We start from the raw sequence: 72,089 nt of genomic DNA on the forward strand, positions 1-72,089 counted from the left end.
GCACAGTGGCCATTACCTCTTCACAGTCGTGGAGTGGTGGTTCAGGGGCCGGAAGGAGGGTGGCAGGATTGAGGTTGGTCGTGTCCAGGATCCGCACCTCCGGATTCTCGCACAGGAGGGCTTGGTATTTGACCAATCGGGAGTTGGTCATCCATCTGGGTCCGTGGCTCTCGAGTAGGCCGCGGATGGTGTGGGGTGTGGTCACAAAAAGTGTTTGGCCGAATGTGAGTTTATTGGCCTCGTGTATCAGGAGACAGGCCGCTGCAATGCTTCGGAGACAGCCCGGCCATCCTCGTGCCACGTTGTCCATGCTCTTGGAGAGGTATGCTACAGGGCGTTGCCAGGTGCCGACCAGTTGGGTGAGGACTCCAAGTGCCAATCCCTTCTTTTCGTCGATGAACAAGTGGAACGGCTTAGTCACATCTGGCAGTCCGAGCGCTGGTGGGGCCGCAAGGGCATCCTTAAGGTCCTGAAGGGCTTTCAGTTCGTGTTTCTCCCACTGGAGATTTTGGCCCTCGAGTTCAGGTCCTTTCAGTTTGGCGTACAAACTGTGGGTCAGGATGGCAAAATTGATAATCCAAATGCGGCAATATCCAGCGGCTCCGAGGAGTGCCCGTAGTTCCTTCTTATTTGCAGGAGTGGGTTGGTTGCGGATGGCTTGGGTTCGGGGGGTACCGAGCCGTCGGGTTCCTTCTCGGAGGCGAAACCCCAGATACTCGACTTCGATCTCGCATATCTGCGCCTTCTTGCGACTGGCCCGGTACCCCTGGGCTTCCAGGGTTTTCAAGAGGTAAAGGGTGGCTTCTGCACAGTCCGTGTACGTCTCACGGGCCACCAACAGGTCATCCACGTATTGGACGACCGGCCCGTACTCGTCTTGGTACGTTTTCAGGTCCTGGGCAAGCTGGTCACCAAAGAGGGTGGGGGAGTTCTTGAACCCCTGGGGAAGCCGGGTCCATGTATATTGCTGCTTGGTTCCCGTCTGTAAGTCTTCCCACGTGAAGGCAAACAACTTTTGGCTGTCAACAGCAAGAGGGATGGAGAAGAAGGCGTCCTTCAAATCAATGACACTGTACCACTTGGTCTGAGATGGCACTTGGGCCAGGATGGAGTATGGGTTCGGTACGAGGGCAACGATGTCGGCTACCTGGTTGTTGACTTTCCTCAGGTCCTGGACGGGTCTGTACTCGGATGTTCCTGGCTTCTTAACGGGCAACAATGGGGTGTTCCATGCGGATCTGATTGGCTTAAGGACTCCCTGTTGAAGGAGTTTCTGTAGATGTATGTGCATACTATGCCGGGCTGCATAGGGGATGTGGTATTGTCCTTGGTTAACAACTTGAGCATTCGGTTTGAGCTCAATCCAGATGGGGATAGCGTTTACGGCCAGTCCGCCGGGGTTCAATTCTGCCCATACATCAGGCACTTCATCCATTATGGCCCGCCTCTGCTGGGCGAAAGGGGTGTTCTGGTCGTAACGGCAGTCGCCGGGTCCCGCAGTTGGGGGAACATGTAGTCTCCATTCTTCTCTTACTGGACAGATAAGTGTTACTGGCCGATCTTCAAAGCGAGCTTCCACTTCACCCGTAGTCTTGAACTTCAAGGTGGCCTGGAGCTTACAGAGTAGGTCTCGACCAATCAAGGGGACCGGGCATCCAGGGATGTGTATGAACTGATGGGACACCATCGTCCCTCCGATCTGGACTTGGCGCTCTTTGAGGAGGGGGGCCGCAAGGGATTTCCCGGAGGCTCCCACAATTGGTATAGTTTCTTTCGTGGCTGGGGCTATGGCAGTGGTGATAACAGATCGCTGGGCCCCTGTGTCTAGTAAGGCCTTCATAGATTCTGTCCCCACCCGAATTTCCACCAGAGGGTCAGTGGGGACTCTGCCCTCCCGGTTTCTTCATGCTGAGCCGTCTCGGGTAGCGTCCACAGCCATCTGCCATTCCCTCCGGTCATCCCGTCCTCTCTCTCTTCGGCCCCTCCCACGGCCTCGCCTAGGGGCCCCCGTACGGTCGCCGGTCTCCTCCTCTCTCTGCCAGTCCCATGATTCCTCTTCTCTCGGGTTGTCCCGTATCTCCTCTGGACAATCAGCCCACCAGTGTCCTTCTTGTCGGCAATTTGCACACTGGTTACGCCCTATGGGGGACCGCGTTCCTCTTGTTCTCCTGCCCCTCCCCTTTGGTCTAGACCTCATTCGTTCTTCCAGCACCGTAGCCAACACATCTGCCTTCTCCCGCATCCGTCTGGTCGATTCCTTCCGGGCCTCCACCTTCTCCTCCTGGTCGCGATATCCGAATACGCGATCAGCTATAGCTTTCAGTTGGCTTAGGCTCATCCCTTCGAACCCCTCCGTTCTCTGTAGCTTTCTTCGTATATCCGGTGCTGACTGGCTAACAAAACTCATAACCACGGTTGGGAGGTTCTTAGGGTCTTCGGGATTTATCGGGCTGTGCCTTCTGAATGCTTCCATAAGTCGTTCAAGGAAGTCCCCTGGACTCTCGTCCTTTTGTTGGACTACATTGTGGATTTTCCCCATGTTGGTAACCTTCTGCTTCCCCTTCTTTAAGGCGGCCAGGTACGCCTGTTGGTATCGGCGGATAAAGGTTTGGCCTTCGGCGGTTCGGTAATCCCACGTGGGGGCAGCGATGGGCGCCTCCGTTTCTAGTAGGTTCTGTAAATTGGCATGGGCCGGATTCGCATCCCGGACGGCTTGCTCCATATTTTGTTGTAAAAGGCGGCGTTCTTCAGAGGTCAGGATGTGGGCGCTCAACTGCCTAAGGTCGGCCCAAGTTGGATTGTAGCTGTATATAATGCCTTCCACCAGCTCTATCAGCTGCTCGGGTTTCTGGTCGTAGGACGGCCCATGGAATTTCCAGTTATACAAATCGGCACTTGAGAAGGGAACGTGACTATAGACTGTTGATTCGATGGGCTGGCCCCCCCCCTCTGCCGGGTTAGGGGTATAGGTGGTGGACTGTCGGACTGGGAATAAGTGAGAGGTTCCCCCTTTCCGGCTGGACGGAAGGGCCTGTTGCGGACTCGATTGGGGGAACCGAGTAATGTTCTTCACAACCCGTGTACTCTTCCGTGTGGTTGCGAGGCCAGGTGACTCAGGTGAGGCTGGGTGGGACGTCTCCCCGGCATCCGACTCTGACCCGGAAGTCTCGGCGTCAGCGGGGCCTTCTGCTAGGCCCGTAAGGTCAGGGTACATAGGAGCATAGGGCGGCGGCGCGATGTCGTCTTCGTATGCTTCCGCCGTAGCAAGTATCGGGGCTTTTGGAGGCTTCTTCTCGGCCAAACCCTGAACTTTCCCTGCGGTCTTCTTTGGGGGTTTTTTTCTAGAAAGTGTGTTGGTAGTACTGGGCGTAGTTCCTGCCTTAACTCTGGTAGCAGGGGGCGTGGTCTCAGTGGCTTCAGTGCTAGGGGCGGTAGGCCGTATGGGGGCGGTCCCTGCGGCCTTCGGGACGGCAGCGGTTGCCGAGCTTTGAAGAGCGAAGGCATGGGTCGGCAGGGTTCTAAGCTTGGTTTTCCGGCCTTTTCTCTGCTTTACCAACATAAGGGCGGCCTTTTCTACCTTCCGTTGGGCCCAAGCTGGCGGATCCCGGACTACATCCAACCACGCTTCTATGTATGGAATGTCCTCAGGACAGCCTGGGTTTCCCTCAATTATAACAATATTCATGACCGCCGCCACTTTTTCATACTCGAATGACCCTTCCGGGGGCCATCCAGCAATTCCTAGCCCTGGCCACATAAATTGACATCTCTGTATCATCCCGGCCCTGCTACATTTATCTAGGTCGAACACTTCGCTAAAGTGTTCCGTCATTAAATCTAGCGGTGAAGACCCACCCCCGCCCATCCTAACCTGAGTGCCAAAGGACAGGTGACGGACAAAGGGGGAAAGGGGAGGTGGAGGAGTAAGGGGTCTCGTTCCACCAGACACAGAAGGGTCAACACTCGGCCTGACCAGGACGCGGTCGCCCGGCCTGGAACTGCAAGCCCACTCACACACTTTCATACGCCACAAGAAAACCCCCCCGTTCGTTCGCCGCTCGGTTTCGTCGCCGGAGCCTAGTGAGTTTCGGGACCTAGTCGGATACCAATAGTCCGTATTAGTCACTGGCTAAAAGAGGGTGATCACGCCTCTTCTTCGGTCCTTACTGGGCCGGTCACTACGTAGAGTATACTCGCCTGTCCGCCGGGGTCGCAGGCCGCGCCGTCGTGCGCTTCTCCCTGAAATGGAAAAAGGTGCCTTGTCGGAGCCACACAACCCCCTCTACAGTCAGGCGGAGTGGATCGGCCCTCCTCCGGGAGATGGACGCTGAAATCAGCGGTGGCCACTCACCACCTCCTCGGGTGGGAATCGATGACCCGATCCGACTGCAGTGGGGGAGGGGAAGAATATAATCCGATTCCCCTTTCTACTTCTGTCCCATCTGGGTCGCCAATGAAACAGGTGGGAAATCAGGAGACGAAAGGCAAATTTTTGGTTCCAAACAAGGCAACTTTATTGCTAGCAAGTGAACAGCACCGAGTAGCCTCGGGACACTGTGTGTCATAAATCATCTGACGCTTACATTTATACTTCCCTACTGGGCCTGCGCATTTGGCCCCTTACACGTCATACCTGTCATGCGCAGTAAACATTTGTAGTTCTTACAGTACAAAATTGTAGTCCCAGTACGTACACACGTCATAACACTGAAATGATACTGGCAAGAAAAACGAAACTTAGCAGCTTATTCTGTACACACACAATGCTCCTTTCTAGCACAGGAGATAAGGTGCGGCTCAGGAATGCAGGGGGGTGTCAGCACCCTCCAAGGCCGCCTATTCAGATGGCGTTGCTACGTGCAAGCTGGTCTTGTATAGGCCTTGCAAACTACTGTTACAAGCTATATATCTAATAGCCCTGCATTCTGTCTGTACATTAGTAAACAGCAAACTTGTCTTGTTAGTAAACAGTAAACTGGATAAGGCACAAATGTCCAGTGCAGTAATAAGGTGTGGCCAAACAGCCAAAAGCAGAGGTAGAGTGCATAAGTAAAAGTCCATCAGTAGGCACAAAACATGAGGTTGTCCTGTTGCTCAGTAGTATTCAGGTAGTACCGGCGTTCCACTCCTTCAGTTCCAGCCAGTTTAAAACGCAAGTAGTTCACCCCGGGCATGCACTAAGGGCATTTTCCCTGCCACGGTAGCAGGCAACGAAAACGGAATGCAAATGATTGAAAAGCTATTATAATGAGCTGCACTACCGTTTTTCCGATTCCCTTACCGTAGGAACCCTAACGAGATGCCTGACCTCTCGTTAGGGCTCCTGTGAGGGAATCGGAAAGGAAAAGGGCCCCCAAAAAAGGTAAAAAAGAAAAAAAAAAGCAGGGAGCGCATGTGAGGGGCGTCCTTTAAGGACGTACTCTCCCTGCGCTTCTGAGAGACATTTTTTTTTCGCATTTTTTTTTAGCTCTGCCGGCGCTGGTGTTTTTTCCCCCCTTCTATTTTGTCTTCGCCGCCCCTCCACAGCAAAACTTTTATATTTTCCTGGTTGCCGGAGAATCGGGACGTCCCTTTAGATTAGGCTCCTCTTCCTGGTTTCTTCAGCCAATCAGAGCGCGTTTCGCTGACAACAGCCAGCTAAGCCCGCTTTGATTGGCTGAAGAGACCAGGAAGAGGAGCCTAATCTAAAGGGATGTCCCGATTCTCCGACTCAGGTACCGAAGGACTAGAGAATGCAAGTGAGCTACAACGAGTAGCTCATTTGCATTCCCTATCGTTGATACATTCCCGTTCCCTACCGATTCGCTATGGAATCGGTAGGGAACGGGAATTACCGACGTCTTTAATGCATCTGGGCCTTGGTGTGTCCCAAGGACTGGGTTACGAACTCCTCGACTGCCTAAAAGGTCTCACCTATAACTGTTTGATGATCCTTATTGCAATGTTGAAGTGGACAAATATGGAAGCTACAGTTGTTTACTCAAGATGGTGCTACAGGTGCATTGAATTAGTTCAATAAATAACTATTATGTACAACTTATTTGACCCTTATTTCTATAAATGTGTAACAAGATTTGCTTAGGTATGAGGTCAGCAGTTCTCGATATAGGTGATGGATAAGGTGAGAAGAGCAGCATTGTGTTTTCCTTTGTCATTCTCTGCAGTGGCGTACCAAGGGGGGGGGGCGGTGGGGTGGTCCGCCCCGGGTGCACGCCGCTGGGGGGTGCCGCGGCGCTTGCCTGTGGGCTCCGAGTTCACTACGCTAACTTTGCTGGTTCGCTGCAGCGCCCTCCCTCTGCCCCGGAACAGGTTACTTCCTGTTTTATTTTGTTTGATTCCTATTGATAACTTTCAGCTTTACAAAAATGAAGTGGACGAATATTCCCTTTTAGCTCCATACTGGTCAAAAAAATCAAAATTAATCTGCCTTAAATGTAGTCTCACGTTTAAAGTATGATAACGAATGATGCATTTTTACAGGATTGGTCTAGGAAGGGGGATCACGATTGTTGAGTTGTTATCAAAATCTCAGTGAGGGGCCTATGGTCCAGAGAGTTAATTGAGGTGGGGGGGGGGGGGGGGGGGGTGAAAGGCTAAAAGTTTGCCTATGGTGTGTAATACTCTTGCACCGGCCTGGAGGGTGAATCCTATCACAGGTCACAAACAAAGCCATCATTTCATTTTTGGAAGTTCCTCAGACTAACCTGGATCTCATGTACCAACAGAAAGGCCTTCTCGCAAATGATTATATGTGAGCCTAAAGGCTGTTGGAGTTTTACTATTAATCTATTCTTAGAAAATCCAGCCAGGGTGGCCAATGCGAATTGCCTGCATGAGCAAACCCTTCATGGAAGATGTGTTTGAACTGTAAAGGTCTCTCTGCAGGAATAGTATTAGTGTCAGAAGCTACTTTCCAACAGGAGGAATATAACCTGTGCAGCTCATTTCTGTTTGTGCTAAAAGTAGATTGAATCTACTTTTCAGAATATAGACAAAAATTATTGTCTGCCAAAGGGTCATGGAATATCAAGAGGGGAATTCTGATTGGTTTCCATTTGAATTACTTTCCTCCCAGGATAAGGCTGCTACAGTTCACTAATCAAATCCAACAGATCCAGGCCAATGTATTTATTAAAAATCATATGGATAATACCAGGCCATTTAAATAGCTAAATTGCCCTGTACTATCTGTGTATTTGTGGGCCGAGGCTGCGGTGGTGAGAGGATGGCCTAAAAATTTGTCCAGGTGGAAGAACTTGAGCAGGACCAATGAGGTTAGGGGAGAGGACCCACCCGCAAGTCAAATTGCACTCTGCTCCCCAGCAACAAATTCCATAGCTTAATTGTAGGTTGACTTAAAAAAATACTTTCTTAAATTGGTTTTAAATCTGCTAATGTTTAGTCTCATGCAGTGGCATAGCCACAGGGGGACCTTGAGGGCTGGCCCCCCTGCTTTGGGCTCGGGCCCCCTCCAAAATAGCAGCACCTCTCTTTACCTCACTGTGTAGCTGCTCGCTTCCTCCCCACCGACCCATATAAATCTGGCATCTCTCTCTGCTCTCCCCCCCCCCCCCTCCCCGGCAGTCAGTCCTCCGGTCCTGGCGTGTCACCAGCAGAGTTAGTGAAACAGACTGCCTGTGGCCAGTCCTGCCAGGGCCTTTGCTCTGTCATGTCCACCCAAAGGAAGTTACATCACAGGAAGCAGGACGTGACAGAGGAAAGGCCCTGGCAGGACCGGCCACAGGCAGTCTGTTTCACTAACTCTGCTGGTGACACGCCAGGACTGGAGGACTGCTGCGGGGGGGGGGGGGGGGGGGGAGCAGAGAGACGCTGTACCACTACCCCCATGGGGAGTAGAGAACAGAGAGGAGATGTATTTGCCCCCCCCCCCCCAGTCCTCCTCTGGGCTTCCCCCAAAATAGACTGCTAGCTACGCCCCTAGTTTCATGAAGTGTCCCCTTGTACCGGTGCTACTACTACTACTACTTAACATTTCTAGAGCGCTACTAGGGTTACGCAGCGCTGTACAGTTTAACAAAGAAGGACAGTCCCTGCTCGAAGGAGCTTACAATCTAAAGGACGAAATGTCAAGTTGGGGCAGTCAAGATTTCCTGAGTAGAGGTATAGTGGTTAGGTGCCGAAGGCGACATTGAAGAGGTGGGCTTTGAGCAAGGATTTGAAGATGGGCAGGGAGGGGGCCTGGCGTATGGGCTCAGGGAGTTTATTCCAAGCATGGGGTGAGGCGAGACAGAAGGGCGGAGCCTGGAGTTGGCGGTGGTGGAGAAGGGTACTGAAAGGAGGGATTTGTCTTGAGAGCGGAGGTTACGGGTAGGACCAACAGAGTTAGTGAAACAGACTGTCTGTGAAAGGTTACATAACCATTAACCTATTCAACCTAACTCAGGATTTTACAAAGCTTTATCATATCCCCTTGCAGTTATCTCTTCTCCAAACTGAAGAGCAGCTCCATCCCCTTTATCATTTTCATCACCCTTCTCTGTACTTTTTTTTTCTTTTTTGTACTTTTTACAGTTGTGCCATGTTTCTCTTGAGATGCAGAAACCAGAACTGGCAGAATGCTACGCTGCAATCACTCCATGAATCAATACTGAGGTGTTAAGATGTTCTTTTCTTTTATTCTTCGTTCTCTTCTGATTAATTACAAACTTCCGTCATTTGTCTGTCTACTGCAACACATTGTCCACGATGATGACTCCAACATTCTTTTCCTGAGAGGTGACTCCTAATAGGGAACCCAGAATTGTGTACAGGGTGAGGCAAAAAAAAACAACCAAAAACTAACCCCCTAGAGTTTTTTGCTGTTTTCTCAGCAACCGCTTTGAATTTCAATGAGAAATCTGGCAAACGTATTTAGTCATTATACTTACATACTATTATTAAACGACAATTATTTTAAGTTATGTTGATGTTGCTGACAGTTTAGCATTACTACCTAGCAATTTTTTTGCATTAAAAATGTTCGATCTAAAACACAGTAAAATAACGTAATTCAAACGATACAATTAACAATGTGTCAGAATTTCACAGTCACCATGAATGATTAAAGTGTCCACCCCCAGTTCTAACACAGGCTTTTAGTTGCTTTAGGAAGTTCTCGACAGCCTTATCGATCGTCCCTGTGGTAGGCTGTCCCAGCGCTTCCTCGAATTCAGCGATTGTTTGCGGCTTCGAATGGAGCTTGTGATAGGCCTCCAACTCCAACATTGGTCTCCAGACAAAAGTCTATGTCAGTGTGACATTAACAGTAAGCCAGGGGGATAGCCAGACCTCACAGTGGGAGGGGGCCAGAGCCCAAGGTGTGGGGGGACACATTTTTAATCTGCCACCCCACCGCCTCGCCTCCTTGCCATCTCGCCCCCCCCCACCGCCTCCCCGCTCCCCCTCACCTCCTCGTTGCTCCCCCTCACCTCCTTTCTGCTTCCCCTCACCACCTCGTTGCTCCCCCTGCAAAAGCAAACACCTTTGCTGGTGGGGGTCCCCAACCCCCGCCTGCTGAAGCCTTGTTTAGCGCTGGTCTCCGGCGCAGCCACGTTCGCTACCCTGCTCTTTCTTCTTGCTGATGTCCTGTGCATGCTCCCTTACGTGAAACTGCTCACTTTCACGTAAAGAAGCATGCACAGGATGTGAGCAAGAAGATAGAGCAGGGCAGCGAACGCGGCTGCGCAGGAGACCGGCGCTGAAGAAGGCTTCGGCTGGTGGGGGTTGGGGACCCCCGCCAGGAAATCCAGGGTCCCGGATGAAACTTGCAGGGGCCCAGGCTCCCGTGGCCCCACCTAGCTATGCCCCTGCAGTAAGCTAGTACTGATTTTTGTTTTCAGATAATGGTAGTTTTACAGTTCAAACATTTTTGATCATGCAAAATCGCTGGGTGGTCACACTAAAAAGTCTGTAACTTCACTGTGTTTTAAGATAATCTAATTCCATTCAGCACATAAATGTAGATTGTAACAATAAATAAAGCTGTAAAATCTCACATTGAAATTCCAAGCGGTTGCTGAGAAAACAGAAAAAAAAGCTCTAGAGGGTAACATTTTTTGCCGCACCCTGAATATATGAGGTAAGTTAATAACTTAAGATCATGTAATGACTATATTTAAGATCATGTAATGACTATATCATAACAACACTCTGTAAGCCACATTGAGCCTGCAAAAAGGTGGGATAATGTGGGGTACAAATGCAATAAATAATAATAATAATAATCAATATATATAAAAGGCGAGTGTCGTACTCACTCGCAAATGCGCAGTAGAGACCTTCTCTGCCCCGCCCCCGCGTCAATACGTGATGACGGGGGGCAGAACAGAGAGGGTCTGTACTGCTTATTTCTGAGGGAGGGACACCGCCGTCTAACGCTCCCCCCACCCGAGTCGCCGCTGCCACCCACCTTCTACCCGGTCGGGCCCGCGCTCCACTATTGAAACAGCGAGGGTCCGGGAACGCAGCACTGAGCTCTGCTGAGCTGCCCACATCGCCCTTCCTTCTTCTTCTCTGCCTCTGTCCCGCCCTCGACGACGTTACGTCACACGAGGGCGGGACAGGCAGAGAAGAAGAAGGAAGGGCGATGTCGGAGTGCTGCGTTCCCGGACCCTCGCTGTTTCAATAGCGGAGCAAGGGACCGGTCGGGTGGAAGGTGGGTGGTGACGGCTCGGGGGGGGGGCGCGAATTCGGAGGGGGAGAGGCAGCGGCGAACTCGGCGGCGGGCCTTTCAACCCCCCCTTCCTATAAATAGCCCGTTTTTACGGGCTCAAAGGCTAGTAATAATAATAACTCAGCGAATGCATATTTTTTCCCTGTGTGGATACCAACCAGTTTTCAAGATGAAAGCGTCCATATTCTTCCATTTTGAAAATTATCCCAGGGAATATATGTGACTATATTTAGAGCTTCTTCTTGGCATGTGCAAATTTTCTGGACATTTTACGTACATTTGTGTGTATTTAAAAAAATGCAAACCTCTCCACAACACCCTCCCTGGGAATGCCTGCATTCAGTCTGGGCTAAGGTTAAAAATTGCCCTCAATGTTAGGATTAAATTTTCCTATGAAAACAACAGGGTAATCGATCTGCAAACTCCAAGATGGGAAACAGACAAAGCAGATACGTATATGAAAAACAATATTTAATGAATTAAAATCAAAATGAAATTAACAAGTCCGACACAGGCCCTTGCAGATCAGCAACGTGGCCGCGCCAGAGAAGAGGACTTCGGCTGGCAGGGGTTGGGGGACCCCCGCCAGCAAAGGTACCCGACAGCGGCAGGGGAGGGCTGGCAGCAGGAGGGGGGGTCGAAGGGGTTGGCAGTGGGGGGGGGGGCAGGGCCAAATCTACAGGGACCCATGCCCCCGTGGCCCCACGTAGCTACGCCCCTGGCTGCCCGCTTACTGTCGGGCAAGCCTCAGTGCTAAAAATGTTAAAATATTTTGGAAGCACTGAAAATGGCGTGTGGTAGGGGCTGGCACTATCGCCAGGCTCCTGCGGTAACCCCACCACACGTCAAGCCCGCGGTGGGCTTGCCATGCTTCAGTAAAAGAGCCCCCTTGGTTCCCTGCAGTCTGCATGTGTTTTAATAACCTTAAATATTTCTGTGTTATCTCTACAGCTTTGATCAGTTCATTAATCAAAGAGTCAAGATGTTGAAGCTGCATTTCTACCATGTTGGGTGTTATTAATTTTTCTTTGAGATGCATTTAATGCACTTTAGTTTTTACTTGTGTTATAAACATTTGTTGCTTAAGAACCTGATGCCACCTGAAAGCAGAAAAAAAAGGGAAGTACATTTATTTGTCTGTTTTAAAGCATTTACAAAGTATACAACAATCAGAAATGTTTGTGGCATTTGCAGATTCACCAATACATTTTACACCAAGGATCTGAAAGTTCTCAGACACCCCCCCCCCCCCAAACCCCTTGAGCAAACAATTTTGCTTGCTAATATTCCTTGGGAATGTGGTGGATGGCCACTGTGGTTTCTAACTGGGCAGTTGCGGCTTATCACTCGTTGCAGCCTCACTGGCCTTGCAACCTCTCATGAAGAGAGAGAGAGAGAAAATGATGAGGCACGAGGTGATAGGAAAGCACCGTTGGCCTCCTCAGAACCCATTATTTTCCTTTGGCCCCTTGCATAGCATTTGTGCGTTATGCTGATTCTCAATATCTCTCACAAAGCCTGTCAGGCACCATAATAAGCCTTTTAGAAGAAGGTCTGGCTCTAGTGCTGTTTTGTACGGGCATGCGCTCGCTTGTTGGAAATGAACCTTTTTGGCACCTGCCGTTTGTCAGTTTCTGGGCCCAAATTGCTTTCCTGCAAAGTCTACTAGTCTCTTCTCTGGTCATGTGCAAATATATCAAGTTCGGATTTTGAGGCCCCATCCTTCAGAAGATGACCAGCCACCTACAGTTTTGTATCGCTGGAGTAGAATATCTAGAGCAGCAATGATTCCTCTGTTCTGTTCACGTTAAACACTTGGAGTCCTCCCTTGCATTTCTACATCAGTGAATTGCGGGACGGTTTCAGTGCTCTCTGGGTTGGTTGTAATGGGTGAGATGACATGCTTCAGGCGTAAGAGCATGGTGAACAGCAGGATCAGGAGGACAGCCAGGAGTCCCAAAAACAAACCCACATACATGTAGAGGTTGGCGTATTTGTCAGAGCTGCTGTCCGTAGCCACAGTCGGTAATGGAGGAGCATGGACAGTAGGATGTTCACGGTACTTGAAATACACCTCAGTCATAGCTCAAGCAAAGTCTGGTCGATATTTAGTCACCTTTAAGTGTTTTCATTCTTGTGCTTCTTTCCAAAGGCAGTCATTCAGTGAAACTGAAGGCATCCACAGCTGGAAGACCACCTTAGCTATTCCTTTGAATACAGGGAAGACATTTTCTTTTTAAAAAAATCTATTTCAATATCTGATGTGAATTTGCTGGAAAGTCCCACCACTGGTCATTCCAAATGGTTTTGGTCACCAGATGTGTTTTTGGAAGGCCCTGGTTGTAGCCAAAGCTCACAAACCTCCATGTTATGCCCACGTAATGAAAGAAGGACAATCTCACCCTCTTTCTTTTCCCATGATGCTCAGCTCACACATCAAGCCTCTCTTGAACAATCCACAAAGGCTGAGATGTGGTTGTCTGAAATTTATACAGTTAAGCCTTTGCAAAGCTCGATCGCCTTTTCAATTTCCCTTCCTATTAGAAAAGAGGTTTTTTTTTGGTGAAATTGCTTGTTCCAGACAGTTTCTACACTAGGATCTAATTTTCTCCTGAAGCTCGTCTTCTCCGTTTCCAGGGCTTTTGATTTCATACAGCACCGAAGAAGAGTCATAGATAGAGTTTGGTTACAGACGTGAGATAGGCAGTTGCTCTTTTCTTCTCCAAGATTTGAGCTTCCTGTGACAAGAGAGAAAACACAAATGAGAAAATGCAAATGTATGTTGCCTTTTCATAAGAAGCACTAAACTAAGCCATCACAAGAGGTAGACAAGATGGGCACATAATTGTGGCATCCAGCCAGGGAGGTGCCAAGCTGCTGCCACAACACGTAAATGGCAGAGATATGACCTGCACAGTCATTCTCAGCAGCAGACCAGCTGTATCATCCAAAGGGACCCAGTCACCTGGGGGCTGCTATAGCTGGCCACAGTCCGGCTGTTGGGGTTTGCCAGCTGTGTTGTAACTTCTAGGACAGTGAGCCTCAGTCCAGTCCTCGGGACACACTCAGCCAGTCAGGTTTTCAGGATATCCACAAAGAATATAACAACCAAGCAAAATCAAAACTTCATTAATTCAGTGTACAGTATTCTGGTAGGCCATGTGCATGCTGAGATTTTCAGTTATTTTTCACATTTTTTATAAACTTTATAATTTTTAAGTTTTAATTAATCAGGAGGACAAAGTCTCAGAAATATGCAGGGGTGTATATATTCTCCACCGGTCTCCTTCAATCATCAACTTAAAAAAGAATATGCATGAGCTAGATCTTGATATGGAAATTCTGAAAACCTGACTGTCTGGGTGTGCCACGAGGACTGAGTTGAGAACCCCTGTTCTAGGAGAGTGCTAAAAGCTCGTATGTGTGTGTGTCCTGCTCAAATATCATGACTAATTCAGGTTTCTGTGACTTTACCCCCAAACCAAAGTAGAGCTGCCCTCTAATGACTGTGCAGGGATGATGCAAGCAATGCAATCAATTCACAAACACCAATGATGTTTTCTCTGTTATCAAGTTCCAGCTCAAACCTCAGCGGTGCAGCTCGCCAATATATACAAATTTCTCAATTGATGAGATGTATGCCCCAACTGGTCATCGGTCATTCAGGTACAAAAATCTTTCTTATTATTTCAATGAGAGCTTTAACATCTCTCAAAATATGAATCTTAAAATTTTAATTTAACTTTAATTTATCGTAAAATATAGAAATGTACTCATCTTTCAGATGTAGTATATAGGGTTTAATCCAGGGGAATTTCATCCAACATAGTGTATGCTGGACGAAATTCCCCTGGGTTAAATCCTATATACTACATCTAAAAAATGAGTACATTTCTATATTTTAAGATAAATTAAATTTAAATTAAATTTTTAAGATTAATATTTCAAGAATGTTAAAGCAAGCATTATTAACTAGTTTCCATAGTGTACAACCCTTTTCCCACAGTTTTAAACTGAAATTTTCTCTAGAAGTAGACTTTTCCCATAGTTTTAAACTGAAACTATTTCTAGAAGTAGAAACTTAACAGCCAAAGAACTTTAAAAGTATAATAGGAAGGCTCAAATCTTGTTCTAAAAGACAGTTATTTTCTGTTCTTTGGTTGCTGGAGAAGTAGCACTGCTACTGACCTCAATTAGGTGTTAATTAAGGTGTGAGGTAGTAGAATATTTGCAGCGGTTACAAAGGGCAACCTGATTACTGAGTTAGCTTGAAAGGGTCTGTTTGAAGCAGTCTCCTTAGACTCAAAGCTATATAAAGAGGAAAGGTCCCTCTTAACTTTCTTTCTGAGAAGTACTGAGAGAAGAGGACATTTCTCTGGTAAGTGAACATTATTTTGTTTTGTGCTGTGGGAATTTAAAGATTGGGGTTTAAAAGAGGAATTATATGATAGTGATAGGCAGAATAAAAATATGAGCGGGTTGTGCTTTTGGCTATATGCACTGTTTGAATATGTGTTTGCTGTATATGCTAATAAATAAAAACATTTAAAGTTTTAAAAAAATGTAAAAAAAGCAAACTTTATCAACTAATCACCATACTCTTTTCCCCCTAGTTTCAAAACTTGAACTTCATACCACAGCATTAACAGATGGCCTCTAGCAGGCACTGCAGGACCTAGTTTAGTCTTCATAGACACTGGCAAGTCAGATGCAAAGCATTAATAAAGAAGGCTAAAAGAGAATATGAAGAGAAACCTACCAACTTGTAGTTCCCAACCTTTTCCTTACTTCTGCTTTTGTGCTATTGTCTGATTATACAAAGTTTCACAGCCTTTTGCTAGTGAAACAGGCGGTATGTGCCAAGACATGATGTATCTCTTACCACGAGGAAATCGGGAGCCTTAAAGCTGAAGAACATCCTTCCCATGCCCCCACATACACCTAATTTAAACATCAAAAAGTATTCAGATCTCTTCCATGGTATTTCAGATTTTAAGCAATTGACTCTGCTGCATCACAGGATATGATAACAATGGAGGTGTGGCCTAATGAGTGAGTCAACCATAGAAACTGGAGGAACACCAACCCCTATGAACATTGCAGGAACAATCTAGCTTTTTGCCATAAAGAGCTCAGTTGCTGCCCAACTGTGATGTACACTGCACTATTAAAATACTGTTTAAATATTGTCATGGTCTTACCGTGATTTCTGGCGCACCTCACAGCTGTCAGGCTGCAGGAGCAATCTGTCCTCTGGTGCCTTTGGGACTGTCGTCAAGCCCCTGGGGCGAGTGCCTGCATGGACGCCCTGCTGTGACATCAGACACGCCTATGGAGACTTAAACCCCTCTGCCATCGGCTTTGGCACTTTTGAGTTATTAGCCGCCCTCTGTGCTTCCAGTTCCGTGGGTCCTGAGATGTCTTCATCTTCCAGCTACGCTGTCTGTCTATGTGGGTTCCACTTTCACCATTGACTTTTGTCTGAGTGGGTTCCCGAGGAGCTTGCCGCTTCTGTGTATGAGTAGATTCCAGTTACGCTATCGTCCTTTGTCCGAGTGAACCTCTGACTAACCATCTGCTTCGCTCTGGGAATACGTTTAAAGGGGGTCTGGACAGATTCCTGAAGGAAAAGTCCATTGATCGTTATTAAATTTTGGGATTTTGCCAGGTTCTTGGGGCCTGGATTGGCCGCTGTCGAAGACGAAGTGCAGGGCTTGATGGACCTTTGGTCTTTTCCGAGCGTGGCGGTGCTTATGCTTATGCTTATACGTACTTGTGTTCCTGTACCAGTCTGGGAGTCAGTGGCCATGTTTCCTGATTTACCCTGAGGCAATGTGGCTCCCTTTATCTGGATGGCCTGAGAACAGTCTATCATAGCTAACTATGACCAAGGGCTCACAATCCAGAAACATAACAAATATACAGCATCTTACCACACAGTTCATGATACATCTTAATTCAGACTCCTGAGGCAGGTGCCCAGTGCAAAAACACAGTTCCGTGTGTTTCTTCTGTACTGCCTTCAGTCTATTGGCATTTCAGGAACAGTTCTAATCTGGTTTACCTCGTATCTAGATAATCGTCAGTGCCCAGTATTTCACGGAAACTCTCTCTCCACCCCTTATTGTCCAGACTCGGGTGTTCCACAGGGATCTATCTTGTCCCCAACGCTATTTAACATCTTCTTTGCCCCTCCATTAGCCTTGGTGTAATCCTTAGGTATTACTTCATACATTTATGCAGATGACGTTCAAGTGCTTATCCCATTTGATACATGCACCGCTAACGAAATTTTTGTAGTTAATCAAAACCTTTCTCTGCTTTCAGACTGGCTCAAGGAAAATAAATTGGTTTCAAATCCTACTATAGTCTTTAAACACAGAACGAGTCCTCCATTGCCTACCCCAATTCTTATTGCTAATCTGCCGGTGCCTCAAGAGGAGATAGTTCATATTCTAGGAATACTTATAGACTATAACCTTTCATTTCTCCTGCAGATTTCACAAGTAGTCAAATTTCCTTTTACAGATTACGCCTTATCCATTCAATTTGCTCACTCCTCCTCACTTAACCGTTGTGACCCAAAGAAGCTTGACATCTGATAAACATATGTACAGTACTGTTTATTATATGTACAGTATACAGTCTCCGTTAACTGACGTTATACAGTCTCCGTTAACTGATGTTAGGCTTACTTGAAGTAATCAGTGATAGTCCTCTGTACACTATTGTGTCTGTGAGTTCCACAGACTACGTCTGCCAGATGGTAAAAACTGTCATAGCACCGACATCCAGTGGCCTCCAGATAGGCCCGCATGGTGTTGAGACTCTCCAGCGCTCTTGCAAAAGTGAGAGGAGGTTGTTGAATTTCGTCAGCATGTGTCTCACTGCTCATTTTATCATCTGTTTCATCATCAGCCGTTGCCTGCGTGTAGGCGCATATCTTGACATCAGTGCTGTCATCAGCTGTTTGTAGATCATAATCAACAGCTACGTAGTGATGAAACTCCTCTTCAGTAACACCAGCTGGGATGTCAATAACCTGTTCATCTGACGCGTTTGCAACAGCTGCATCTATTTTGTCCCTCTCCACATCCTTAACAAAGCTTGCCCGCTTGTAGCAGTTCACAATGGTTGCCTGTGTAACATGATTCCAGGCTTCTTTCTGCATATCTAGGGAATCCAACAGTGATAGATTACGAGCCAGTTCAACAGCACATTTATCCTTGCCAGTCTGGTCATCCATAACACTCATCAGATGACGCAGCACAAGAGCCTGATAATGTTGTTTGAAATTGGCTATAATGCCCTGATCCATAGGTTGGATCAGAGAGGTAGTGTTTGGTGGCAGGAAGACCACCTTGATGTTAGACAGCCTGACATCATCACTGTGTGTGCAACAAAATCTGACGCTTTTGTGCCCGCATTCTAGTGTCTAACTTCTTTAGCCACTGCTTCCAAATTTCCCCAGTCATCCATGAATTTGCGTTAGCCTCGTATGACACAGGAAGTCGCTTAACATTCTTGAAGCAACGGGGCTGTTTGCTCTTTCCAATGACGAGTGGTTCCAACTTCTCACTCCCATCCATATTGCAGCAAAGGAGGATAGTCAGTCGGTCCTTCGACGTTTTACTTCCTGTAGTTTCGACTTGTTTGAATGCAAGTGTTCCATCAGGAATTGCTCGCCAGTAGAGAGCGTTTTCGTCAGCATTGAAAATGTCACGAGGTGCAAACTCGTTCAAGATGGTAGGAAGAACTGAAACAACCCAATTTTCAGCACCAAAGTCATCAGCGTCTTGTTTTTCACCATGCTGTTTCTTGAATTTTACGTTGTTCCTCTCCTTCCATCTTTCCAACCATCTAACAGTGGCTTTGAATTCAGTTAGTCCAAGACTTTCAGCTAGCTGATTAGCTTTCTCCATAAGCAGTGGACCACTGACAGGAAACTGTCTGCTCCTGACTTGAGAAAACCACCGAAGAAGAGCATCTTCTACATCCTCAGCTTTTCCCCGTCCGTTTACGTTTCCTGTGTGGATTTGTATTGTTTTGCCAGTCTTCCAGAAGCTGATCTTTCTGTTTCAAGATACGTGAAATTTGACTGGGATTGACACCATATTCTTTAGCAATAGATGCTTGACTTTGTTTTCTAATTTTTTAAGAACTTCTATTTGTTCAGCCAGTGTTAAGGTCTTACAGTTGCGCGACGATGACGACGACTCCAGTGTACACTCTAACAGCTTTCTTTCGCTTATTCTGCCTGTGGCAGTTAACCGAGATTTCAAATTTACCGCCCCTTTGTCACGTGCCAATTGGCTTCCATATTCCGTGCATGCGCTTATGCGGTGTCTTTCCTGCAGAGGAGCGGTCTTAAACCATGCATATAAGCGAATCTTGCACTTAATAGTGGTGCGCTACACGGAAGTTTGTCTCCATAGAAATTGATGGCGCCAAAAATGGGACCGAAGTACGGCATGCAGTTAAAGAGAGCATGCGCTTATCCGACGTGCACTTAAATGGAGTGCACTGTATTTAGGAATTGAATCTTGTCCCTATTTTGGCTTCTTTGGTACAGGTGAACCTATCACACAGGTCTATGAATTAGCCAGGAAAGTATTTTTCTATTCCCTGTTTTTACTCTCTGTGTCTCAGCGTCTCTTTGGGTGTAATAGGTGTAGTTGCTGAAGACGTAACATAGTAAATGACAGCAGATAAAGACCTGAACGGTCCATCCAGTCTGCCCAACAAGATAAACTCATTTTACATGGTACGTGCTACTTTAAATGTATACCCAAGTTTGATTTGTCCTTGTCATTCTCAGGGCACAGACCATAGAGGTCTACCCAGCACTGTTCCTGTACTAAAAGTTCTGAAGCTAACATCGAAGCCCCTTAAAATTTACACTCCAGCCCATCCATAACTATTCAGCCACAATCAGGGCCCAGACCGTAGAAGTCCACCCAGCATTGGTTTTACTTTCCAATTACCGGGGTCACCATCCAATCTTCGCTAAGATTCCGTAGATCCATTCCTTCTAAACAGGATTCCTTTGTGTTTATCCCACGCATGTTGTAATTCCATTACCGTTTTCATCTCCACCACCTCCCGCGGGAGGGCATTCCACGTATCTACCACCCTTTCTGTGAAAAAATACTTCCTGACATTACTTCTGACTCTGCCCCCCTTCATCCTCAATTCATGTCCTCTAGTTCTACCACCTTCCTGTCTCCGGAAAAGGTTCATTTGCGGATTAATACCTTTCAAATATTTGAATGTCTGTATCACGTCACCCCTTTTCTCCTTTCCTCCAAGGTATACATGTTCAGGTTGGCAAGTCTCTCCTCGTATGGTTTGCAACGCAAATCCCAAACCATTTTTGTAGTTTTTCTTTGCACCGCTTCCAGACTTATCTGATGATTTTCAAGCTTTCTCAGATCTTCTATCTTCTTGCGTCAAAATGGTGGGGCGCTGCTTCTTTCTTTTCCTCCTTCCGTGTAGAATGATGAAGAACAGCTGCAATGGAACCTACTGCCCAGTGGCGTAGCTATGTGGGGCATGGGGGGACCTGGGCCCCCGTAGATTGGACCCTGGACCTCCCTGCCGATGACCCGCTCGACCCCCTCTCCAACTGGCGGGGTCCCCCGCCAGCAAAGGTAGGCGGGTTGGCGGCGGGAGGGGGGGGTCGAGCGGGTCGTCGGCGGGGGGGGGGCGAACAGGTTGTCAGGGAGGGGGGTCGACAATGGCTGGCGGGCGGGCGATGTCAGCGGCAATGGGGGGGGGCGGGGGCGGCGGCGGCACCAGGGGGGGGCTAAAATGTGCCCCCTCACCTCAGGCTCTGGACCCCCCTCCCGCTGAAGTCTGGCTACACCCCTGCTACTGCCTACTACTAAAACCAAAACAAAATAGAGAGAAAACTACCTCCTTATCAATAGTTTGTGTGCAACCTGTCACTCAGGATGTCTTCCTAAAAATAAAATCTTTTAAGAATGTAAGGGGCCCTTTACTAAGGCACGCAGGCGCCTATGCGTGTCGAACGTGCATCAATTTGGAACTATCGCGAGCCCCGGGTGGTAATTCCATTTTTTACGCGCGTCTGATGTGCGGCAGAAAATATTGTTTATTTTCTACCGTGTGGCGCTAACTGGGCGGTAATCGGCAGTGTACGCGCACTGATGATTACCGCCTGGATAACGCATGAGACCTTACCACCAAGTCAGTGGATGGCGGAAAGGTCTCAGACCCAAAATGGATGTGCACCAATTTTTATTTTGCCGCATGTCCATTTTCGGCCAAATAAACAGGCCTGTTGCGCACTGAAAAATGGACCTGTGCGCGTCCGATACACACATCTACACCAGCGCAGGCCACTTTTTCGGCACACCTTAGTAAAAGGACCTCCTAAATACTTAAGCTAGCTTACCCAAACGACCCGACCTAACCCTACACATTTCTCTTATTATGACGATGTCTATATATCAACCATGTCACCCTAGCTACTCCATACTATCCTAGTCTTCCCTTCCCCATCCTTCCTTCATCATACCCATCCCCATTTCCTTATCTAGCTTCATTACTCCTTCCCTTGTTAATTCACACATACTCAAAGCATTCTATTATGTTACACTAGTAAAAAAGCCCCGTTTCTGATGCAAATGAAACGGGGGGCTAGCAAGGTTTTCTTCTGTGTGCATGTGGGAGTGTGTGTGTCCCTGCCCTCTGCCCTCTCTCCCTTCCCCTGTGCTCTCTGTCCCCTCCCCCCTCAGAGTCGAGTCCTTCAGTGTTACGTTTCCTGCTGTGTTTGTGTTACAGAGATAGTGAGGGCTTCTGCCCTCTCTCCCCTCCCCCCTCTGAGTCCTTCACTGTTACAGAGAGAGCGATTTGATTTCGTGCTTTGCTGTGTTTTCCTTCACTGTTTGTGTTACAGAGAGAGCGAGGGCGGGGCAGACACTCATGGGGAAACTGGATATCTCTCCCCCTTCACACTTCCGGCTGGAGACTTCATTTAGAATGCTGGTGGTGCCTTTTATATATAGAGATTATAGTTCATAATATTCTTCTTAATGAATCTAATAATTGTAATTCTGTTTATTATGTAAGCCGCATTGTACCTGCTTCTGTGGGAAAGTGCGGGGTACAAATGTAATAATAAATAAATAAATAAGTTTGTCTATTTCTTAAATAAAAATAATTTATTGTCTTGTTCTGATATTATCTAACTCAGACTTTGTTTCTCTTCACTAACTATCTGTTGTCGCCTCGATTGACTCTCTTCAGAAATACTGTTCACTTCACACACACAGTAGCAATCATTTAGAAAAGATTAATGTCTTTCAAAACCAAAAATAGCTATTGTAGTAGCCACTACAATTTATGTTCCCAGTGGCAATGAAGTCACTGAAGAAAAAAGCGTCTCCTCACAATTCAGAATCCTTCTCAGACAAATTCAGACACTTTCTGAGTGGAGTGGAGTGGAGGAGTGGCCTAGTGGTTAGGGTGGTGGACTTTGGTCCTGGGGAACTGAGGAACTGAGTTCGATTCCCGGCACAGGCAGCTCCTTGTGACTCTGGGCAAGTCACTTAACCCTCCATTGCCCCAGGTAAGCAGCATTGAGCCTGCCATGAGTGGGAAAGTGCAGGGTACAAATGTAACAAAATTAAAATAGATACTATTGGAGATTCTACATGGAATGTTGCTACTATTGGAGATTCTACATGGAATGTTGCTATTCCACTAGCAACATTCCATGTAGAAGGCTGCGCAGGCTTCTGCTCCTGTGAGTCTGACGCCCTGCACGTATGTGCAGGACGTCAGACTCACAGAAGCAGAAGCCTGCGCGGCCACATTAGTGATCTGCAAGGGCCAACTTCCTTCTACATGGAACGTTGCTAGTGGAATCTCAAATAGTAGCAACACTGGAGGAGTGGCATTTCTTGATTAGCTTTCGAAGGTTGCCCTTCTTCGTCAGATCTGCTACCACATTTGCTTATTTCCGATCTGAGGAAGAAGGGCAACCTTCGAAAGCTAATCAAGAAATGTATTAAGTTATGTCCAATAAAAAAGGTATCAGCTTATTTTCTTTTCCATGTTTTATTTTGATTAACTTCCACTCACCAAACTTCTTCACTTGTTAATGAAACAAATCAGTGGTGTGCCGAGGGCGGGGCGGTGGCGGCGGTCCTTCCCGGGTGCACGCTTTCAGGAGGGGTGCAGGGAGCAGCTGCGCGGCTGTCGGGTCCTCCGGTTCTCTGCTCCCTCTGCTGTCACTTCCTGTTCCGGAGCAGAAGGAGCAGGGAACCAGCGGAACTGACAGCCATGCGGATGCTCCCAGCACCCCAGCAGGTAAGAAGAATGCACCCTGGGGGGGACGGGCTTGGAGGTGATGCGCCGGGGGGATGGACACTGGGGTGTAGTGCTGCACCCAGGGAGGATGAATGATGCTGCACCAGGGGGAGGAGGGGTGCGCAGCGGCAATCCGCCCCGGGTGGCAGCCGACCAAGGAATGCCAATGAAACAAATTATTTATCTTGTCAGCTCACACTTTAACCTCCTAGACTCTCAGACATACTCCCTGCCTGTTCCGAGTTCAACCTTCTTCTCCCCAGAGACTCTAGAAAAATCCACAGAAACAGGTTCCTTCTGTGAGCTGTGCAGCCAATCAGGTTCAAGCTATGCAAATCTCTTTGGAGACGGCTTGCCAAACTGAGCCCTGCATGGTCCAAACGTTATTAAAACAGTCAAAATTATTCTGTAGAAACCCCTCATTTTCATTTAACATCATACAACACCTTAATAGAATTATGTGAAAACCTACACTTTTAAACCCCAATGGGAAAGTCACAATTGTCAAAGAAGGTCACAGCACCTCTTTGGGACCTCTGGGCACCTGAATTCTTCAACTTATAACATTTCAGTAACAGTAAAAAAATTTTAAATTACAGTGTCAGTGCCAGACTCCGTTTGGCGTACTGGACATGCACAAAAAATCATGTATTTTCTGGCCATCTCTGCCCTTAGACCCCCACCATTGCTCTCCCAGGATTTATGTTTAGAATTTGGCATGAAGATTTCTAACTGCGGGTGGGATCAGGTGACAATTGGATTTTAAATGTGTTTAATATTTTTTATGAATTAAAATGTGGGGTTTTAATATGGATTATATGCTTGTCAATGGTTAATGAGTTAGGTTTGTAATTGGTAATCATTGTAACATGTTAGGAACCCTGTATATGTAGTAAGACACATATTCATTGGGGAAATCCTGAAAACCTGACTGGAAAGCAGCCCTCAAGGACTGAGGTTGGACAACCCTGGCTTAGAGGAAAACATTGACTATTACTGCTACTTATTTCTATAGTGCTACTAGATGTACGCAGCATGGTATATAAACATATATATTTTATTACATTTGTACCCCGCGCTTTCCCACTCATAGCAGGCTCAATGTGGCTTACATATTATATACAGGTACTTATTTGTACCTGGGGCAATGGAGGGTTAAGTGACTTGCCCAGAGTCACAAGGAGCTGCCAGTGCCTGCATTGGGAATCGAACCCAGTTCCCCAGGACCAAAGTCCACCACTCTAACCACTAGGCCACTCCTCCCTGCCTGACACAAACAGGAAAAATAAAATGGTTTCATTTAACAATACAAGTAATGAACAGGTGAATAAGGGGTTAAGAGTTAAAGACAACCTCAAAGAAGTGGAGAGCACCAGAAGACAGCAAGACCTACCAATTCAGGAAGTTTATACTGGGCATACAAAGCAGCAAGATGGAAGGAACAGAGTCTAGAGTTGGCAATGAAGGAACAGGGTACTGATAAGAGTGACTTGCCTGAAGAACGGAGTTCCTGGGCAAATGCATTTCAACTAAAACTCAATAAATAAAAAACCCACTGTATCATCCTCTCATCCCAACACAACGCAGACAACCCCACAAGTATCAACACCCCAGACTACACCCTTCCTATCTCAGACAGCCTGAAAATCCTAGGCGTTACGGTGGACCATAACCTAACGCTAGAGAGCCAAGTGGCATCCACAACAAAGAAAATGTTCCACTCCATGTGGAAACTGAAACGCTTGAAACAATTCTTCCCAAGGGAAACATTTCGCAACCTGATACAAACAATGGTACTAAGCCACGTAGACTACTTCAATGGAATTTATGCGGGATGCAAAGAACAAACCTTAAAGAAACTTCAGACTGCACAAAACATGGCAGCTAGGCTCATATTTGGAGAAACACAATTTGAAAGCGCAAAACCCCGCCGCAAAAAGCTACATTGGCTCCCAATCAAAGAACCCAGTGCGCCCAAAATCTGCACCCTGGTTCACAAAATCATCTATGGTGAAACCACGGGATACATGACAGACCTGATCGACTTACCAACTAGAAACACATCCGAATCAACACGAACATTCCTAAATCTGCACTACCCAAGTTGCAAAGGACTTAAATACAAATCAACTTACGCATCCAGTTTCTCCTACATAAGCACACAACTGTGGAATGCACTACCAAAAGTCTTGAAATCGACGTATGACCACCTAAGCTTCCGGAAATCACTAAAAACTAACCTGTTTAAAAAGGCATACCCTACCGATCCAACTTAAATGCCTGACCTCTGCAACACAACAAATCTAAATTGCGTAATGGACATAACTCAACTCTTCCGTTCACGATTCCCTAATGTGGCTGTGCCACATGAACTTTATCCTATCATAACATCACATTGTATTTGTTCACACTGGACACTGCAAACGCCTCTCCGGTACTATGTAAGCCACATCGAGCCTGCAAATAGGTGGGAAAATGTGGGATACAAATGTAACAAATAAATAAAATAAGAGAGGAGGGATACTGAGGAGCTACAGAATGAACACACATGTAAGTCAATATGAGGAGTTTGAATTGTATATGGAGATAGATAAGGAGCCAATGAAATGACTTGAGGAGAGGGGTTATGTGAATGCAGTGACACTGACGGAAGATAAGTGATGTAGCAGAATTTTGAACTGATTGAAAGGGAACGAGATGGTTTGATGGGAGGCCTGTGAGGAGAAGGTTGCAGGTGATGAAGGTTTTGGTGGTGTGTAGAAAAGAATGGGCACATTTTAGTGTTGTACAGAAAGAAGTGACAGGCCCGATATTCAGCCGGTGATGATCTACGTTTTGCTGACTGCTGTCAGCGCTGTACCCAGAAATTCAATGCCGTGGCCATGTCCTGACATAGGCATTGAAAACATATAGCTGGTTAAGTGCAACATTCAGCACTTTGCCAACTATGGGTTAATGTATAAAGATAGGACTGACGTTTCTATAGCATAGTAAATGACGGAAGATAAAGACCTATAGGGTCCATCCAGTCTTCCCAACAAGATAAACTCATTATACATGGTATTCGATACTTTATATATATATATCCGAGTTTGATTTGTCTTTGCCAATTGCAGGGCACAGACCGTAGAAGTCTGCCCAGCACTGGTTTTGCTTCCCAATTACCGGTGTTGCCACCTAATCTCCGCTAAGATTCCGCGGAACCATTCCTTCTAAACAGGATTCCTTTGTGTTTATCCCATGCATGTTTGAATTCCATTACCGTTTTCATCTCCACCATCTCCCGTGGGAGGGCATTCCACATATCCACCACCCTCTCTGTGAAAAAATACTTCCTGACATTACTCCTGAGTCTGCCCCCCTTCAACCTCAATTCATGTCCTCTAGTTCTATCGCCTTCCCGTCTCCGGAAAAGGTTTGTTTGCAGATTAATAACTAACCAGGCCAAGTGCTGACTCTGCCCCTGGAATGCCCCCAAAATAGCCAGTTCTGAGTTTGGCACTAACTGGTTATTTTCAGTTACCCGGAAATTAACAGGTTAAGTGCCACTGAAAATGACTGGTTTGCCCTGAACAGGTGATTTGACTGGCCAGGAGCCGTTTTCCGGCTGGATAAATCACTTTGAATATCAAACCTGACAGGTTTTAGCAGTCTGTTGGATATGTGCACCAAAAAAAGAGAGAGAGGAGTCAAAGATGACTCCATGGCTACAAGCTGAGGAGAAGCTTAGTGTTGGCCATGTTCAGTTTCAAATAGAGATGAGACATCCAGGTTGCAATGTCAGAAAAATGGTCTGAAATTTTGGCCTGGATTCTTGTTGAAATTTCTGGCGTGGGGAGGTAGATATGGGAGTCATCAGCATACAGATGATACCAAAAACCATGGGAGGAGATCAGAGCACCAAGGGAATAAATATAGAGAGAAAAGAGAAGAGGTACCAAGACAAAGCCCTGAGGTACACCAACTGATAGTAGGAATGCAGTGAAGGATCTCCATTGATGCATTTCATAGTATGTTATACTCAGGACTTCTGATTGTGGGTTTTAACTCATAAACACCGGTAAAATACCTCTGATGCAAAAAAACACCGGAAAAACTCCACTGCTCATAGTAGTGTTTCATCCCTTCCCTTGACTGCCTTAGATCTTCCACTCTGTTTTTCTGTGATAACAGTTCATCATCTGTATAAATTATTTGTGTAATCCCCCATTATAATGGGGATTACTAAAAATCATGACAGAACTCTCCACAGTTTTATGGGGGGAGGTTTCTGAGGTTGCGGGTGGTAAAGGATCCAGCCCAAGGAGCAGTGGCGTTCCTAAGGGGGTTGACACCCGGGGCAGATCGCCGATGCGCCACGCCCCCCGGGTGCAGCGCAACCCCCCTGGCGAAAGGACACCCCCCCGGGTGCATGCCGCTGGGGGGGGGGGGGTGCCGCACGCCTGTCCGCTTCATTCGTTTCCATGCTCCCTCTGCCCCGGAACAGGAAGTAACCTATTCCGGGGCAGAGGGAGCACAGAACGAACGTAGTGGACAGGCGCGCGGCACCCCCCCCCAGCGGCGTGCACCCAGGGTGGACCGCACCCACCGCCTCCCCCCTAGGAATGCCACTGCCAAGGAGGTGGATTCCAGGTAAGTTGCAGAGGGAACTATTTCTGGTTTGTTGAGTGACAGTAGAGGAGGAGTTAGGAGCTAATAAACAATGTTGATGGGGAGTGCACAAGATCTTTGTTTGCCTGTACCCCCACCAGGACCCATAAGAAGAGGGGGGTGTACTGGATGGGTTCAAGAAATTAAGGCTGACCAAAAAGGAGTGGAGGAGTGGCCTAATGGTTAGGGTGGTGGACTTTGGTGCTGGGGAACTGAGGAACTGAGTTCGATTCCTGGCACAGGCAGCTCCTTGTGATTCTGGGCAAGTCACTTAACACTCCATTGCCCCATGTGAGCCACATTGAGCCTGCCATGAGTGGGAAAGCGCAGGGTACAAATGTAACAAAAATAAAATAGATACTATTGGAGATTCTACATGGAATGTTGCAGGACGTCAGACTCACAGAAGCAGAAGCCTGCGCGGCCACATTGGTGATCTGCAAGGGCCGACTTCTACATGGAATGTTGCTAGTGGAATAGCAACATTCCATGTAGAATCTCAAATAGTAGCAACAGTGGAGGAGTGGCCTAGTGGTTAGGGTGGTGGACTTTGGTCCTGGGGAACTGAGTTCAATTCCCACTTCAGGCACAGGCAGCTCCTTGTGACTCTGGGCAAGTCACTTAACCCTCCATTGCCCCATGTAAGCTGCATTGAGCGCAGGGTACAAATGTAACAAAAAAAAAAAAAAGGAAGATTTTTTTCTAGCAAAGTATTAATGGTGAAGAGGAGTGCTCCTGGTGGGAAATAGCCTGGGAGCAGGAACATTGAAGAGCTGTTCGGAGCCAAAGGTGGTAGCCTGGAGAGGTACTTCTTAGGAGAAGACTTTACAATCTAATTGGCCTTCCCTCCCTGTGTCCCGCCCTCACGCAAGTTACATCAGACGAGGGCGGGACACAGGGAGGGAAGGCCCGAAGGGAGGCGATCTGCAGACTGCCACCGCTGCGCTTCTTTCACACGGAGCGAGGTCGAGGTGAGGCGCTATGATTTGAATTCATGGGGGGCCGGCCCGGTGGTGGACGGAGGGGGGCGGGTGGAGGGGACTGCGGCGATGACGACAACCTCGGGGGTGAGCGGCAGGGGCGGGGCCTCGGGGGCTACTGCCTGGGGAATTTTGTCCCCCTGCCCCCCCCCCCCTCTTGGCGGCCCTGGCCCCCTTTAGGCACCTGAATGATGAAGGCTTTGTGAATTCTACAGTAGCAGTTCCACGCAAAACTGGTGTTAAAGTCTGCATCTACAACTCATAAGTTGGTGTAGGCGGTTAGGCACATAAATGAAAGCATTCTAAGTGCACCTAAGTGCCTGACATGCCCCTAACCCACTCATGCCCCTCCCATGTCCGCACCCCATTGAAGCTGTGCGCTCTGGAATTTGAGGGGTCCTTTTACTCAGCTGTGATAAAAGGGGACTTGCACTAGCGTCAGTCCGTGTTGTTGACACGCTCTGAGGTCCTCTTGATTGCAGCGGGTAAAAGGCTCTCTTTTTTTCTCAAAAAGAAATGACCATGTGGTAAATGAACCATGCAGCCGTTTCAGGGGGGAACACTTGCTGTCACCAATGGGGTGCTCTGGGGTGGGAACTATTGCTGGGCTCCTGTGTTAACCCTGCTGCAGTTCTGCATTGGCATGTGGCAAGCCTTTTGCCATGCGCCAACCTTTTAGTAAAAGGGCCCTTGTGTGTATAACTTATAGAATAGCGACTAAGGGCAGTTATGTGCGCAACTACTAACTGGTGCCAATTAGCACCAATTAAAGCTAATCCTACCCAATTGGCTATTAACTCCAATTAATAGCCAATTATTGAATTAAGTTACATGTGCAAATGACCGTATTCTGTAAATTGCGCATGCAACTTTACGCACTAAGGGCCAGATTCAGTAAATGGGGTCTAAAATGTAGGTACATTGGAATAATGCGCACAGTGCTATTCTATAAACCGTGTCTACAGTATGATGCAGTGTATAGAACAGTGCACAGGTTGGGGGAATGGACGTACATGTAGGCATTGGCCATTTATGCCACTGAAAACCTGGTGTAAATACCCACGCCTAAATGTACGTGCACTCCCCTGAATTCTATAATAACACGTGCACATTTTATTGATGCCTCTGACATGCCTACACCCCTCCCATGACTGTGCCCCCTTTTCAGCTATCAGGCTTATTTTCGAAAGAGAAGGGCGTCCTTCTCACAGGGTCGCCCAAATCGGCATAATCGAAAGACGATTTTGGGCATCCTCAACTGCTTTCCGTCGTGGGGACGACCAAAGTTCACGGGGGCGTGTCGGAAGCATAGCGAAGGCGGGACTGGGGCGTGCTTAACACATGGGCGTCCTCGGCTGATAATGGAAAAAAAGAAGGGCGTCCTTGATTAACACTTGGGTGACTTTACTTGGTCCTTTTTTTTTATGACCAAGCCACAAAAATGTGCCCTAAATGACCAGATGACCACCGGAGGGAATTGGGGATGACCTCCCCTTACTCCCCCAATGGTCACTAACGCCCTCCCACCCTAAAAAAATGTTTAAATATTTTTTCCAGCCTCTATGCCAGCCTCATATGTCATACCCAGCTCCATGACAGCAGTATGCAGGTCCCTGGAGCAGTTTTAGTGGGTACTGCAGTGCACTTCAGGCAGGCGGACCCAGGCCCATCCCCCCCTACATGTTACACTTGTGGAGGAAACAGCGAGCCTTCCAAAACCCACCAGAAACCCACTGTAACCACATCTAGGTGCCGCCCTTCATCCCTAAGGGTTATGGTAGTGGTGTACAGTTGTGGGGAGTGGGTTTTGGGGGGGGCTCAGCACACAAGGTAAGGAAGCTATGCACCTGGGAGCTTTTTCTGAAGTCCACTGCAGTGCCCCCTAGGGTGCCTGGTTGGCGTCCTGGCATGTGAAGGGGACCAGTGCACTACGAATCCTGGATCCTCCCATGACCAAATGGCTTGGATTTGGTAGTTTCTGAGATGGGCGTCCTTGGTTTCTATTATGGCCGAAAACCGAGGACGACCATCTCTAAGGTCCACCTAAATGTTGAGATTTGGGCGTCCCCGACCGTATTATCGAAACGAAAGATGGACGCCCATCTTGTTTCGATAATACGGGTTTCCCCGCCCCTTCGTGGGGATGTCCTACGAGGACGTCCTCAGGAAAACTTGGGCGCCCCATTCGATTATGCCCCTCCACATGTACCTCTTTTTAGAATATGTGTAAAAAGAAGCGTGCACATATTCCAATTATTGCCAATTACTGATGTTAATTGGTTGTTATCTGCCAATTATCATCACTAATTGCTCATTACTCAAGCGTGCATAAATTGGACACGCGCAGAATTTAGCATGCGCTATGCGTCGCACCTTATATAGAATCTGGCCCTAAGCGCAAAGTTGGGAGCCCACCGTTATGGAATTAGGGGGAAAGAGATTACTTTCCGGAAATCATTTATTTGGGTTAATGGGCTTTTTGAAAATTGCCCACCCTTCCTGTGGGTAAAAATACTTGCTGATGGATCTCCCCATTTGTGTGGCTGTCGGGACCTAGTCTACTTTGATTGTAGCTGTTCTTTACTGCCTCCACCAGAAATTGCTGCTCTAGGCGACCACCTAGCTTGCATGATGGTTTCTCCAGCCCTGTTTATGTTGTTACATTTGTACCCTGTGCTTTCCCACTCATGGCAGGCTCAATGTGGCTTACATGGGGCAAAGGAGGGTTAAGTGACTTGCCCAGAGTCACAAGGAGCTGCCTGTGCCTGAAGTGGGAATCAAACTCAGTTCCTCAGGACCAATGTCCACCACCCTAACCACTAGGCCACTCCTCCACTGTTGCTACCATTTGAGATTCTACATGGAATGTTGCTATTCCACTAGCAACCTTCCATGTAGAAGTCGGCCCTTGCAGATCACCAATGTGGCCGCGCAGGCTTCTGCTTCTGTGAGTCTGACGTCCTGCACGTATGTGCAGGACGTCAGACTCACAGAAACAGAAGCCTGCGCAGCCTTCTACATGGAATGTTGCTAGTGGAATAGCAACATTCCATGTAGAATCTCCAATAGTATCTATTTTATTTTTGTTACATTTGAACCCTGCGCTTTCCCACTCATGGCAGGCTCAATGCGGCTTACATGGGGCAATGGAGGGTTAAGTGACTTGCCCAGAGTCACAAGGAGCTGCCTGTGCCTGAAGTGGGAATCAAACTCAGTTCCTCAGTTCCCCAGGACCAAAGTCCACCACCCTAACCACTAGGCCACTCCTCCACTATACCTTAAATCTCTGTATTCATTTACATTAAGCCTGACAAATGTAGAGCCATCAGAGGAAATGTGGAATCTACGAAGGAAGTGTGTGTTGCATGACGGCAGGGCATAAGTTATTATGTCAGTGGCGTTGGACAAGGATGGATGCTTGTTTAGCAAGAGGTTAAAGAACAAAAAAAGAGACCATTGGAATCAATATATTTGTGCACAATTGTATAAAATTCCTCCAGTGTAAATATCACAATATAAAGCTCTGTCCTTTTAAAAAGGGCAAACAGTTGATCTTACACAGTCCAGTATTTAACTCGAGAGAGCAGCTTATTGAGCTGACTTCCTGCATAGCCCAGAGCTCTCGCTTTAATAGTATGAAATTGCAGTTTTAAAAATGGAAAGATTTTTAATCAAATGACTTTTAAATGGAATATAAAGTGCTTTGTTTATGTGAGACTTATCTGATGAAAGCCTCCTTTCATCTTTGCCTGGAATAACAGCTTGCTGATCTTTTGGCAGAGGGGGAAGGGGTCCAGATCTAGTCTTCCACTGATGGATCAGGATAGGGACATGGTCCAGATCTTAAGCTGCATTTGTGAAGCTTGAGAAATCTGAGATGCTTGTGACATTTCTGCCGACCTCCGCTACCTATGAAACTAACCAGGAAGGCAATTCTTTGGTGCCCCCAGCAGCTGCTGCCCTGAGTGAACCAGTGGCGTAGCCAGACCTGACATTTTGGGTGGGCCCAGAGCTAATATGGGTGGGCACTATGTATATATAGGTGTGAGTAGTTTTTTGGGGGGGATCCTAAATAATTTTTAATAAACAGTCTGCCCAACAGCTGTCCTTCAGCAACATAAACCACATACGTATTCGGAACCTATGTTGCAAACCTTAAAACCACCAGTTCTGAACACTCAAGTGCCAATAACAGCACCTTTAAAAAGGCAATAGCAATACGTGTCCCATTGGAAAAGCCAGACTGATATAGATCCCCACAAACACCACATGTCAGCAGAATCTCTTACCTTGGTCACATACAGAACACAGATCAACCATCATTAATTGCAGAAAAATGTGAATTTGTCCTGTAGCCCAGCATCAGCCATACCCCCCATCCATCCTTATAGCCCAGTATCAGCCATACTCTTCCCTTCCTACCCCCCCCCCCATCTCTCCCTGTAGCCCAGCATCAGCTCTACCTTCCTTTTATACCCTCCGCCCAATCAGGAATCTGCCCTACCCTTCCCTATCCCCCCCACTTCTCCCAGTAGCCTTAGTCCCACCTGCCCCAGGCATGGCTCCATTCTCCCTCCTGCCCCCTTCTCAGACCCCTTCTCCCATCTGAGTCCCTCCCCTCCCAGACCCCGTCCCCTTCTCCCATCTGAGTCCGTCCCCTCCCCTCCCAGACCCCGTTCCTGTCCCTTTCAACCATCTGAGCCCCTCCTCTCCCCACCTCACCCCGACCCCTTCTCTCATCTTAGCCCCCCTCCCCGACTCAGTCCCCACCTGCCTACCAGCTCCGTCGACGGGGAGAGATGACCCTCTTCTGCCACCGACACCCAGCCTTAAAAAAGAAAATGGAAGAAGCGCCTGGCGTCTGACCTGCTGTGCGCTACTAAGGCAAACAAATCGCTTCGTCGCGTCGGCCCTTCAATCACTGTGTCCCGCCCTCGCGGAAATAGAAAGTTACATCAGAGGGCGGGACACAGTGATTGAAGGGCCGACGCGACGAGGCGATTTGTTTGCCTTAGCAGCGCAGAGCAGGTCAGACGCGAGGCGCTTCTTCCTTTTTCTTTTTTAAGGCTGGGTGTCGGGTGGCAGAAGAGGATCATCTCTCCCCGTCGATGGAGCTGGTAGGCAGGTGGGGACTGCGGCGCCGGTGGGGTGGACGTTGGCTGGGCGGGCCTGGAGGGAAAGTGGCTGGGCCTGGGCCCATCCAGGCCCGCCCTTGGCTACGCCCCTGGAGTGAACACCTCAGCTGCTTAATGGTTAAGCCAGTCCTGGTGCCTCCAGTTAGGCAAACCAATGCCACATGCTGAGTGCCAATTCTACAATGACATCTATGTAATTTATTTATTTATTGCAGACTTGATATACCGCTGAAACTGACAGACAGATCACAGCCATCAACAAATAAATGCAAAAGAAAAAAAAGCTACAAAATACAATAGGAAAGAAATCATACCCACAGAGAAAAAAAAACTAGTTAAAATAACATGCACATTAGGAGTTAATTTTTGTCTGCCTTCTCCCAGGCACCTGTACCCAAAAGAACTGCCTCATTCGTTGGAATATGCCTGTTGGAAAAGCCATGCTTTTAGAAGTGTCTCAAATTTTTTTCAAATTACCTTCACTGCATATAATCAGAGCAACATAGAAAAGAAAACACTATCAGGCTTATTTTCGAAAGAGAAGGGCGCCCATCTTCCAACACAAATCGGGAGATGGACGTCCTTCTCCCAGGGTCGCCCAAATCGGCATAATCGAAAGCCGATTTTGGGCGTCCTCAACTGCTTTCCGTCGTGGGGACGACCAAAGTTCCCAGGGGCGTGTCGGCACCGTAGCGAAGGCGGGACTGGGGCGTGCTTAACACACGGGCGTCCTCAGCCGATAATGGAAAAAAGAAGGGAGTCCTGACAAGCACTTGGCCGGCTTTACTTGGTCCATTTTTTCTTGCGACCAAGCCTCAAAAAGGTGCCTGAACTGACCAGATCACCACCGAAAGGAATCGGGGATGACCTCCCCTTACTCCCCCAGTGGTCACCAACCCCCTCCCACACTAAAAAAATACTTTAAAAATGCTTTTTACCAGCCTCTATGCCAACCTCAAATGTCATACCCAGCTCCATGACAGCAGTATGCAGGTCCGTGGAGCAGTTTTAGTGGGTGCAGTGCACTTCAGCCAGGCAGACCCAGGCCCATCCCCCCCTACCTGTTACACTTGTGGTGGTAAATGTGAGCCTTCCAAAACCCACCCGAAACCCACTGTACCCACATGTAGGTGCCCCCCTTCACCACTTAGGGCTATGGTAGTGGTGTACAGTTGTGGGGAGTGGGTTTTGGGGGGGGGGTTGGGGGGCTCAGCACCCAAGGTAAGGGAGCTATGCACCTGGGAGCAATTTGTGAAGTCCACTGCAGTGCCCCCTAGGGTGCCCGGTTAGTGTCCTGGCATGTCAGGGGGACAAGTGCACTATGAATTCTGGCTCCTCCCACGACCAAAGGGCTTGGATTTGGTCGTTTTTGAGACGGGCGTCCTCAGTTTCCATTATGGCCGAAAACCGGGGACAACCATCTCTAAGGTTGACCATCTCAACATTTAGGTCGACCATCTCTAAGGTCGACCTAAATGTTGAGATTTGGGCGACCCAACCGTATTATCGAAACAAAAGGTGGACACCCATCTTGTTTCGATAATACGGGTTTCCCCGCCCCTTCGCGGGGCCATCCTGCGAGGACACCCTCATGAAAACTTGGGCGCCCCGTTCGATTATGCCCCTCCACGTCATGAAATCTCCAGTTGGGCAGAGCGTGGTCCTGGAAGTACCATATAATGATCGTTAATAGATCATAAAACACATACTGAAGAGTATGGTATTGTCAGTGAAGATAGATACAAGGGTGTACCCTGTCAAAAGGTTTTAAAAGCCAAAAACAACATTTCAAACTGAATACCATAGATCACTGGTAAATCTCATTTTTGTGTACTAACATTAGACATCTCTGAACAAGAAGAGGGGATTATATTAGTCACCAGGGACGAAGGAACATTTTTAAAGGAAGTGGTGAAAATTAAAAAAAAAAAAAAAGAAAAGGACTTTTCTGAAATAACTGGGAAACTTCCCTGGTGATAGAGAGAACGGAAAGATGGAAAATCTGAGGGCTGTTTTAAACTCGTTTCTTGCTGTGACACAGCAGTAAGATCTCTCCAAGTTCTAAATGGTGGAATTTAATTCCCAAGGACACCAGGAGTATTACAAATTACCTTCAGTTCAGGAAAGAATTAAAAACCTACCTTTTCAAGAAATGTTATGGTTAATTGTATAGGCTACTGATGTTCTGTACTGCTATGTAATTGTAAAACACAATTGTAATTTTTTCCTATTAATTGTAAGCCGCATTGAATTGAAACTTGTTATTGGATAATTGTGGGATATAAGAATGAATAAATAAATAAATAAATAAATAAATAAAAGCTTTAAGCACTATAAAGAACATGTTTTTCATGTACTCCAAACCTGTACTGTGGAATTTAATATATCTAATATAATAAAACGCACCGTGAACGTTCTAATGAGGACAACGTTCTGAAAGGGTTCGTGGGGTTCGTGGGTTCGTGGCGTTCGTGTTGTGAAGCCAGCAAGCCGTCTCTGCCCCGCCCTCGCGTCTAAACAAACAAATCCGGAAGCGAAGCGTCAGGGAAGGAGGCGGCGCTGAAGGGAAAGCTAGACGTCGGGAGCGCCGCCTCCTTCCCTGACGCTTCGCTGCACGAACCGCCACGGAGGTAAAGTTAAAAAGAATAAAAAAAAGGGATGCATGGATGCGAAGGGGGGGGGGGGGGGGAGAAGAGGGCGGCCCAGGCTGGGACATGGCAGAGAGAGTAGCATGGATGCGAGGGGGGGGGGGGTCATGGAAGGGCGAGAGGGGACTTGCTGGAAAAGGATGAATGGAGGCTGCAGGGGACAGAGGAGTATGGATGGGTATGGATTAGGAGGGCAGGGCACAGGGAGAGAGGGGAATTACTGGAAATGGATGAATGGAGGGGGCAGGGGACAGAGGAGTATGGATGGGCATGGATTGGGAGGGCAGGACTCAGGGAGAGAGGGAAATTGCTGGATAGGGAAAAATGGAGGGGCCAGGTGACAGATGAGCATGGATGGGCATGGATTGGAAGGGCAGGACTCAGGGAGAGGGGAATTGCTGGATAGGGATGAATGGAGGGGACAGATGGGCATGGATGGATATGGATTGCAGAGCAGGCCTCAGGCAGAGAGGGCAAATGCTGGATAGGGAAAAATGGAGGGGCCAGGTGACAGAGGAGCATGGATGGGCATGGATTGGAAGGGCAGGACTCAGGGAGAGGGGAATTGCTGGATAGGGATGAATGGAGGGGACAGATGGGCATGGATGGATATGGATTGCAGAGCAGGCCTCAGGCAGAGAAGGCAAATGCTGGATAGGGAAAAATGGATGGGCCAGGTGACAGAGGAGCATGGATGGGCATGGATTGGAAGGGCAGGACTCAGGGAGAGGGGAATTGCTGGATAGGGATGAATGGAGGGGACAGATGGGCATGGATGGATATGGATTGCAGAGCAGGCCTCAGGCAGAGAGGGGAAATGCTGGATAGGGAAAAATGGAGGGGCCAGGTGACAGATGAGCATGGATGGGCATGGATTGGAAGGGCAGGACTCAGGGAGAGGGGAATTGCTGGATAGGGATGAATGGAGGGGACAGATGGGCATGGATGGATATGGATTGCAGAGCAGGCCTCAGGCAGAGAGGGGAAATGCTGGATAGGGAAAAATGGAGGGGCCAGGTGACAGAGGAGCATGGCTGGCCATGGATTGGAAGGGCAGGACTCAGGGAGAGGGGAATTGCTGCATAGGGATGAATGGAGGGGACAGATGGCCATGGATGGATATGGATTGCAGGGCAGGCCTCAGGCAGAGAGGGGAAATGCTGGATAGGGATGAATGGAGGGGGCAGGTGACAGACAAACATGGATGGCCATGGATTGGGAGGGCAGGGCTCAGGGACAGAGGGGAATTGCTGGAAAAGGATGAATGGAGGGGGCAGGGGACAGATGGCCATGGATTGGAAGGGCACGGCTCACACTCTCTCTCTCATATACAATGTCTTTCTGACTCTCACTCTCACACACTGTCTCACACAGTATCACATTCACTCTCTATGTGCCACACAGTCACTCACACACTCGCTTGGTGTCATACACTCACTCTCACAGAGAATCTGTGTCTCACACACACACTCTCTCTGTTGCCCAGACACACACACTCTCTCTCATACACACACTCTCATTCTCACACACACTCTCTCACAAACACACTCACACCCAGACTCACTCTCTCTCTCACACACTCACACTTTCACTCTGACTCTCAAACAGTCACTCTCACATACTCTCCCAAACATACACACTCCAAGGAAAACCTTGCTAGCGCCCGTTTCATTTGTGTCAGAAACGGGCCTTTTTTACTAGTGAGTAATAAAGACCTGTGGGATTGACTTTAGCATGCCCTTCCGTGGGGATTTCTCACACGCTAAGGTCCGTGGGGATTTCTCACACGCTAAGGCCATTTTTACTGCGGCCATCAAAAAATGCTTTTTTTTTTCAATTATTTTCATTAATGGTCATTCACTGTTACCATTTTCAAAAATTATTGGCACCTATCTTGTAGGCAGTAAAAGTTCCTGTGTTATCCGTGCGCTTACCAGTTAGTGCACGGTAATATAGATGCGCTAACTGGTTAGTGCAGGAACATCCAGTCTCCATCCCTGACACCCTCACCTGAAAAAAAAAAAGAAAGAAAAATGATTTAGCACACGGTTAGCGTGCGCAAATGCAAAAAAAAAAAAAAAAACAACGAATGTACGATGCTCTTGCATTAGTCCATTTGTGCTGCATTTGGTGCCTGATGCAGCTTAGGAAAAGGACCCCTGGGTGACTACTAATATTAATATGGAGTGGAGGAGTGGCCTAGTGGTTAGAGCACAGGTCTTGCAATCCAGAGGTGGCCAGTTCAAATCCCGCTGCTGCTCCTTGTGATCTTGGGCAAGTCACTTAACCCTCCATTGCCTCAGGTACAAACTTAGATTGTGAGCCCTCCTGGGACAGAGAAATATCCAGAGTACCTAACTGTAAGTCACCTTGAGCTACTACTGATGTGAGCAAAATCCAAATAAATAAATAAAGATTCTAGAATTCTAAAGAATAACAAGATTCCATGCAGAATTTCAAAGTGTGGCAACATTCTATGTAGAACCCCAAAGAGTAACAAGATTCTTTGGGGTGGAGGAGTGGCCTAGTGGTTAGAGCACCGGTCTTGCAATCCAGAGGTGTCCAGTTCAAATCCCACTGCTGCTCCTTGTGATCTTGGGCAAGTCACTTAACCCTCCATTACCTCAGGTGCAAACTTAGATTGTGAGCCCTCCTGGGACAGAGAAATATCCAGTGTACCTGAATGTAACTCACCTTCAGCTACTACTGAAAAAGGTGTGAGCAAAATCTAAATAAATAAATAAATATAAGTACCATGCTGGATCAGTCCTGCAGTCCGCTGAGCCCAGTGTGACATCTCTGACAGTGAGATGTGACATGTTGCTTGCATGCTGCAAACTCCCACCACATGGCAGTTCAAAGCACTTAAAACCAATTACAACTTTACTTCATAAGGTTATCAATAGAAATCAAACAAAATAAAACATGGAAAAGAAAATAAGATGATACCTTTTTTATTGGACATAACTTAATACATTTCTTGATTAGCTTTCGAAAGTTGCCCTTCTTCCTTTCTGATCTGAGGAAGAAGGGCAACCTTCGAAAGCTAATCAAGAAATGTATTAAGTTATGTCCAATAAAAAAAAGTATCATCTTATTTTCTTTTCCATGTTTTATTTTGTTTGATTTCTATAGATTCTACATGGAATGTTGCTATTCCACTAGCAACATTCCATGTAGAAGTCGGCCCTTGTAGATCAGCAATGTGGCCGCGCAGGCTTCTGCTTCTGTGAGTCTGACGTCCTGCACGTACGTGCAGGACGTCAGACTCACAGAAACAGAAGCCTGCGCAGCCTTCTACATGGAATGTTGCTACTGGAACAGCAACATTCCATGTAGAATCTCCAATAGTAGCAACATTCCATGTAGAATCTCCAATAGTATCTATTTTACTGTCATAGTAATGCTTGAATGTTTTCACTTATATACACTGTCAGCTAACACATTTGCTTATTTCCGATCTGAGGAAGAAGGGCAACCTTCGAAAGCTAATCAAGAAATGTGTTAAGTTATGTCCAATAAAAAAAGGTATCATCTTATTTTCTTTTCCATGTTTTATTTTGTTTGATTTCTACTGATAACCTTAAGAGTGGACTAATTCGGCTACCACACTCCTCAACTTTACTTCAGAAAATTCAAGCGTAGAATGTCTTAAATAAAAACATCTTAAGTTCCTTCTGAAAAAGCCCAGAGGAAGGTGACGGCTCCTAACGGGGTTATATATTCCCTGTTGCTTGTTCTGCCTAGCATCTAAATAATTGTTAAAGCCCAGAGTTATTTGGATTTTTAAACCCAGCCATGCTGCTTTCCTTTACCAAGTATGTCTGCAATAAATTTTACAGTTTCTGCGTTGACTGAAAACAAATATGCTTTCTTAAATTTGTTTTAAATCCACTATCAGTCACACCTAGTGCTATTTGACAGGATAAATAACTTCACTCCAGACTTCGTAGACCTCTGTACGGATTCTTCGCCAAGATTAAGACCTCTAACTTATTCAGCTGTTCTTTAGAAGGAATGGGGATGTTCCACCCCATTTATCATTTTGGCTGCCCTTCTCTGTGCTTTTGGCAACCAGAACATATCTTACTCAAGGTGCGTTCCCACCATAGGTTTATAAACAGGCATAACATTAATCTCAGTTTCATTCTCTATTCCTTTCCAAATGATTCTTTTGAAATCATTGCTGCGCATTAAATACACTTAACTACATCGACTCTAAGGTCCTTTCTTGAATGGTAAAGTAACTTTTAAAAAGGACCCACAGCTCAGGCTTATTTTCTCCACTGTGCATCACTTTGCACTTTGCAGACGCCACATTTCATCTGCTATTTAAATGCCCCAGGCTCCTAGGGGTCCTTTTAGTAAGCCACGGTAGGCTCTACGCGCGTGCAGTGCACGTCCGAATGAGACTACCGCCAGGCCAGCGCCCTCCTGGTGGTAATTTCAGATTTATTTATTTCCTCATACGCACGCTGGTTCCGGCGGTTATCTGCACTTGGCGTACGCCGCCCGCACGTGAGCCTTTACCGCTAGATCAGTGGGTGGCATTAAGGGCTCAGGCTGGTTTTGGCCGCGCGCTGGTTTCATTTTTATCGCAGGCCCTTTTCCCGTCCCATTAAAAAAAGCGCCATTTTTTGTAGATGCGGTAAAGAAAACGGCCAAGCGCGTGCCCAATATACGCGCCTACACTACCGCAGGCCACTTTTTACCGCGGCTTAGTGAAAGGACCCCCCCCCTCGTTTTCCAAAGTTTTCCTGCAATTCCTCAAAGTCTGTTTATATTTTGGAAACAATCTGGTATCAGCTGTAGATCAGAAAGTCTCACTCATGGCTCCCTTTTGCAGACTATTATGCAAAGAAAATCTTGGGTTTGCTGTTTACTTGTAAAATATCCGAGTGACGGGGTTTCAAACGGACTATAATGTTTCTTCCACGTACACGACTAGCTGCTGCTTAGACTAAAGTCTGGCAAGTCGCTTGATTGTTTTCTTTTCCTAATCGGTGCAATAAACCGTCAGTAAATTGGTTGGCAAAGCCAGGCTTTTCCAGGGCAGCAGGAAGGCTGAGGATGCAGCAGAGCAGGAAAGTTTTGCAGCCACTTCAGGACTCCGTTATTTTGGTCCCTTGCAATCTTGTTCTTCGGGCGTCCAGTCAAGCCTACAGAGGGATCATGATATATCTGAAGTCTCCAGCGAAAAACCCCGAGACCGCTTCAGCAGGTGCCGATCAGCCCGGGGAAGGGGACCGTTTCTGCGGAACCACGAGCTTGAACATCCGAAACCGGTGCCCTCCTTTCCCGAAAACTGAACGAAAAGCCGTCCACCCCTATTCCTATTTAACGAAAGCTTTTTCCGAAAAGAGGGCTCCCAAGTCTAGAGATGTGGTGTGGGGTGAACAAATGTTAGCAAGAGAGATCTGACTTTTTTTTTTAACTTCGGAGAGCAGAGAACGTGGCTCGTTATCTCTCTGTTTGGAAACTACTTCGAGTTCCTGCTTTCTAAAGGCTGATTTTTTTTTTTCTTTAAAGGTTTCCTTTGCAGACATCCCCTGGACCTTGAGGCTGATGTGAGCTGCATTCGGATGTAACCTGCCTTGGTGCAACTTCACAGCCCCCCTTCCTCTCCACTTAACATTTCGAGTACGAGCCAAAGAATTAGCAACGAGAGCTTTCAGCATAACTCGGAAGGTGTACCGGATAATTTACGGGCGATTTTCTACCTACCTACCTACAATTCTTTTTCTCTACGGTCGGCAACACTGTGTTGTTGCCTGTTATTGTCTGAAACAATCAGAGAGATACAATGTAACATTTACCTTTCGGATCGGACGGGCAGCGTTTTCCAGCAGGGTCGCGTCCTCCTTCTGGACTCTTGGCTTGCTGGCGTTCATGTCCCCGACCATAGTCTAAGAAAATCTCAGGACCATAGATAGGGGGTAAACTGAGTGTCCGTTTGCTGTCAGATCGTCTCTTTTCCCCGCAACAATCCCGGCCAAGTCTCCTTCCCGGCTGTTGAAGGGATCCCCCTGCCCGTTTTGGAGGGAGAGAGGGTCCAGGTTTGGGATGGCAGCCGAACGATGTGTCAGGAGCCTGTTGGGAGGTCTTCACTTCTGCTGCTTTCATAGGCAACAGTTAGACTGTGCGAGGGAAGATGGATCTTGGCACAGCTCAGTCTCATCAGAGGGGAGGGGAGAAGAGGGAGGGATGAGAGGAGGGAGAGGGCGCTGAATCAGTCTAAACAGAGGCGTTTCCGTGCCTTTTGGTGTTGTTTTCATGGTACACAGAACTGAAAATACTGCAGCAGAAGGCTCAGCGTTGGTCATGAGCGCTGCCTCTACCCAAGGAGAGATTGTCAATAATTGTTGAGCAAAGCGAAAACAGGACAAGTACGAGTCAAAACAGTATAGCCAGTAAATCAATGAACTGTAATTCCCTGCACTAAATCCCCCCATCTGTCCCTTTCCATCCCATCGCACACATCTAGCCAACAGTAGGGACCCCGCCCCATTTCACAGTGTCCCCTTATATGCTCCTGGAGCTGACACCCCCTCTTCACAGGTCGGGTCACAGGTGGTCCTAACTGCTCCAAGACCCCTAATACTGAGCAAACAGCCCCACTGTGTCTAGAGAGGGGGAATTTGTGTTGAGTGTAGCATCCTAAGCATTTTGAAAAGTTGAGCCCGTTATTTCTTGATGTTTTTCATGTGGTGTTTGTATTGGGAAACTATTTGCAAGGGCAGAGCAGAGAGCTGGAACAGCTGGAAGACCAGAAATCAGAGAAGACAAAGTTGACCCACATATGCACGGGACGGTGTTGGAGCTTCATTAAATTCTTTGAGATAGAATCAAATCAGCCAACTTGAATGGTCTTCAAGGGTCTTGTACATTCTTGGATAGCACCAGTTGGGGATGACAACTTTCCTGGCCTGGGCTGCTGACTGACTAGCTATACCTGGTCTTCATTAAGTAGCAGGAACATTTCCTAGAAGGAGTCAGAAGCTTAGCTGAAATTGGGTGGCGGAGCAGGTGGGGGGAAGAGGGGGTGGTGGTTGGGAAGCAAGGATAGGGGAGGGCAGACTTATACGGTCTGTACCAGAGCCGGTGATGGGAGGCGGGACTGGTGGTTGGGAGGCGGGAAATACTGCTGGGCAGACTTATATGGTCTGTGCCCTGAAAAGGACAGGTACAAATTCAATTCAAGGTAAGGTATACACATATGAGTTGTCTTGGGCAGACTGGATGGACCATGCAGGTCTTTTTCTGCCGTCATCTACTATGTTACTATGTTACTATGAGTCAGGGTGTATGACTACTAACTGGAAATAGCACAATGGATGGGATTGGGATGGTGATAAGGAAGGTTGACACAGCCATAGTAGATGGTCAAACATACGTGTCTGACACCTGGACCCTACTTTTAGCTAAAACAAGCCATAAGTAGCAGTCAGGTGTACCTTTGGGTTTATGAGTACCACAAAGGGGTAAAGGGTCGTGGATTTGATATACTGGTGTTCTGTAGTGTGTGACATGACTTGCCTAGGGTCCCAAGGATCTGCAGTGGGACTTCAACCCAGTTCCCCAGGTTCTCAGCCCACTTGCATTAACCAATAAGCTACTCCTCCACTTTGCAATACTAGGGTTGTGATCTGTCTGGTTGCACCATAGACATTTGGATGTGGAAAGCTTGTTTGTGACTGAGCTGATTTTCACTGGTCTCATCCCTTGATGGATTCTGTACAGGAGGCACTGGGAGCCCACCCTGATTTCGCCCCCACTGGTGTTATCTCTTAATTGGGTCTACTGTCTCAGACCTAAGACCAGTTGTTGTAGTTTTCTTCCAGCTTTTTCAGGAGGGGTCACCTGGGAGAGGACCAAATGGGGAGACACTGGAGACCTGGGGGGTTAGGGGGAAAGGTGAAGGTCTGAATGATGATATGTTGGGTAAGTAGGAGACGAATAACTGAAGGGGATTTTGTGGGGGTAGAAGATGCATGGATTTTAGAGGAGAATGAGAACTGGAGGGTATGGAGGGAGGGAGGGAGGGAGGGAGGGAGGAAGGAAGCAAGCAGATTGAGGGTCTGAGGAAAGGAGCACAAGGAAGGGGAAGAGATGGGGATCTGTAAAAGGGAGGAAGAGGATGAAAAGAATAGAGGCTGGTGGGCAGAGAATAGAAAATGAATATGGATCCACAAAGATGCAAGAATATGAACAGAGGCCCAAAACACCAAATTTCAAAACGATTGGGGCTGCCAAACATAATACAAATTGCCTCTCCCTGGACATAATAAAGGAGATTGCTCAATATTGGTGGTGTTCAGCACAGCGCTAGCTCCTATGATGAGACCCCTAGAGCAAGGTGTCAATAGAAGTGTGAGGGGGGAATGGAGGGATACAGTGAGTGGAAGTCTGAGTGCGAGACTCTGGCGGGGGAAGGGGAGAAGAAGGAGTTGAAAGAAAGTAGGATGGAAATGCAGAGAGAGGGATGGGAAAGAGGAAGACATGAAGAAATTGTAGAGCAAAGGGAGAAGGTGAAACAGAATAAGAAGGAAGGGCATTTTGGAGTAGAAGAAAGGACAGGAAGAATGAGAGAATAGTTGGCTACACAAGAAGAAAGATTGTATTTTCAAGTGAGAAAAGACTGAATGAAAAGAAGAAAAACAACATACAAAAAGGAGAAATATTACCACACACAGGTTTATTTAATCAGTTTCTGGTACTTCCATTTGTTATCCACTTACACTGGGCCAAGGGCTGCAGTGTCTTTGGGCCTGGGCCCAACATGGTGGTGGGTTGCCAGTTTGTTGGGGTGGGATGTCCTAGACCCCTCCTGACAGGCACTGCAATCAGTCACACAATAGTTGGACATTGTGATGTTATAATGCTTGTAATTAGCAATACTAATCAATAGGGACACAGTAGAACTACTGGAGCTAACCTAAATATTAATTACAAACTCGCCCCAGTCTATTGTTACAAGTATCTTTATTGAAAAAATGTGCTCCAATGTTAAGCACATATCATATTTAAAAACAGTAATAACAATAATACTCATTCACTCATTCCACATTCATTCATAATACCTGTCTAGCAGCGTTTCATTTTATGTACTAATAATATTTATATATACAGATACTCATATTATTCTCACTTATAATAAACTGGATTTTTTGCGTTGTACTGCAGTATCAGACTATTAGTGTCCTCTTAGATATCTTGTCCCAACTTTTCACATGGGTACTTGATACTTCACAATTCCAGGATTGTCTCCATAAAGTTGTTATAATGCTTGGCCAGAAGGGGGGATCCCCCACACTGCTGTGAGCCCTTTTTAAATGAGGTACTGCAGGACTGACCACTACTCACTTGACAGAAATGTACTGCTTGTGGGCACAGTGACCAACAGGAGCCAACAGCGCCAGGGACACAACACTGTGGGGCAAGATCCAAGGGTAATTCCCAACCAGGCAGTGGCTCTAATAGTTTTAAGTCTCAGACTTGTACTTTATTAATTTTGGCTTCTCCTTCTGTTGTACAAATTAGATTTAAAGCTTTTTTTTCTCATTCATTTCATTTTCTCGCGGTTTGGCTTTGGAATCGTCTTCCTGTTGGTATTTGTCTTTTGAGACACTTTTAAATGTCCATAAAACTTTACATCAATGTAATTAATGATCCTTTTTGCCATGGTAAATCTTTGATTGCTATTTATCACTCCTGATGAATGTATCAGTTTTTATTTTGTTGTATCCCGCTTTGCATCCTAGATGGAGAGCTGGCCGTCTGTAAGCTCTATGTAATGTAATGTAAGCGTTCAAATTGTATTCCTTTAGCATCTAACACTGTAGCAGTCAAAGTGAGTGTCAATACAGGCACAACTGTGAAGCCAAGGAGCACCAAGGGTGGGGGAAGCATAAAAGGTCTTGGTGATGGTGATCATCTTTCACTTCTAATTCATCTTCTAGCATACCTGTATCCTCCTTCACTTCAGTGGTCAGTGGAGATGGTAGGACCACTTACCTGGTACAATTTCTCAGTTGGACTCACTTTACTTTCAACTTCACTTAGAATATCACTTCACTTAGAATACCAACTTCACTTAGAATATCAATGATATGCTTTGATGTCCCCATGCATACCTCCTACCCACCCCCATCCTCCCACCCTGTCAGACTGTCATAGTAATGCTTGAATGTTTTCACTTATATACACTGTCAGCTAGCACATTTGCTTATTTCCGATCTAAGGAAGAAGGGCAACCTTCGAAAGCTAATCAAGAAATGTATTAAGTTATGTCCAATAAAAAAAGGTATCATCTTATTTTCTTTTCCATGTTTTATTTTGTTTGATTTCTATAGATTCTACATGGAATGTTGCTATTCCACTAGCAACATTCCATGTAGAAGTCGGCCCTTGTAGATCAGCAATGTGGCCGCGCAGGCTTCTGCTTCTGTGAGTCTGACGTCCTGCACGTACGTGCAGGACGTCAGACTCACAGAAACAGAAGCCTGCGCAGCCTTCTACATGGAATGTTGCTACTGGAATAGCAACATTCCATGTAGAATCTCCAATAGTAGCAACATTCCATGTAGAATCTCCAATAGTATCTATTTTACTGTCATAGTAATGCTTGAATGTTTTCACTTATATACACTGTCAGCTAGCACATTTGCTTATTTCTGATCTGTGGAAGAAGGGCAACCTTCGAAAGCTAATCAAGAAATGTATTAAGTTATGTCCAATAAAAAAGGTATCATCTTATTTTCTTTTCCATGTTTTATTTTGTTTGATTTCTATTGATAACCTTAAGAGTGGACTAACACGGCTACCACACTCCTCAACTTCACTTCCAAAAGGCGGGGGCCATATAGCTACATCTAAACATCTCCACATTTGCCCAGCGCCAAAACTTCTATTGGTTCAATGTTCATTTAAGCTATTTTTACTTTGTTATCATTAATTTTATTAATCTTAAAAGCCTTGTCTTTATCTGATATGGCAAAAATTCTGTCTTCTCTAGCATAACCAAAAGGACCTCAGTAGCTCAATGAGTAATCTGGCAACATTTCATTAATCGGGAGACCCGATTACTCCCCATTCTTAATGTGCCATTGGCTCCTCATCGGTCCACTCAACCACCCACCCTTAACATTTTAATCTCATTCTATAAATGTTATGATAATGTTTAATATCACTTAGCTTTAGTGGTGGCTTAGTATCAAATACTTCATTGTTAGTTTTCACACACAACCCTTAGCTGTAGTGAACGACCGACATGCATGTTTCGCAATTGCTGCATCAGGGTCGATACAACTATAAACAAAAAGCAAAACATCCATTAAATATAATCTACTAAATATCCTCTTCCATGACTACGTCGGTATAATGTATCGCAAAACTTAAAACTTACTAGTGCTACGCCATCATAGTCTCTTCATTCTTAACATGGTGTCCACGTACCTACGTTTTAACTAGTCCTGCCTATGATTCCTACCTATCAGAAGTGTCACCTGGTCAAGCCTATCCCACCCCTCAATTAAACCCAGATCACATCAACGAGCCCCACTCTAGTTGGCCATTAAGGCGACAAGGGGCTACCGTGTCTAAATGGAATATCCACCTTTGCTCTTTAAAATTTAAGATCTTCGCAATATCGCCCCCTTCCCGTCCCCCTCTACTTTATCAATAATTCTCCAACGTATGTCTGATGTGGCGTGAGATCCTGCCGTACAAACGCCTGGATTATCACGTTTCAGCCCAAGTGACAGGGCATGGGACATGCAGCCATTGCCAGTGGTGTAGTGCAGCAATAACGGAAGTAAGCTGGAGGGTCCCTAAAAAACAGCGGACTATAGTAGCCCGAGCAAATTCCTCGTGTGATACTGAAAATGTGGTATGTGTTATTGTGTGTCCATGTGACCATGTGATCTGATTTATGTGGGCCGATCATCTCGCCTGATTAAGCAGCGCCTATCTGAACGTAAGTTGCTTATACACACGAAAGACATTACTTGCACCACTGGTACAACATTGGTTAGACAAAACTCATGCCATATCAGACATACGACAGGCCGCTTCCAAGGATCTCCATTTCCACATATGCACATCTCTCCCCTTGAGGTTAAACTTAAAGAAGAGCCAGGCAAGCCGGAATGTGTCCCATAGATAACTCAGTCAGGGATTGCATTCCCCCTGAGGCAAGCTCAGTCCAATGCACTTCATCTGACTATACTTTGAAGCTGATTAGAAAGGCGGGCAGACACTGTTAGCAAAGACTGACAGAGAATCAGCATTCAGACGTCTTCCCTTCCATCCCGAATGCTTCCCCTTGCTTTGTTTCATTTTTCAATAGCCTGTACTATGATACCAAGTGCCTTCCAATTTTGTACGTTAGGACAGGAGGAACAGGGGTGATATGATACAGACGTTCAAATACTTGAAAGGTATTAATCCGCAAAAAAATCTTTTCCGGAGATGGGAAGGCGGTAGAACGAGAGGACATGAAATGAGGTTGAAGGGGGGCAGCCTCAGGAAAGATGTCAGGAAGTATTTTTTCACGGAGAGGGTGGTGGACGCTTGGAATGCCCTCCCGCGGGAGGTGGTGGAGAGGAAAACGGTAACGGAATTCAAACATGCGTGGGATGTGCATAAAGGAATCCTGTGCAGCAGGAATGGATCCTCAGAAGCTTAGCTGAAATTGGGTGGCGGAGCAGGTGGGGGAAGAGAGGTTGGTGGTTGGGAGGCGAGGATAGTGGAGGGCAGACTTATACGGTCCGTGCCAGAGCCGGTGATGGGAGGCGGGACTGGTGGTTGGGAGGCGGGAAATACTGCTGCGCAGACTTGTATGGTCTGTGCCCTGAATAAGGCAGGTACAAATCAAGGTAAGGTATACACATGAGTTTATCTTGTTGGGCAGACTGGACGGACCATGCAGGTCTTTTTCTGCCGTCATCTACTATGTTACTATGCTATGTTACGTTACTTTGATGATTTCTACACCACTCAAGATTTTGTAGATCTCAAGTATTTCCTTCCACAACCATCTCTTTTACAAGCTGAAGAGCCCTAACCTCTTTAGCGTTTCCTCATCTGGGTTCCATGCCCCTTTATCATTTTGGTCTCTCTTCTTTGAACCTTTTCTAATTCTGCTATATCTTTTTTGAGATACGGTGACCAGAATTGAACGTAAGACCAGCCTCACTAGGAATATCATGTTACTGAATCTATTGCCCAATATAGTGATGCTTTGCATTTAAGGTAACAAATTGTAAAATATGAGGGTGGTTTTTTTTGATTGGACAATGCTGCAGTGGTACCTGTTGTAACCAGCCTGTTGTCAAAGTGCCCCCAAGGTAGCTGAGATTCTAAAGCTCCTCGTAATGCGCTGTCTGCAGTTTAGGGCCAGGTCCAGTAAATGGTTCTGAAAAATAGCATTTCCCCAGCAAATGCTTGATCAAATTTCAGAACATAGCTGGCAATCTCTATAATATTAATGGTTGGCCCATCGGTCAAAGTTTGAAGGTACAGTGGACAATAGCTGCATTAACGCTAGTATTGGGAGAGGGGCATCACCTGGTCCATTATACCCTCATTAGTGAAACCCCACTTAAAAAGTGTAAAAAAATATTTTAAAATTCTAAATCACCCAGTCCAAAACTTGAATCACCATCAACGAGAGCAGCGATAAATCAATATCCAATATGCAAAAAATCTTCCTTCTATTATCTCCAACGACGCTGAAACAACTCTTTATCACACTTTAGTACTCCGGCACTCACTGTAGTATTCAAGTCTTAATACATCATATTCTTCTGTTTCAAGAGCAATCCCCAACATGGTCCTTGTTTCAATAGTCATTCTGTTTCGGGGGGGGGGGTGGTGAGGGAGTCTATAGAACACGGCCACTTCCTCTTAAGGATATTCCCTCACAGTGTTAGAATTAGAGAATGACACGGGGACAGCATTTGTCCCCGCCCCTACCCCATCCTCATGGGTTCTGTCTCCATCCCCACCCCATCCCATCCCCGTGGGCTCTGTACTCATCTGCAGAAACCTCAAACACTTAAGATTTTATATTTAAATCTTTTTATTAAAGTATAAAAAGGAACAATATGTTGTGCAACTGTTGTGTATAAATTACAAATAGAAAACAATAATAACAACTAGCAGTTAAAATAACCCTCCCACCACCACCACCTTCTACCCTTCCAACCCCAACAATAGCTGATTTCTACTACCCCCAAGGAATCCTAATCCACCCTGATAAATTGTTCAGGAGTACAAAATACAACCTGTTCTGTATGCCCTAGCGGGGAGAAATATGCCCTATGAAGCACTGTTATGATTTTTTAATCTGTGGATGAATAAGAAGTCGTCAACAATCTCAGGATTCAGTCTAGCTCTCCTGTCTTCCACAATCCTTCCTGCAATAGAAGATGTTTTCTTAGAAGATGTGCTGGTAGCAGGATGTACAGGATCCTCCCATGCAAATTTTGCTAGCTGTGGCCAGTATGTTTGCTTTTTTTTTCCCCAAAAATAAAAATATTGTCTGCATCAAACATAAATAACAGTCTAGTTCATTAACAAGCTTCAAAGTAGAAAGTGATACGGGGACAAAGTTTGTCCCCATCCTCATGGGCTTTGTCCCTATCCCCTTCCCTGTCCCCGTCCCCACCCCATCCCTGTAAGATCTGTCCTCACCCCATCCCCCCATACTAAGGATTTAACAACCTGTGGGATTGTTGTCCCACAGATTGCTGAATCCCATGGCAAAAGCTCACTTTTTACCACACTTTGATGACTCTCCCTCCCCCCCCCCCCCATAGAACATCTAAGTTTTCAGAAGGCATTTGACGAAGCCCCTCATGAGATATTTCTGAGTACATTAAAAAGTTATAGGCTAGGAGGTCTATTGTGATTTTGTAACTGGTTAAAGATAGGAAACAGAAAGAAAAGTAAATAACGGATTGCTCAGGAATCTGTACTGGGACTGAGACTTTTTACCATGTTTATTTTTATCATCTTTATAAATGGTCTTAAAATGAAAACAATGAATGAGGTTATCAGATTTGCAGACAACACTACATCATTCAAAGTTGTTAAATCACAAGCAGATCATGAGAAATTGTGTGACTGGGAGACTGGACATCCAGATGGCAAATGATATTTACCACGGATACCAAAGAATGGAGAGGTGTATACTTGAAATCAAATGTTTATTCGATAAAAAGACTCGACACAACGTTGTGTTTCAGCCGCATCAGAGAGTCTGTATGAGCAGAAACTTCTGAAATCGTTTATTATCGTTTATTATTTACTATACCGTTACTTATTGCTAGCAAAACAGAACGGTTTACATAAAAGAAAAAATATTTAAAACATTTAAAAATCACTCATAATAACATCTAGGAAATCCAATAATTGATAGGAAAGCACAGCAAATCAAACATACAATAATTAGTAACAAACTAATAATCCTAAATAACAACACGCTTAACATGTATCATAATTCAGGCTATAAGACTGACATCTCTTTCCTAATTTTTTTTCTTTTTCTTTATTTTGCATTGTTATTAAATGTATTTTGATAAAGGTATGCTTTTAGGGCTTTTTGGAAACAAATATATGTATCTTCAAGTCTTAGTACTTTTGGAAGACTATTCCAAAGTGAGGGCGATAAATAAAAGAAAGCTGACTTTCGTGTGGATTCCCATCTAGCCCTTGTTAATGGAGGAATAACTAATCTGTTAACGATCTAAGGGTACGTATCGGTGCATATGGTATAGTAAGATTAGCCAAATATAATGGAGTTAGTAAATATAGTGCTTTATATGTCAAGATATAAATCTTATATTTTATTCTGGCTTCAACTGGAAGCCATTGAAGCTGGTATAAGAGTGGTGTAATCAAACATATAAACGGCGAGTGACCGTACTCACTCGCTAATGCGCAGTAGAGACCTTCTCTGCCCCTCCCCCACGTCAATACGTGATGACGGGGGGCGGAACACAGAGGGTCTGTACTGCGCATTGCTGAGGGAGGGACACTGCCGTCTAACGCTCCCCCCACCCGAGTCGCCGCCGCCACCCACCTTCTACCCGGTCGGGCCCTCGCTCCACTATTGAAACAGCGAGGGTCCGGGAACGCAGCTCTGAGCTCTGCTGAGCTGCCGACATCGCCCTTCCTTCTTCTCTGCCTCTGTCCCGCCCTCGACGACGTTACGTCACACGAGGGCGGGACAGGCAGCTGCAGGCAGAGAAGAAGAACGAAGGCCGACGTCGGCAGCTCAGCAGAGCTCAGTGCTGCGTTACCGGACCCTCGCTGTTTCAATAGCGGAGCGAGGGCCCGGCCGGGTGGAAGGTGGGTGGTGACGGCTCGGAGGGGGAGGGGCAGCGGCAAACTCGGCGGTGGGGGCGGGCCTTTCAACCCCCCCTTCCTATAATAGCCCGTTTTTACGGGCTCAAAGTCTAGTTCTATCATATTTTGATGCGTGACAAATTACACGTGCTGCAGTGTTTTGTATCAATTGTAACCGTCTTATATTTGTCTTTGTGATGCCTGCATAAATAACATTGCAGTAATCTAAGCGAGAAATAATATACGCATATGTTAGTGTATGTTGAGACTCTTTATCCAATGAATTTCTTATTGAACGTAATCTTCGTAAATGATAGAAAGATTTTTTTAAAAGATGATGGTATACAGTATAAGATTATACCGTTTGTATATAGAAATTATTCAATCCTTTGGTTAAGTGGGTTGAAATGATGGTCTTTAAAAAGACCCTTGGTTAAGCAGACGTACTTGCCAGTGAAGTAAATCTTGACTTACGTTGTGTTGAGTTTTTTTATCGAATAAACATTTGATTTCAAGTATACACCTCTCCAGTCTTTGGTATCCGTGGTCAACCTCCCACTTTTTTCCTACTCTGTGTTTTCCCGTGGGGCGTTTTGAGCTCTCCGTTTTTGGCGGATCTTCTCTGAGATCATATTTACCGCCGGATTCTATATATTGTGCCTAGTGTTCCGTGCTGAAATTCAAGCATATTCTATAACAACGTGCATAACTTAATTGGCTTAACAAGTCAACCAACATTTTTAATAGCGCTTATCAAGCAAAAATGAGTACTAATTGGCAATAATGAGAATTTATGCACATACCACGTGTCCTGGGTGGTAATTCTGAATTTGGCACGTGGGAAAAACACACAATAGAAAATATTTTCTATTTTCTACTGCGTGGCACTTACCTGGCGGTAAACGGCAGTGGGCATGCGCTGTATGCCTACCACCCAGGTAGCATTTGAACCCTTACCGCTAAGTCAATGGGTGACGGTAAGATTTTGGGCTGAAAGTTGACACACACTGGGCTTTATTTTGCCGCATATCCATTTCTGGCCCCTTAAAAAATGGCCCCTTTTCCAGGACACAGTAAAAACTGGCCTGGCGCATTCCCAAAAGATGTGCTTGCACTGCCGCAAGCCACTTTTGCCGTGGCTTAGAAAAAGGGCCCCTTAACTCACTAAGCGTATTCTGTAACATACAGCGCCTAAATTCTAATGCGTGGAGTCCAAAAGGGATGTGGTTAAAGGGCAGGTAAATGGGCATTTCATGGGTGTTCCAAAATTTACATGCACTCTTATAGAATATGCTCTCTGTACCTAAATCTACGTGTCGGTATTTATGCCACATTTCCCTTGGTGTAAATGGATGCACGTAGTTTTAAGCACTAGTGTATTCTATATACTGCACCTAAATGTAGGTGCCACTTACAGAATATGCTTAGGCAGAAATTTATAAACCTTGGAGCTGGGACCCCGTTCGACCCCACATATTCCCACCCCTCTGCCTGCCCCCCAAAAAACTCTCTGACACCAGAGTTGGGTAAATATAGGCCGCAGCTTGCTTTATTAACCATGTACTTAATTTAACTTCATTAAGTTGAAGAAACAACATGACCCTCCCCCCCCCGAGCTACATGTGTCCAGGGTTAACATCAACAGTTAGCCCCCCCCCCTCTGCCGCTCGCTGTATCAGCAAAGCGGCCACTTCTCGGCATGTTCCGGGCCCCGCCATAACAGCAAGGGCCCTGATCCGTGTGGACCTCTGCACATCTTCCGGGTCGCCCGACCCGCCTGTCACGCCCTGGCTCAGCCCCCATGAGCCATAGCCCTGTAGCTCAGGGTTTGACTGCTTCTTTTTGCTGCTGCGACGAAAAACTCCCAGGCCATCTGCTGTAACGAGAAAAACAACCAACCAGAAAACTGCCTCCCCAAAACAACCTCCTCCCAACCCCATACCCCATGCCAGGACGGGAGGGTGGGCAAACTGCCTCCGAGGAACAGGACAACGCCCTGAGCCTCGGAGGAGCCCTCTTTATTCTTCTCCCCCCCGGCCCGCCCCCCCATGCCGCAATCCACCAATGACAGCCCTCCCACAACCCACTGGGCTGCCGCCTCTACGAGCCAGCCGCTCACCACGCCCCTCCAGCGCATCCGCGTGTGGTGCTGCTCGCCCCCCTTCGCCCTGCACCCCTTCCAGAACTGTCTCGAACGGGCCCAGTCTGCGTTTAACGGGGCCCGCCGAGACCAGCTCTTGGGCCTTTTATTCCGCACGTATTTTTCAGGTGCCATATATAGAATCTATCCCTTTATGTAAATAAGTGCCAAGTGATGAACATATGGAAAACCAATTCAAACTACTACTACTACTAACTAGCATTTCTAAAGCGCTACTAGGGTTACGCAGCGCTGTACAATTTAAACATAGAAGGACAGTCCCTGCTCAAAGAGCTTACAATCTAAAAGACAAGAGAACAATCTAAAGACAAGTGAATAATCTAGAGGACGAGTGAACAGTTAATCTGATAGGGTGGATAGATTGGGGCATTCTATATATCTCGAGCGGTTAGGCGCCGAAGGCAGCATTGAAGAGGTGAGTTTTAAGCAGAGATTTGAAGATGGGTAGGGAGGGGGCATGGCGTATGGGTAAAGGAAGATTGTTCCAGGCATGGGGTGAGGCAAGGCAGAATGAGCGGAGCCTGGATTTGGCAGTGGTGGAGAAGGGTACTGAGAGAAGGGCTTTGTCCTGTGAGCGGAGGTTACGGGCGGGAACATAGGGGGAGATGAGGGTGGAGAGGTAGTGAGGAGCCGCAGACTGAGTGCATTTGTAGGTAAGGAGGAGGAGCTTGAATTGTATGCGATATCTGATCGGAAGCCAATGAAGTGATTTGAGGAGAGGGGTGATATGAGTATATCGGTTTTGGCGGAATATAAGACGTGCGGCAGCGTTCTGAACTGATTGAAGGGGGGATAGATGGCCGAGTGGGAGGCCGGTGAGGAGTAAGTTGCAGTAATCAAGGAACTATAGGTATATATTGCTAGTTCCACACTAGGGAAGAGGATGTAGGCGTCATGGTGGACAATAGGTTAAGATCCTTGGTCCAATATGTGGCAGTGGCCCCCAAAAACCTAAACAGAATCCTAGAAATTATTAGGAAAGGAATGGGGAATATTGTAATGCCTCTGTATTATTGCATGGTGAGACCAGATCTTGAGTATTGTCTGCAATTCTGGTTGCTGCTCATCAAGAAAAGATATGGGGGAACTAGAAAAAAGTATAGAAAGGGAACAATCAAAATGAACAATCAAACAAATCCACTTATGCCCCCAACTTTACATTCATAGGCACACAAATGTGAAATGCTCTACCCAAATCAGAACTACTTACATTTCAGAAAATTATTGAAGTCCATCCTGTTCAAGAAGGCTTATTCTCCAGGTTCAACCTAATTCTGATTAACTCCCAGTTCAACAAGATTCATAGACACTAATTATCTTTATTATTTTCTGCATATTGTTTAAATGATGTTTACTATCTTACTTTTACACTGTTTAATTGTACTTTTCTGTTCTGTAGCCTTCCTACAGATTTGTATAAGCCACATTGAGCCTACAATTAGCGGGAAAAAGTGGGCTCTTATTTATTTATTTGTTGCATTTGTATCCCACATTTCCCACCTATTTGCAGGCTCAATGTGGCTTACAATATTCACGTATTAAATAAATAAAAAAAATAAATACAGAGGATGGAATGATTTCCCTGTTAGAAAAAAACTAAAGCTTGGAGAACAGATGGCTGAGGGGAGGTATGGCAGAGATCTATAAAATCCTAACTGGGGTGGAACATGTAAACACAAATCAGTTGTTTACTCTTTTAAAAAATACGAAGACTAGGGACAAACCATGAAGTTACTAAGCAGTAGTTCAAAACAAACACTTTTTTTTTTTCATTCGATGCATAATTAAGCTCTGGAAATCTGTTCACAGAGGATTGATAAAAACTGGTAGTGTGGCTATGTTTTAAAAAAATGTTCCTTGGATGAAATGTCCATAAAAGAAAACCTGGAGAATGCCGCTGCTTATCCCTAGTATCGGTAGCATGGAATCTTGCTAGTCTTTGAGATTCCGGAATCTTGCTACTCTTTGGGATTCCGGAATCTTGCTACTCTTTGGGATTCCAGAATCTTGCTACACTTTGAGATTCTGGAATCTTGCTAGTCTTTGGGATTCCAGAATCTTGTTACTCTTTGGGATTCTGGAATCTTGCCACTCTTTGGGATTCTGGAATCTTGCTACACTTTGAGATTCTGGAATCTTGCTAGTCTTTGGGATTTACCAGAAACTCGTGAGATGGATTGGCACTGTTGAAAACAGTTTGCTGGAAAAAGGATACTGGGCTAGATGGATCTTTGGTCTTACCCAAGATGGCAATTCTAATGTTCTTATGCTATTTATTATTTCTCCTAGAAATAATCTCTTCAAATAAATGTGCCTGGAAAATCAATTCTGCCCTATCTCTGACAAGATTCAGTTGAATCTGTTTTCTGTTCTCTTTTTTAAAGTCTGTGAGAAAGCCCAGGAATATAAATGTTAATAAATTGTAGGTATAATAATCAGTATTGTTATTGTACATAAGTACATAAGTACATAAGTAGTGCCATACTGGGAAAGACCAAAGGTCCATCTAGCCCAGCATCCTGTCACCGACAGTGGCCAATCCAGGTCAAGGGCACCTGGCACGCTCCCCAAACGTAAAAACATTCCAGACAAGTTATACCTAAAAATGCGGAATTTTTCCAAGTCCATTTAATAGCGGTCTATGGACTTGTCCTTTAGAAATCTATCTAACCCCTTTTTAAACTCCGTCAAGCTAACCGCCCGTACCACGTTCTCCGGCAACGAATTCCAGAGTCTAATTACACGTTGGGTGAAGAAAAATTTTCTCCGATTCGTTTTAAATTTACCACACTGTAGCTTCAACTCATGCCCTCTAGTCCTAGTATTTTTGGATAGCGTGAACAGTCGCTTCACATCCACCCGATCCATTCCACTCATTATTTTATACACTTCTATCATATCTCCCCTCAGCCGTCTCTTCTCCAAGCTAAAAAGCCCTAGCCTTCTCAGCCTCTCTTCATAGGAAAGTCGTCCCATCCCCACTATCATTTTCGTCGCCCTTCGCTGTACCTTTTCCAATTCTACTATATCTTTTTTGAGATATGGAGACCAGTACTGAACACAATACTCCAGGTGCGGTCGCACCATGGAGCGATACAACGGCATTATAACATCCGCACACCTGGACTCCATACCCTTCCTAATAACACCCAACATTCTATTCGCTTTCCTAGCCGCAGCAGCACACTGAGCAGAAGGTTTCAGCGTATCATCGACGACGACACCCAGATCCCTTTCTTGATCCGTAACTCCTAACGCGGAACCTTGCAAGACGTAGCTATAATTCGGGTTCCTCTTACCCACATGCATCACTTTGCACTTGTCAACATTGAACTTCATCTGCCACTTGCACGCCCAATCTCCCAGTCTCGCAAGGTCCTCCTGTAATCGTTCACATTCCTCCTGCGACTTGACGACCCTGAATAATTTTGTGTCATCGGCGAATTTAATTACCTCACTAGTTATTCCCATTTCTAGGTCATTTATAAATACATTAAAAAGCAACGGACCCAGCACAGACCCCTGCGGGACCCCACTAACTACCCTCCTCCACTGAGAATACTGGCCACGCAATCCTACTCTCTGCTTCCTATCTTTCAACCAGTTCTTAATCCATAATAATACCCTACCTCCGATTCCATGACTCTGCAATTTCTTCAGGAGTCTTTCGTGCGGCACTTTGTCAAACGCCTTCTGAAAATCCAGATATACAATATCAACCGGCTCCCCATTGTCCACATGTTTGCTTACCCCCTCAAAAAAATGCATTAGATTGGTGAGGCAAGACTTCCCTTCACTAAATCCGTGCTGACTTTGTCTCATCAGTCCATGTTTTTGTATATGCATTTATAATCCACTTTTCAGGACTAATACAGTTTATGCTATTAAAGGCAGAATATAAAAATCAAACAAAACTCTGATGTACCCAATGTTACAAATGTACCGTCCTGTCCTCCCTAAATAATAAGCAACCTACCCAGGATCACACCAAATCAAATCTGAAATAGAGGCTGACCAAATTTTGGTCTTGGTTACAGCGCCAGAACTGGCCCCAAATCCTTTTTCTACCCGGTTATGGTTTTAATTTTTGTTCATATTTTTGGTTTCAGCCAAAAATGACCATTTGGTGGAAGGCCAAAATTTATGCTTTGTCCCATTTGTCTCTCTCCCTCTCTACCCAAAGCCCCCCCACCAGGCCTATTTTACAATCCCTGGTGGTCTAGTAGTGTAGTTGGTAAGAGGAATCCCCAGTTACTCTTGCCTGTTCTGGCTGTGCTTTCAAAATGGCTGCCGTGACTGGAGTATCGCTCCTGCTCTGACTATATCACTAGACCACCCCAGGTAGTCCTGAGGCAGGGATGGGGGGTGCTAACTCTTTATATGCTTTTTTTTTCTTTTTTTGTACTGCAATTGGAAGTAATGATGTTCTGATCTTGCATAATTGTTTACAAGGTAAATAGAGTGCTCCAAATAAATGCTTTTGATACAAAATGTTAGCAGGAATTTAAGTCTAAATTTGGGAGGATAAGCTCCTTAGAAATTAACCTGTCTTTGGAGTTATGATGTCAGCCATCACTCTGAGTGTGGCACAAAGTCAGTCACTGTAAAAGTACCATGGATTTTAGTTTCACTTTTCAGTAGCTGCGGTCCATGTGTGTGTGGATGGTTATTTTGCAGGGAGGTAAAACATGGTCTTTCATTATTTAAATTATATTCTGATTTAGATACTGTGGGTTTAGCAGAGGGATGCAGACTGCAAGGTCTGACAATCCCCAGCTACCCTCACTAGTTCAAATTCACACAAGAAAATTTGAGTTTTCGATTTTGGTTTCGGCCAAAACCAGGCGATGAGTTTCGGCTGCAGTTTCGGTTTTTGGCCGAAAGCTTTCAGATATTTTCGGTGGCAGTTTTGTTTTTGTAAGAAAATGAAAAAAAAAATAGTTTTGTTTGACCTCTAATTTGAAACCCCAATTGCCAACACATTTACGCAAAAATTCCACCCTACCAGCACAACCACCTACCACTCATGGATAAGCCACCCCATCTTCAATTTTTAAATCTAATTGACAGCTAAATCTCTCAACAACCAACCTAGAAACTCACTCCACTAGGTAATGGAAACATCCAATGCGTCAGCTTTTTCCTCTAAATCAGGGAGCTGTATTTGAACCTTGTCAGACAGCTGATTAATTTCTTTGACTGGGTGACCCGTTGGATTGAGGGAGAGCACTAATGCCACGTACTTAGGTTTTTGCAAATCCTTTGATACAGTTCAGCATAGGTGACATATCTAAACTGAGCGCCCTCAGTCTGGGCCCTAAAGTGACTGACTGAGTTAGAAACTGGTTGAGTGGAAAGCCACAAAGGGTAGTGGTACATAGAGCTCACTCTGAGGAAAGGGACATTATGAGTGATGTATCACAAGGATTGGTTGTTGTTCTGGTTGTTTTTTACATTTTTGTAAGTGATACTGTGTAAGGGATGTTATAATGCAGTTGTATCGCTCCATGGTGCGACCGCACCTTGAGTATTGTGTTCAATTCTGGTCGCCGCATCTCAAGAAAGATACAGTAGAATTGGAAAAGGTGCAGCAAAGGGCGACTAAAATGATAGCGGGGATGGGACGACTTCCCTATGAAGAAAGACTAAGGAGGCTAGGGCTTTTCAGCTTGGAGAAGAGACGGCTGAGGGGAGACATGATAGAGGTATATAAAATAATGAGTGGAGTGGAACAGGTGGATGTGAAGCGTCTGTTCACGCTTTCCAAAAATACTAGGACTAGGGGACATGCGATTAAACTACAGTGTAGTAAATTTAAAACAAATCAGAGAACATTTTTCTTCACCCAACGCATAATTAAACTCTGGAATTCGTTGCCAGAGAACGTGGTGAAGGCGGTTAGCTTAGCAGAGTTTAAAAAGGGGTTAGATGGTTTCCTAAAGGACAAGTCCATAAACCAGTACTAAATGGACTTGGGAAAAATCCACAATTCCAGAAATAACACACATAGAATGTTTGTATGTTTGGGAAGCTTCCCAGGTGCCCTTGGCCTGGATTGGCCGCTGTCGGGGACAGGATGCTGGGCTCGATGGACCCTTGGTCTTTTCCCAGTATGGCATTACTTATGTATTTATATAGGGTTGTCCAGTAAGGTTTGTGTCTGTGCAAATGATACTAAAACCTACAATAGACACTCCTGATAGTGTGGATAACGTGAGGAGGGATCTAGTGATGCTTGAAGGATGTTCTAGAATTTGACAGCTAAGAAAAAATGCAAGGTCATACATTTGGTTTGCAAAAACTCAAGGGAGTGGTATAGTATGGGGCAATGTTGTTCACTGTAAGGCCTAAGGGCCAGTGGTGGCCTCCATCAACCTTAAGTGTGGCTCCCTTAGTCTTCCTTCCCTCTCCAGTGTCTTGCTACTGACATTCCCACAAAATTCTATAAATGGTTCTCAGAATTGTGCAATAGAACGCCGTTTTTTTTAGCTATTATATTAAAGACTTCTTGACGTCCTCCTTCAGCTGTCCTCACTTTTTTTGTTCTATTGCCTTCGTTGCACGTGAGGGTTTTCCTCCTCCTTTTTGTTTTCTCTCAGAATTGTGATTTCAGATTTGGGTGTGCACCCAATTTGCACATGCGATTTAATTGAATAACAAGCCAATTGGCACTGATAATTGGGCCCTACTAATCAATTATCGGTGATCATTGGGATTAATTTACATTTACGCATGTAAATTTACGCACTGGGATCCATGTGTAAAATGTACACAAGGCTCCAAAAAGGGGGCACAGTTAAGATTTGGAACTCTTTGCCGGAGGATGTGGTAACAGTGGTTAGCGTATCTGGGTTTAAAAAAAGGTTTGGATAAATTCCTGGAGGAAAACTCCATAGTTTGCTTTTGAGACAGGCATGGGAAGCAACTGCTTGCCCTGGGATTTGCAGTATGGAATGTTGCCACGATTTGGATTTCTGCCAGGTACTTGTGGCTGTTGGAAGACAGGATACTGGGCTTGATGGTCTGACCCAGTATGGTTACTCTTATGTTCCTCTTATGTTTACATGCACTGTCACAGAATAAGGGGGATCCACGTGTAATTTAGGCACAAAGATTTACACCAGGGTTCAGGTGTAAATCATCGTGGCTAAGTTAGTCATGGATCTCAGTGCTAAGTGCTAATCTATAAATAGTGCCTAACTTTGAGTTCCGTTTATAGAATACCACTTGACGCTATTTTTTTCAGCACCAATTTTTCAGTGCTGTTTCTAGAATTTGGTCCATTATTTCTATATCAGTTGCTCTGTTTTCTACCTGCATCATTCAACTCTCTGTAAGTTTGAGCCACGTATTACCTAAACACCTTGACTATTCTCATAAGACTGAGAGAGCAGGGCGGGAGATTGGGCATTGAGCGGCTCAGATTTTCTGAGAGTCGTGTGGTGCCAGGAAAAACCAGAACAGGTGTTCTAGAGGAGGCCCTGCCAACAAATCTATGGGTTTAGTGAGGGGAAGTCTTGCCTCACCAACCTACTGCATTTTTTGAGGGGGTGAACAAACATGTGGACAATGGGGAAGCCGGTGGATATTGTGTATCTGGATTTTCAAAAGGCGTTTGACAAAGTGCCTCATGAAAGACTCCTGAGGAAACTGGAGAGCCATGGGATCGGAGGTAGGGTATTACTATGGATTAAGAACTGGTTGAAAGATAGGAAGCAAAGAGTAGGGTTGAATGGTCAGTATTCTCAGTGGAGAAGGGTAGTTAGTGTGGTCCCTCAGGGGTCTGTGCTGGGACCGCTGCTTTTTACCATATTTATAAATGACCTAGAGATGGGATTAACTAGTGAGGTGATTAAATTCGCAGATGACACAAAATTATTCAGGGTAGTCAAGTCGCAGGAGGAGAATGAAAGGTTACAGGAGGACCTCGCGAGACTGGGGGATTGGGCATCCAAGTGGCAAATGAAGTTTAATGTTGACAAGTGCAAAGTGATGCATGTGGTTAAGAGGAACCCGAATTACAGCTATGTCATGCAAGGTTCCGCGTTAGGAGTCACAGACCTAGAAAGGGATCTGGGAGTCATTGTTGATAAGACGTTGAAAACTTCTGCTCAGTGTGCTGCGATGGCTAAGAAAGTGCACAGAATGTTGAGTATTATTAGGAAAGGGATGGAAAAGGTGGATGTGTGGAATGACCTCATGATGTAGATGGTGAAGAAGAAGACTGTATCTGAATTAAGAAAGCATGGGACAAGCACATAGGATCTCTAAGCGAGAGGAAGAGATAGTATGAGGAAAGGCTAAAGCGGCTAGGGCTCTTCAGCTTGGAGAAAAGGCGGCTGAGGGGAGATATGATAGAGGTCTATAAAATAATAAGTGGAGTGGAATGGGTAGATGTGAATCGCTTGTTTACTCTTTTCAAAAATATTAGGATTAGGGGGCACGCAATGAAGCTACAACGTAGTACATTTAAAATGAATCAGAGAAAATAGTTCTTCACTCAACGCATAATTAAACTCTGGAATTTGTTGCCAGAGAATGTAGTAAAAGCAGTTAGCTTAGCAGGGTTTTAAAAAACGTTTTGGCTAGCTTCCTAAAAGAAAAGTCTCTAAGCCATTATTAAAATGGACTTGGGGAAAATCTACTGCTTATTTCTAGGATAAGCAGCATAAAATGTATTGTACTATTTTGGGATCTTGCCAGGTACTTGTGACATGGATTGGCCACTGTTGGAAACAGGATGCTGGGCATGATGGACCTTCAGTCTGCCCCAGTATGGCAATACTTATGTTCCTTTGTTGTTATAGTAGATGGTATGATTGAGCAGATTGGATAAGCCATATTGTCTTTATCTGCCGTTACTTTCTAAGTTTCTGTGTTTGGGCTTGCTTACCTTAAGATGTACATGTTTAATCTATTAAATAACGCACCTTTAAGAATGCCTCCTGTGATTATCGAGGTGTATGTCCTCATACATACCAGTCAACATTCTCAGAAAAATAAGAATGGCGATGCCCATTCAGAAGTCAAAAACGTATACACATCACCTTCACCCTATACTGAATAGGTACAAAATGGCGTGATCCTTTCTTTCCTGGACTTCTCTACAATTGATCATACTTCCATACAAAGGAGCCAGCTAGTGGATTCTGAGCACCCCCAGTACTGAGCAAGCTCCTTCACTGTGTTTAGGGAGGGGTAATTTGAATTGTTTTTGCCCCTCCCCCCCATATCTTTTTGAAATGTTGGTATCTATGTTGCCATATGTTATACCAGTTGAAGTATATAAGTCAGTTTGATACACATTGGGAAGAACAATCCAAATCATAGTTACCTGATGCTAGGGTCCACCTTGGGGGTCAGCACCCAAGAAAAAGATCCGGGTGTCATTGTAGATAATATGCTGAAATATTCTGCCCAGTGTGTGTGGCAGCAGCCAAAAAAAAGCAAACGGGATGCTGGGAATTATTAGGAAAGGGATGGTAAATAAGACCGAGAATACTGTATCGTGCCATAGTACGACCTCACCTTGAGTATTGCCAGTGGCGTAGCAAGGAGGGGGGCGGGAGGGGCGGTCCGCCCCGGGTGTCAGCTTGGGGGGGGGTGCTCCCTGCCAGCTCCCCCCCTGGCGCATCGACACCCCCCCCCCAGTGCCCACCCTCCAACCAGCTCCCCCTACCTTTAAAAAAATATCAGAATCCTCGCGCCTGCACGTAAAAGAAATGTGCAGCATCTCATCGGGCCTTCTCTCGCTCTGTCCCGCCCTTGCGGAAATAGGAAGTTGCATCAGCGGAGGGCGGGACAGACAGAGCGAGGGAAGGCCTGATGAGACGCTGCACATTTCTTTTACGTGCAGGCGCGAGGATTCCGATATTTTTTTTAAGGTAGGGGGAGCTGGTTGGACGGAAGAGGGTGGGCACTGGGTGGGGGGGTGTCCATGCGCCGAGGGGGGGGTATGTCATTGTGCTGCACCCGGGGGGGGGGGGTGCAACGGCGAACCACCCCACCCCAGGTGGCAAGCCCCCCTCGCTAAGCCACTGAGTATTGCATTCAGTTCTGGTCGCCGTATCTCAAAAGAGATATAGCAGAGTCAGAAAACGTTGAACGAAGAGCGACCAAAATGTTAAAGGGGATGGAACTCCTCTCGTATGAGGAAAGGCTAAAGAGGTTAGGGCTTGGAAAAGAGATGGCTGAGGGGAAATATGATTAAGGTCTACAAAATCCTGAGTGAGAAATCAATTTTTTACTCTTTCAAAAAGTGCAAAGAGTAGCTGGACACTCAATGAAATTACATGAAAATCCTTTTAAAACAAATAGGAAGAAATATTTTTTCACTCAATGAAGAGTTAATCTCTGGAACTCGTTGCCGGAGGATGTAGTAACAGCCACTAGTGTACCTGGATTTTAAAAGGATTTGGACGGGTTCCTGGAGGAAAAGTCAGTAGTCTGCTATTGAGACAGACATGGGGAAGCCACTGCTTGCCCTGGGATTGGTAGCATGGAATGTTTCTACTTTTTGGAATTCCGGAATCTTTTTACTCTTTGGGATTCTGGAATGTTGCTACTATTTGGGTTTCTGCCAGGTACCTGTGACCTGGATTGGCCACTGTTGGAAACAGGATATTGGACTAGATGGACCATTGGTCTGACTCAGTATGGCTATTCTTATATTCTTATGTAGGTATTCCTCAAAAATAAAACATTACATTAGTCCTGCTGGCACACAAGCAAAACCAGACCTTGGGGGGAGATGGTGCAACCGCTTCACTCGTCAAAAAAACACCCATTTTGTTACCTCATAGACACATTCCTGATTCAGGACTGAACCTACCATAACACCAAGATCTCCCACATTGATCCAAAATACACCAGTTACCATCCACCTTCAGTAAATCCTATGCCCCCTGCCTTCACAGTTTTTTGTTTTATCACCATTAAGCTTCAAATCATTATTAAATAGCAAGCCTGCATATTCTGTCAAGCAGGTATTCAGTTACTCCACCATCTGAAACCAAAGTAATAAGAAACGCTAAGCCCTGCAAAAGCTCAGTGCCTGATGCCTATCTAAATTTTAGAAAATTATTGAAGACCATCCTATTCAAGAAGGTTTACTTTCCAGACTCAACCTAACCTACCCATTCCTGGTTTCAGCAAGATTCATGGACCTTATTACCTTGTAACCTTGAATTATCTTTTGCTATCTTGTTTACTACTTGGTGGTTGGGAGGCGGGGATAGTGCTGGGCAGACTTATACGGTCTGTGCCAGAGCCGGTGGTGGGAGGCGGGGCTGGTGGTTGGGGGGCAGGGATAGTGCTGGGCAGACTTATACGGTCTGTGCCAGAGCCGGTGGTGGGAGGCGGGGCTTGTGGTTGGGGGGCGGGGATAGTGCTGGGCAGACTTATACGGTCTGTGCCAGAGCCGGTGGTGGGAGGCAGGACTGGTGGTTGGGAGGCGGGGATAGTGCTGGGCAGACTTATAGGGTCTGTGCCCTGAACAGGACAGTTACAAATCAAGGTAGGGTATACACAAAAAGTAGCACATATGAGTTTATCTTGTTGGGCAGACTGGATGGACCGTGCAGGTCTTTTTCTGCCATCATCTACTATGTTACTATATTTCCTTTCTTTTACACTGCTTAATTGTACTTTTCTGTACTGTAGTCTTCCCTAAATAAATAGATGTAAAAAAAGACTTCATACAAAAACACCCATAGAAATGTGTACACATTAGCACATTGACCAGAAACCTGAGAGGCTTAAGCCAATGCTTTTTATAGCTGCGGTTTAATTCCTGGTTTGAGATGGGTAGCATAAGCGCCAGCCTGCATGATTTCCCTGTCATTTCTTCTTACTCCAGGTGAGGGCTAGAATTAGAGGATGACAAAGGTTAATGGAGTAGAAAGGAAGATCAGGCACCCTTGGTTGCTGCCATCATCCAGCATTTAGAACATCTTTTTATAGCAGCAAAGTTTGCAAAAGAATGTCAATAATTCTTGCAATGACTTGATTTTATGTATTCTTTCCTGCGTGTGAACTTTTTAACACTGCAGTAATTTGCATACAGTTTGTTTACTGCATCCAGAGATCACAGGTTTTATTTCACTGCTGGTCTTCACTGCACATTCTTAAGGTACCGTTTACATTGGCCACTCTGTAATTCATCTCCTAAAGCACAGGTTCTCAGTCCAGTCCTCAGAACACACCTAGAGGGACCTTTTACTAAAGTGCGCTGAAAAATGGCTTGCGGTAGTGCAGGCGCCGGTTTTGGTCACACGCTGATCCATTTTTCAGTGCGCCTGTAAAAAAGGCCTTTAAAAATTTTTTTTTGCTGAAAATGGATGTGCGGCAAAATCAAAATAGCCGTGTGTCCATTTTGGGTCTGCGACCTTACTGCCAGCCATTGACCTAGCGGTAAAGTCTCACACGGTAACCGGGTGGTAATGACCTACGCGCGCCAAATGCAGCTTAGTGCATGTCTGATTCCAAAAATAATTTTTTTGGCCGTGCATATCGGACTTGCGCCAAAAATGAAATTACAGCAAGAGTCACGTGGTAGCTGGCCGGTAACTCCATTTTGGCGCATGTTGGGTGTACGTACAGCCTTGCGTGGCTTAGTAAAAGGACCCCCTAGCCAGTCTGGATTTCAGGATATCCACAAGGAATACACAGGAATGGAGGTAATGCATGCTAATTTATCCTTGTGGATATCCTTAAAAACTAGGGTTACCATATTTTGTCCCCCCAAAAGGAGGACACATGCCCTGCCCCTTTCACACCCCACCCCCTTTCACGCCCCACCCGCTTCACACCACGCCCTACCCCTTCAACCTGCCCCACCCCTTTTATGCCCCACCCCGCCCCCTTTCACACCCTCGCTCCGCCCCGTCACATTTCCCCTCCCCCCTGTCACACACCCCGTCACTCCCCCTCCCCATCACCCCCTCCCCTTACCTTACTACTGCCCTGGTGGTCTAGTGACCTCTTCTGGGCTGGAAAGAGCCCCCTCTTTCCTGCCCACCCCTCCCCCCTGTCACACACCCCATCATTCCCCCTCCCCATCACCCCCCCTTCCCATCACCCCCCTCCCCTTACCTTACTACTGCCCTGATGGTCTAGTGACCTCTTCTGGGCAGGATAGAGCCCCCTCTTTCCTGCACAGAGCGCTGCCATGCATGCATCCTTCCTGTTGGTGATCTCGGCGCCAATTCAAAATGGCCACCGAGAGTTGAAGTCTCGCGAGGTCACCTCAACACTCGGTGGCCATTTTGAATCGGCACCGAGATCACGAACAGGAAGGATGCATGCAGGGCAGTGCTCCGGGCAGGAAAGAGAGGGCACTTTCCTGCACTTAAGTCGGAAGAGGTCACTAGACCACCAGGGCAGTAGTAAGTAAGGGGAGGCTAGCAATCTGCCCGTTTGTCCGGATTTCTGGACAAACGGGCAGGCTGGTGGGTGGGCCATAGGACGGCCCGCCCACCAGCCTGCCCGTTTGTCCAGAAATCCGGACAAATGGGCTGATTGGCAAAACCCCGCCCGGTTGCCTGGACATGTCCTCAAAAAGAGGACATTTCCGGGTAAATCCGGACATATGATAATCCTATGAAAAACCAGACTGGCTAGGTGTGTCCTGAGGACTGGAATGAGAACCCCTGCTCTAATCACACCACCAACTGGATATTATCTATCTATCTATCTATCTATCTATCTATCTATCTATCTATCTATCTATCTATGCCTGACATCATCAAACTCGAAAGTTCAAAGCCAGGACTGTCCCAAAATCCTCCGCCTGGAACTGGGTAACTTGGCATTTCTGCTTCCTAATATGTGCCCCTCCCCCCCACATAAGTATTAAGCAGAAGCTCCAAAGTGACCTCTGATCTTGCTGTTTCACATGTGTGTGCCACACTGCCTCTTGATTCAGTTGTCCAAAGTATCTCTAAACCAGGGCTTCTCAACCCAGTCCTCAAAATACATCCAGCTAGTCAGGATTTCAGGGTATTTATTTTCAGAACATCTGTTATACCACCCTTCATTCACCATATCAGAGCACGAGATCATTTTTGGTACAATGAAGGTAGAGCATGCAAATTTATCTCATGCATTTCATTGTGGGAATCCTGAAGACCTGACTGGCTGGGTGTGTCCTGAGGACTGGGTTGAGAACATGTGATCTAAACCTATGGATAGGAGGTGTGAGGGGACAGGCTGATTATAAGGAACCTGGCATTAGGTCACACAGAGTCTGTGGAAAGCTGTGTTGTAGAACCCAGAGATTTCTGACACCCATTTCATGGCAGCTGTCAGGAGCCCTACACACCCTCCTCCTCCTCTAACACAGGGGTGGGCAACCTCAGTCCTTGAGGGCCGCAACCCAGTTGGGTTTTTTTTTTGTTACATTTGCACCCCATGCTTTCCCACTTATGGCAGGCTCAATGCGGCTTACATATTGTATACAGGTACTTATTTGTACCTGGGGCAATGGAGGGTTAAGTTACTTGCCCAGAGTCACAAGGAGCTGCCTGTGCCTGAAGTGGGAATCGAACTCAGTTCCTCAGCTCCCCAGGACCAAAGTCCACCACCCTAACCACTAGGCCACTCCTCCACTGTTGCTACTATTTGAGATTCTACATGGAATGTTGCTATTCCACTAGCAACATTCCATGTAGAAGTCGGCCCTTGCAGATCACCAATGTGGCCGCGCAGGCTTCTGCTTCTGTGAGTCTGTCAGACTCACAGAAACAGAAGCCTGCGCAGCCTTCTACATGGAATGTTGCTAGTGGAATAGCAACATTCCATGTAGAATCTCCAATAGTAGCAACATTCCATGTAGAATCTCCAATAGTATCTATTTTATTTTTGTTACATTTGTACCCTGCACTTTCCCACTCATGGCAGGCTCAATGCGGCTTACATGGGGCAATGGAGGGTTAAGTGACTTGCCCAGAGTCACAAGGAGCTGCCTGTGCCTGAAGTGGGAATCGAACTCAGTTCCTCAGTTCCCCAGGACCAAAGTCCACCACCCTAACCACCAGGCCACTCCAGGATTTCCACAATGAATATGCATGAGATCTATTTGTATGCACGGCCTCCGAACATTTATTGGGGAAATTCTGAAAACCTGACTGGATTGTGGCCCTGGAGCACTGACGTTGCTCACCCCTGCCCTAACCCTTCATTACTACAGAAGTTGCTGGAACGTGACCTTTGGAAGGAACAAGGCGTCATCTATAACAGCTGCCATCTTTATTGCGGTTACAGCGTTAATTCCAGAGCAGAGTGACAATGAAGAATTGAATGATGTCAGGAATATGTCCCTACTGGGCAAAGGAGGATGATTCATCTCTTCGCTAGTCAGTGAGTAAAAAAATGTGCTGGTTTAAGGAAATTGTAAAAGCCTGTCAACTTCATGCTTTTCCCTCACAGGGATATATCAAACAGGTGCTTTGTCATGCACTGAGTCAGTCTTGCATCCTAATGCATGGGTTCATTCTTGCTGCCATTGACATACAGAATACAGAAAAAACTGCTTCGGATGGCCGGGAACCTTTCACTTTTATTGCAAATGACAGCAACGAGGGCCTGGTTTCCAGCTATTGCTCTGATTCTACACACGTTTCTGCTGAATGCGTTAGGGGACCTGTCAGCCAGGGGCACCTAAATGAGGTGGGCTTTGCATGCAAAATCTCCCATGCCCAAGATGGCCCCGTTTGATATAAATGTTTAACATCTTTCTCAAGCCATTGACTCTACGTGATCTCGCCCTCAACTTAAGCTACTCCCCGCTGTGCTGTTCTCTCTCAGTTGTCAGTGCTGTGTGTGTCTCCCTCTCTCTAGGCTCTAATGAAGACAGATGCACTTCTTTCTAGCTTGCAATTTTCTAGCTAACCTTGATAAATGTTAAAAGCCTGTCAAAAACACTCCTCTGATCTCTTAGGATTCACCAAGGTTCTTCACTCGTTTTGTGTCTGTGGGAAAAGACCGTGATGAATTGGGTCCTTAGAATTCCCCCCCCCCAAAACAAACAAACAAACAAACAAAAAAACAAAACATTTATATACAATAAGGAGCCTTCATTCCTCTCTGGTGAATCATGAAATAAACCAGGATTTAAAAAAAGGGAGATGAATTATTTTAAAAATTCTGTGAGCAAACCAATGATAAAATCAATTTATTATTATGCTTATGGCTTCTGAATTCTTCTCACAGCAATAAACCAGTCATAATTTCTCCCCAAACACCATGCTAACCAATGATCTTCTTTTGCAAATATTTGTTACAGTGAAAAAGCTGATTTCAGCCAAGCTTTTACTTTTTAAATACCACTTTGCGTTATAAAAAGTGGTTTAATTGTTTCATTCTCTAGTTGGGGTTTTTTTTAATCCTCAGATTTTATTTTTTGAGGTTGTGTTGTGCATAGCTACAAATATTAGGAGCATTAAATAGACTAAATAGTGAAGGGTAACTCTCAAACTTGTCTGGTGGTTGGGGTTTCTGGCTATCATCTACCAATACTATACCAACTGCGATCATAGTAACATAGTAACATAGTAAATGACGGCAGATAAAGACCTGAATGGTCCATCCAGTCTGCCCAACACGATAAACTCATTTTACATGGTATGTAATACTTTATATGTATATCCGAGTTTGATTTGTCCCTGCCTTTCTCAGGGCACAGACTGTAGAAGTCCGCCCTGCACCAGTTTTATTCTCCAAATACCGGCGTCGCCACCCAATGTCTCCTAAGATTCCATAGATCCATTCCTTCTAAACAGGATTCCTTTGTGTTTATCCCACGCAGGTTTGAATTCCATTACCGTTTTCATCTCCACCACCTCCTGAGGGAGGGCATTCCACGTATCCACCACCCTCTCCGTGAAAAAATACTTCCTGACATTACTCCTGAGTCTGCCCCCCTGCAACCTCAATTCATGTCCTCTAGTTCTACCACCTTCCCGTCTCCGGAAAAGGTTCGTATGCGGATTAATACCTTTCAAATATTTGAACGCCTGTATCAAGTCACCCCTGTTTCTCCTTTCCTCCAAGGTATACATGTTCAGGTCGGCAAGTCTCTCCTCGTACGGTTTGCAACGCAAATCCCATACCATTTTTGTAGCTTTTCTTTGCACCGCTTCCAGTCTTTTTACATCTTTA

General features: G+C 46.0%; 1 protein-coding gene across 1 annotated transcript; it reads right to left on the reverse strand.

Annotated features, from left to right (window-relative positions):
- Positions 1-11,544: 11,544 nt before the first annotated feature.
- SERTM2 (serine rich and transmembrane domain containing 2) lies at positions 11,545-42,539 on the reverse strand. The gene is made up of 2 exons (XM_030209483.1): positions 42,238-42,539; positions 11,545-13,410 (listed from the first exon to the last, which is right to left on the reverse strand). Exon 2 carries the CDS (start codon positions 12,753-12,755, stop codon positions 12,480-12,482), a length of 276 nt encoding a protein of 91 aa, XP_030065343.1. The 5' UTR covers positions 12,756-13,410; positions 42,238-42,539; the 3' UTR covers positions 11,545-12,479.
- Positions 42,540-72,089: the final 29,550 nt, after the last annotated feature.

Source organism: Microcaecilia unicolor, chromosome 7, assembly GCF_901765095.1.
Source record: "Microcaecilia unicolor chromosome 7, aMicUni1.1, whole genome shotgun sequence".
Classification (NCBI taxonomy): Eukaryota; Metazoa; Chordata; class Amphibia; order Gymnophiona; family Siphonopidae; genus Microcaecilia; species Microcaecilia unicolor.

Bases quoted from the DNA above. Each gene is read 5' to 3' on its own strand.
- SERTM2 (XM_030209483.1), bottom strand. From the start codon at position 12,755: ATGACTGAGGTGTATTTCAAGTACCGTGAACATCCTACTGTCCATGCT.